The 72089-nt window shown below is 38.5% G+C and overlaps 2 protein-coding genes across 5 annotated transcripts; one reads left to right on the top strand and one right to left on the bottom strand.

Annotated features, from left to right (window-relative positions):
- The first annotated feature begins 8234 nt into the window (after window positions 1-8234).
- On the top strand, window positions 8235-26885 carry CHORDC1 (cysteine and histidine rich domain containing 1). The gene is made up of 11 exons (XM_065036285.1): window positions 8235-8491; window positions 13699-13748; window positions 15875-15931; window positions 16408-16568; window positions 17145-17245; window positions 18200-18258; window positions 19283-19353; window positions 19580-19685; window positions 21378-21497; window positions 22206-22268; window positions 22766-26885. Exons 1-11 carry the CDS (start codon window positions 8428-8430, stop codon window positions 22907-22909), a joined length of 996 nt encoding a protein of 331 aa, XP_064892357.1. The 5' UTR covers window positions 8235-8427; the 3' UTR covers window positions 22910-26885.
- A 6518-nt stretch (window positions 26886-33403) lies between these two features.
- On the bottom strand, window positions 33404-68095 carry LOC102094196 (N-acetylated-alpha-linked acidic dipeptidase 2). Of its 4 annotated transcripts, none has more exons than XM_005512947.3 (19): window positions 67874-68094; window positions 66242-66353; window positions 61891-62077; window positions 60460-60561; window positions 59535-59660; window positions 58898-59084; window positions 57678-57771; window positions 57298-57396; window positions 54971-55056; window positions 54262-54381; window positions 53740-53822; window positions 50952-51015; window positions 47879-47946; window positions 43388-43479; window positions 41869-41959; window positions 40975-41239; window positions 37696-37777; window positions 36710-36802; window positions 33404-34571 (listed from the first exon to the last, which is right to left on the bottom strand). In XM_005512947.3, exons 1-19 carry the CDS (start codon window positions 67953-67955, stop codon window positions 34382-34384), a joined length of 2223 nt encoding a protein of 740 aa, XP_005513004.2. In that variant the 5' UTR covers window positions 67956-68094; the 3' UTR covers window positions 33404-34381. The 4 variants fall into 4 exon arrangements, with proteins under 4 accessions (XP_005513004.2, XP_021135812.2, XP_064892053.1 ...); XM_021280137.2 differs by having other exon boundaries at window positions 34143-34571; window positions 66242-66311; window positions 67874-68095; XM_065035981.1 differs by lacking the exon at window positions 59535-59660 and having other exon boundaries at window positions 34143-34571; window positions 67874-68095.
- Between the last annotated feature and the right edge of the window lie 3994 nt (window positions 68096-72089).

Below are 72089 nucleotides of genomic sequence, written 5' to 3'. Positions count from 1 at the left end.
TGCCATCTTTTGCTCCTTTTTAAATCAGATCATTCAGTATCTTAATCACTGTAATTATTGCGGCTTCATTACCAATTCCATACATACTGTCCTATACATACTGCCCCAAACTATTGTGTATTTATACAGGGAGAGAAACAGACACAACACAATGCTCTGTTATTGTAATCTTGGGAGAATGTTTGTCTCTGTCAGAACTTCAGCAAGAGGAGACTAAGAAAGCCACAGTCACTCTAAAAAGCTGCTACTTTTAAAAAGACTGCCAGTTGCAAAATTACAAGAGTGTCAGGGCTTGCTCTGAGCTCTCCCTTTTTATTCACTTTCCTGCGCTGTCCCAGCAGCTCCAGCCTGCTTGCCCTACAATCCAGCCAGCAGACTGATGCTCTCTTGAACTGCTATTCCAGTTTACCGACACGTAGATCAAGCACAGAATGCTTTTATTTTTCTAGCTTATTTTATCATGCTGACTCTTCCTAATGTGACATTAAAACTCTGCTCTGTCCATTTCCAAACTGCCCACCAAGTTAAAAAAATTCCATTACTATAGTTACCATAGAAACTATCTCTAAGATACAGAACAATTTCGTAAAGAAATCTGCAGAGGAGTATTGAGTATCATCAGACAATGGTTCAGAGGGAAATGCAGGATGGGTTGTGCTCCAGAGCCTGAATTCCTCACTAGTGTCTCTCCTTGAAGGGTGTCTTTGCTGGAATGGCTATTTGCAGTGAACTGACTTACCCGTGGTCACACAAGTATCACAAGTCCATCATAAAATAGTAAAACAAAGTAAAAAAAAGTTATCATTACACTTGTTAAGAGTACGACTGGGGCGCTGCATCAGTCCCAGCCGATGGAGAATGCTCTCCGTGTTTGCGTTCAGATCTGTGAAAGAGTGACAGAATTCCTCTGGATGGAAATAATGTGTTATCTGGTCTTCTCATGGGACTGACAACTTCCAGTCTTGCGATGCTACGAGCAAAACAAATCTCTTGTCATTTCAGCCCATAAAAGGCTCCTTTTGGCATTAAAAAGTCTGTAAAAATCATAATTACAATTGCAAAAAAACAGAGACAAAACCCAAGTAACAGATCGTACATGCATTCCCGACACATGACATCTCAGGCATAAGTGCAGACACTTTTCTACTCAAAGATGCTGCCAAATAAAAAAAAAAAAAAAAAAGAGTCAATGCTATTTGTTCCTGCTACTAAAAAAAATATGTTTTCTGAACTGCATTACAAAATCACTTTGTATTGAGAACGCCTGCTGGAACTCAACTCAGAGCTGTTACAGGAGAATTCTGCTACCACCTTCTGGCTGACAGAAATACTTAGCAATTATTTAACCAGCGTACGCTGAGTTCGTAACATGTTTCCTGTTTTTTCAGGCTGCTCTCTTCACGCGTTACTGCCCTATTTTCTTTAATTCAGAAACAGAAAATACACACAAAAAATTGCACTTTCATTTTACAAACCTTTCTGGCAAAATTAAAAAAAAAAAAAAAAGCAAAGAAGCCTAAATATTTATATGTTTTTCAAGGATTTGAAAATCATTGGTTTGTAATTAAGAATATTTAAATTGATCATAACTAAAATTAAACTTCTTGACATAAAACTGAGGGTTTTTTCACTTCACATCCCTCCAAAAAAAGTGACATGGTTCAATCCAATTTATTTCATCAAGTTCTCAAAGAACAGAGAAATTAATTGTTTACATTGCTATAACAATAATTCACAAAAGGTGCTGCCTTATAAAGTCTTTTGCACACTTCTCCCATTGCACATGTGATTTAGTCCCACTAACTTCACAGTACAAGAAACGAAGATGATCAGTGTGCTGGATGGCTGCTTTTAAATACAATTGCTGGCAATAAATTGAATGAAAAAAAGAGCGTAATCCAGATCACAGTCTTGTTAGTTGTGTTATGACCTTTCCTACCATTGCCACAATATATTGCTAAAACTTCTGAAGTTACATAACAAAATCAATACTTCTTTCTTTAGCTCTTTTTTTTTTTTTTAATAAAGAAATGATCCACCCTTCAGCCGAAGAAAAGCCTGAAGGTGTAAGATTAAAGGTTCAGAACTCTGTATTTTCACATGTACAATATGCTTGTTCTTATAATAACGTCTGATGTGGAGAACTGTTCAAGAGCAGACTGTGAATGAGCCTGGCAACACTGACCAAGTGGGAGCAATCACATGAGCAAAGGGTACAGAAGTAAAGGTCATCATTATTTTCCATAATTAAGACCAGGTTATTTCTTGTAATGTAAGCCCTTCCTGTTGCAGAAACAGGTGGTCAGAACTCCCCCTCACCATGCACAAAACCAGATTTAGTTGTGTTAGCTCCCTCCGGGTTAAAAGAAGGAAAACGGACAAAAAAAAACAGAGATGTGTCAAAAGGAAGCTCAAACATTCCATGAAAATATCCAGCAAATTAAAGTGAACATGTTACTACAATGTACCTTTTAAGTATCCAATCTATATTTAGGTTTTGTTCTTCTCCCACTAGTATTCCCATAAGCCATCAACTTTATTTTCAAATTGCTGTAGGTCATAGCATTACTACACTGTGTACTTACATGTATTATCCAAGTATTTTCTCCCATCTAGGAAGCTGAATTTTTTAAATTTCATCATAGCATTTATGTTTAATTATTCACAGATTCTGCTGTATCTCATCCTTGTTTCAGCCACAGGAAGGATGAAAAAGATCATTAGAACTCGTGCATCACTGCAAGTTATTGCAAAGCACCACTCTACAGAATGCATCAAAGGGGTTTTAATCCCTGCAGCTAGGTCAAAGGCATAGAAAAATTCAAATGGGGAGGCATCAATTTAGTATTTGGACTTAACCCATATCCTCTTAAACTCAATAGAGAAATTCCTAGTCTCCTTAGCACGACCTGAAAGCAGACTTCTGAAAACTGATTAAAAATTATAATATTTTCTAGGTTTCAAAGGCCCCTTGAGAATCCAGCCATCAGTGACTAAGCCTCTCTCAAAATGCGGGCACCTGTGTTACTTAGATGACACCTTTGAAACTTTCGCCTTAAATGAATCCTTGCGATCACACAGCAAGCCTGTGCTAAAGCCAGATATCAAAGGCAGGTGGTGAGCCTTAATGAAGCATCTACTCAAATTCAGGACATATTTCAGCGGCAAGAACTCAAGTGGATTATTAGAAGCGGGTGCTGGTTAATCTCTCTTACCTCCTGGGAAAAACTGGCATTTAAAAAATGCTAGCAACAGCAATCACAGAAGCGGGGGGGGGGGAAATACTGTCTCCTAAAAAGCCAGTCATTCTGCTTCTCTGCAAGATGTGACGTTTTAAGATGTTCTGCCCATCAAATCTGAACATATTCAGTTGAACTGGACAGTTTCTTGCAAACTCTGTGGGCTTTTGACTCTCTTAGCTTTCCAGGGATTTGCATTTGTATTTAAACCTCTGCTAAGCTCCCCAAAGAAAGGATTTGTTCCATTATTTCACATTTTGATACTTCCAGATCTGAAACAGAGCTACCTGCCTTGACTCTCAATGACTGCCCAGAATCCCTTTAAATTCCAAGGGCTCCCTGTCCATTCCAAGGAAGTTGAGGGAGCCCAAAACACCCTTTGCCACTGATGAGAATCCAAAACATTCCAGTGCCACCCACACAGCAGCTCTAGTCAGGAGCCAGAATCTTGACAATCTTCTCCACACCCTCTGTCAAGTTTTATTCAAAACTGGTTTAGTTTGGATTTTTTTTTTTGCAATCCAAGGATTGGCAATTGCGCACGGACAATATCCTGGCTTGAAGACAGTGGGACCCAAGGCCTCCCACCAAACAAACTAGCACAAAAATCAGAAGATTCCACATTTTGAGAAGTGAACTAAACCATGCAGTTTATTTACAGATTCAGCTTTAACACTGAAATCCTGCTGTTACAAATGCTTGAAAATTCGTCACCATCTCATGTATAAACTACATTACGCGTGGGCGAGATGGGGTGATTTTTAACTGCTATAAGCTCCAGGTGGCTTTTGGCAGAGGAAATCTTTGCACAGAATCTAGGTCTGTGCAAAAAAGGGGATATAAATCCCTCTGTTATTAGTGAGAAAACACACCTAGCATGTCAGGACACACAGAAAGCATTGAGTGGCCAAGGGAAGGGTGAAGTGACATGGTACCTAGCAGTGACAGCTGACCACAGATAACATTACTAAAACACAACAGATCTGGTTATAGATTTTCAAGCTTGGAATGCAATGAAGACACCACTTCTGCCTGCCTAGAAGTGTCTTTGACAAATAATTGCCCTGCAATGTCTCTTTTGACAGAATTCAACATCCCATTCTGATCATTTCATCTGTTTGGTCTAAAGCAGCAAATATAATTCCTGGTAGAGGCTTCCTACTTGGTACAGAGTGCCTTGAACTGAAAACCTCCATAACAAGACCTTAAAATATTGAACTATTGTTTTTTAGGAACATATATATTAAGAAGAATACAATGCATAATATTTCATGGTAGGCGGGTGGAAAGGATGAGAAAGCTTCACATGACAGTGGTCATCTCCAGGGGGTAATAAGCAAACATTTTTCATGGGTTCTCAAGACCACAGGATGGGCAGTAGCTCTGCACTCCAAAAGGTGATTCCCATTTGTAAAAAAACACATTCCCAGTTGTACTGGTTCAGTCTGTCCCACTACCACTTTGGGGGAAGGAGAGAGGATTTAGAAAGAGAAGAAAATATTGTCACAATGAATGCGCTGCTGTGACACTTCAATCTTCTGGTTCAGATTGCAGATAATGAATCCCGAATTAAAAAGGATTTTCTCCGGGAAAAAGAGATTGAACTGTTTCACCACAAGAAAAACTCATTTTCACTGTCTGATCACCTAATTTTACTCCCCTGAATAACAAGACATGCGAATTTCCTGGACCAATTCCTGCTTTGGATATAAAATCCGTGCTTGAAATAGACTGTTTTATAGATATGTATATATATGTGCGCATATATACATAAAACCAATACATACCATACAAAACCAATCTTCCTTTTAAAGCTTCCAGTGATAGAAGAATAATAATAATCCCACCAATCACCACTACTTTTAAGAATGAGCATCTATTTCAGGACTGCAGATGTGTAGCTTCCCTTTCCAGACAGTGTTTTTTCCCATCCCTTTCCATTAGTCTCAGTGATGCTGCATCAAAAATGGCAGTTTTCCACAGAATTATACAAACTAACCAAGTCTCAACCTTGTCTAGACTTACTCCAAAATCCCCTTCCATCAGAACATTTCTGACATCTTGTAATTATCTATGATCAGCAAAAAAGCGGTGTTCTTACCACCAGTGTGACTGGTGCTGACAGAGTATTTCCCACCAACTTTTTAATTCTGTCCAAACGCACAGACATACAAGTCCAAAGCAGCAGTACATTCTCCTGTGTGTTCATTGCGGAACAGTGCTTCCATATTTTTGTTAATGTAGAATTTCTAATGTGAGAAAAATAGAGCATGTGTAAATAAAATTAAAAGAAGTTATATGAACACAAATCTCTTCACTGTTTCTCAGATACGGTATCTCAGAGCAAACAACACAAGATCCAGTTGTTAAGGATATCACAAAAGTGTGTCTAATGGTCTGAAAGACTTCAGAACTGAAAATAAAGGACAAAACTCATAAAAAATATATATGTACTTTTAATGTTTTAAGTTCCAGGGAACCAAAATCCAGTGACCAACAATTAGGCAGTTACTCCATATCATTCCAAATCTCAGTTAAAAAACAGAGGTTTCTACACAAAATATACAGGAATGAGACTTAAAAGTCTATTATTATGCAAAGGAAGATAATTATCTAAATCTTATTTGCACAAGTTACTCCCTAAATTTTCTAAACTGGGTTGAAAAATCTCTTATGCCTTCCTGTCAAGCATGGAAACTGCCTTTTTGAAGCTATGCAGACTTCTGTGAGATGCTTATTGTGTACTGTGAAACTGTGGTATTTTCTGCAGGCAGAATATATGCCATTTCAGCAGAGCCACTTAATTACAAACCCTATTTGCTTGTACACTGTTCTGTGAAACAAAAAGCTAATTCGATTTAACATCACGTACAAAGAAAACAGATGCAGCTTGGTAACCTTCAGAGAATCGATATTTGTGTTAAAATTAACAACAAACTTGAGTTTTCAAATTAGTTTTTCATTTTCTGTAATGTGATACACCACAGAATTTTGAACATTCTTGATGAATTTGTTTCTGGAAGATGTAAAGGCATGTCTCCATATCAGTGAGATAATAAGTAGGTATGGAATAGCACCACACGATACTTTTGGTGAACTATATGGATTTAAAACTTTATTTTTCTGCCCACAAGTTTTATCTGTGAACCAAACTCCATTACTAAGGCTATAAGAACGATACTGTTTGATTCAGTAAATACCACGCTGGTAAAATAATGCTTTTTGAATTTTTATACAAATACTCTCAGAACAGAAACTGATGCTGCTGCCCCTGAAGAAGCATACGTTTTTTGCATTGCACAAAGTCAAAAATGATTGGCTTCTTCTAAAAAAATGTATTCTTGCCCGCTATGGATAACATTCAACCACAGTCACAAAAATACCACACCACTTACTTTATGGATACATATCAGATTTTATTCTTATATGGTAGTTTCACTTACAGCATATAAGGTGAAATAAATGTTTGAAGAACAATTCTCGGCCCCCTAATAACAATGCAAATATGCTTACTTTAATTACGCAATGTTTCCGTCGCTCTCCTTATAAAATATCCAACAAACAGAAACAATTTAAATGCTTTCAATATAAAAAGGGAAGCATAAAACTCACTCTTACTTCTTTCATTCCAAACCATTACCACTGCACGTATTTATACATTAAAATAGTCCTGGCGAACAGCAAAACAATGTTTTTTTTCTGCTTGACCAAAGCAGCTCATCCTCCCAGTCTTGTGAGAGGCCTGTGGGAGCTTCAGATGAGAAGCAAGCACTTAGCATTTGATAGCACAAGCGAACCTGTGTTTCTTGACCAAGAATATGTATATCTTTACAAAAACCAGACAGATAATAAAGCAAGGGGAGGACATCTCACATAAACATGTAAGTTTGCAGAAGTTCAGGGCTATATCAGAAGCAGTCTCCTAATTACCCTTTTTGCACCCTTAAACTTCCTTTTAAGAAGCACTTGTAGGGATCACTTTATCTATTCATTCTATACACATCTGCTTCAGGACTTGTCATACGCCATACAAACACCTAGGCATCTTTGTTTTATAAACTGTGCAGTAGATGTTTAATTAGAAGAAACCAATTTGTATTCACCTGTGGAAATGTAGACAGCTATAATTACATAGAACCTATTATATCAAAGGAGTTTGCACACTATGGAGGACACAAACTGGTCAGCTGAGAGCACTCAGGGAACTGAGAGAACATTAAAAAAATTATATCTTTCTCACAGTCCTTTCTGATGCAATTATCTTTGTTTCTGTGCAAACAAGGCAACCTTTTAACAGATACACAAATCTATCAAAAAAAAAAAAAAATCAAACGTATCTAAGACATTCAGCAATAAAATATTCAGTTTCCCGTCTTTTTATGTGGCCAAGTATTTTTTTGAGGTGACTTAACCAACATTCCCCAAACAAATTAAAAGTTCACCAGAGGCCGAGCACCCACCGCCGCCACAGCCCAGCAACAGCTCCAGCCACAGGCTGAGGTTCTCGCCGGCTCCTGGTGACCCCAGGCCGCAGAGCACAGCACAGCACAGCCGCTCAGGTGTGTTTCCACAGCCCGTGCCAGCCAAGCCGCGACCGGGCCCCCTCAGCACCGCCCGGGCCCCCTCAGCACCGCCCGGGCCCAGTCCCCGGACGAGGCTGTGAGGAAGCCGGCCCAGCGCGACCAGACCCTAGGAACAGAGAGCACCACTACAGCCAACAACAATCTGCCTTCTTCTGCTGAAGCTGCAGGGCTCTCCGGGAGTATTTCACCCCGGCACCAGCCCCTCTGTGGGCGGGGAAGTCACAGAGCCACCCGGCGACAGCGAACCCGCTGCCGCCAACTCGCCTCACTGCGCATGCGCACACCACCCGCTCGCTGCGCACGCCCTCCGCGCATGCGCCGCGCGTCACCCGGCCACCCCGCGCCTTCCTCCAGCATCCTCCGGCATCCCCCGTTTCGGCCGCGGCTCCGGCGGCGCCTGCGCAGTCACGGGTGCCAGCTCTCCCCTTCCCCCGAAGCTTCGTGAAGATTCCGGAAGGCTCCGGCCGGCTCTTTCCGCTGAGGGACGCTGAGGGAGCCGCCCCGTCCTCTGCCGCTGCCCGGCTTCCGGCTGCCGCCTCCCGCCCCGCCGGGCTCCCGTTCTGCCAAGTGGCGGGGTAGGAAGTGCCGCCGGCCGCTCCGTCGCCATGTCGCTGCTGTGCTACAACCGGGGCTGCGCCCAGCGCTTCGACCCCGAAACCAACACGGAGGGTGAGAGCGGAGGGGAAGGAGGAAGAGGGGTGCGGGGTGCCCCCCTCTTTGCCACCCCCTTCCCGGGGCGGGGTGAGGGACGGTCTCTCGGTGGCGTTATGATGGGTCTGCAGGGAGGGTCTTCGGGTTCCCCGCTACCCCCTCTGTGCTCCCCCGTTGCCGCGGCGCGGAGCTGTCACAGGCCCCCGGGCGGGGAAGGCCCTGGCCGGGGCAAGGGGGTCCCTCCCGCCGTGGCCTGTCTGTCACCGCAAGGTGCTGGTACCGCCTCGGTTTTGGGGCGGTCAGACGGCGCTGCCGGTGTCTGCGTTCCGGGCCGCTGGACAGCGAAACCCGGACGGTGTCCCGGTGATGCGGGGCTGGCGGGGGGCCCAGCTCTGCCCTTCTTTTATAGTTATAAAACTGCTCACAGCTGTATGAGGGAAAACAGGCGATAAGAAGCCGTTCTGTACATTACTGTAGCGTGTTCTAAAGGTAGAAGCTGGAGGCCTCCAGCAGCAGACGGCCTCTGAGGGTGTTGAATACATGACAGGTATCAAATGCAATGTGGACTTGCAGCAGGTAATTACACGTATCTACTTTGCTACGCCAAGTGCCATGAGCTCCTGCTGTGCTTTCCCTGTGCATACTGGGGATCCAGTACCTGGTGAAACATCTTAAAAATGCTGTCATTTCATGTTTCATAATTCCACAGAAGCTGCAAGAGAGTGATTTGAGCTGTTAGCAGGCTCGCTCTCAATGTAACTCTGTTGGCTGAATTTCTAGAATAGCCTCTGCGTTAGCTTAATTTCTCCTGACCCACAAGATTAGTTGAAGGCTAACGTGTTCTAGCTTGTGACTGTTTTCTGATTAAGAACCATGGCATAAAGTGTGTTTATTTTTCTGAGCTAAGTATTTCCAAAGAGGGGCAGCATTTTGAGTAAGACTCACTAACGTTAGTAACAGAAAAAGTAGATGTAGTGATTGAATGCTTCCATTTAGTGATCTCTTCCACCACCACCCCCACACCCCTTTACCACAAAAGATAAAGCAGATAGGGGTGTTTGTATTAAAAGTTCTCATTGGGGCTTCATAACCTGTATGTGCAAAATAACAGTTCTTTACCATGTGTTCAAGTGTTCGTGGTCAAAGTTTTAGTAGATGCAATTTGGTTGTCATAGCCCTATGCTAGTAGTGTGGTGCTTGGATTGGGAAAAACAACTTATTGAGATGAAGTTTGTTTTGGTAAATAGCTGGAACACTTACTAGAATTATTGTGCCCTAGACTAAGCAGTTCTAAAAGTAAATGTAGTTATTCATAAACCACTTCAGAAAACAAAGTTTGATAAGGCATCTAAATCCATATTTAGCTGTGTATGGCTGTCCGGTTCTAATGTTTTTGTTTCAGAACTGTGTTTGGATTTACTTGTAAAATATTGTGAGGATTAAGGCTAGTACATGTGTTAAACAAACACCAAAATACTTAACCCTTTAATAAGTTTTGCATTGACATAATCTAATATTTAAGCTTAGGATCAATATATTAATAGGAAATTTTCTTAAATGGAAATAGATAGAAAATAAGGCCTGCTGACCTCAAAGCAATTTTGGATTTTTCAGGTTTTTTGTCTGCATTCAACCTGCAGTGTAGATATTCCTATAGCAATGATTGATGGAAGATGCTATTAATCTCTCCTCTTTAGAATCAGGCGGCTGAAAATTTCTGTAGAAACTAATTGTTTCTGAACTATGAGTGGCAGCTGATTGACATGAAGAACTGTGTTCCTGTTAAAGAGAGGCAGAAAAAACAGCCTGAGGGCAAGCATTAAAGTATGTCTACACAGTTATGACTGAGTGCACAATTATGAATTAATCCATGGCGTGCCTGGCAAGGTACACGTTTCATGTGCATTTTACATGTGTTAACTATTAGTTAATCCATAATGTTGAAGACTTGTACAGCATCAGACATGGAAGGCAGAACTTACCTTCAGAAATGGTAGTAGATTTTTAGATTCTTTTTAAGCTGTGAATGGCCAGATGAACATTTCTAATCCAAGGCCTGGTCAAATTTTGCTGCTAAAACACTGGTATATGCACACTTTTGTTTAGATTTGAGAGCAGTGCTGCTTAATGACAATTGTAAAGGTGGTGTGCACAAACAGGCAGAACGTGTATATGTTACATCTATTTGTCTCAATTTCTTCACTGTACTGCAGTGCTTTTTGGTTTAGGCTATAATTTGGATCTTTCTTAATACAGTTTAATTTGTTCCATTGCCATAACAGAGGCAGGTACTCTTTTGTGCTTGTTTATACCCTTTTCCTTCAGATCAAAGTTAGTTATGTTGCACCTGTAGGACAAACATGATCACAGATCTGATGAAAAAAATATTTTGTGTCTTTCTGGGGTGGAGTAAGCGAGAGATGGAGTTGCAAGAAATTGTAGGCTAAACTTTTTAAGTCTGTGTGGCCAAAGTCAACTTTCTTTAATCTTACTTAGTCCAAACAGTTAAAACTTTTCCTATAAAGTGCACTCTCTGATCCTCTGTCTTTACCGTGGCTTTCTGTTTCTCAGGCTAAGCCTTTCTTTTCTCTGTGAACTATTTATAAGCTGTTGTCATACCATGTTTTCAGTGGAATTAGCTTCCTAGCTTCAGCACTACTTGAAGGCATCAACTTACCCGAGGTTCTGAATGAAGTTTATGAAGTTTAATGACCTTCCATTGCTTTGAAGCTGCAGGCATTGCTTGTAGAACATGGGAGTGTTTCCACAGGATGGCAGATGGCTTGGCAAGTTTTATATAGACAGGTGTCTCATTTCATCCTCAAGAATTCAACAGGATTCCATTGTAAATATCTCAAAGTTCGTTTGACCTGTACCATTTTTTACTCTGACATTCAACAAGAAGATGTAATAAAGTTATGTAATGAATAAGCAAGGATGTAGCAATAAGGTGGCAGCAGACAGCAGTGTGTGCATTGTGAGAATGGGGTTGGTTTGAATGTGAAATCAGCCTAAAAACAACCTGAAAATTTGTGGTATATGCATTTCCAATAATGATCTGAGGGTGAGAGAAAATGTTTTGTTTTGAAAAGCCTTGAGTTTGTCCTGGTTAGGGAAAGGTGTTAAAATCAGTGGAGAGTTGACTTGATCTTTTTTTTTTTTGCAGTGAAAAATGTAGAATAGCAACCAAAGACTGGAACTTGAGCCCTAACAAATCAGAAATAGGTGTGCTCAGGTGGCTGTTGATGCGTGCTAAATTCCTGGTTTTACCCACCTAGTCTGAGGTGGGATATTTTTATGGATGTAAACTGTAATCAGATAAGAGTTGTTGAGCTTTGTATGAGTGAAAATGAGTGATGTGTCCTCTGGTAGGCAGATTGGCCAGACTGCTTAGCAGGTGGTTCTCACTGCCTCTTTTTGAGCTACTGCAGAACTCCGTGTCTCAGCATTTTCTGCTGTGGAACATCCATGGCCCTCATAAGACAGCAGAGGCTGGGTGTCATTTGCTCCATTGTGTACCTCCTGCAGAGAGGGCTTCAGGAAGCAAGGAAAAAGGATTGGGCTTGGCCAGATGGACAAATAGACTCTTGTCAGTGTCTGGCTTGTGAGCTGTCCCTAAGCTAATTGATCGTAAGGTGGTTTTGGTCTCTAAAAAGTTTGCACTAATACCACCTCTCATTAAAACCTATATGCTCATGAAGCATTAGAAATATTAATTTAGGTCTTCTGATTCAGAAATAACCTTTGCTGCAAACAGAGCTTAGTTTTGCTACCACGATGTTTATGATGACATACTTTTATACTTCTGGAAAAGAATAACCTCTATTTTAAATTTTATTTGATTTAGCTTTATACAAAACAAACCCTTTTTTTTTCTTTTTTTTTTTTTTTTTCTGTGAAACTTACATTTACAAAAGCATTAGCTTTTCATCCTGAAGCTGAAGGAATTGGTAGAAGTTCATGGATATATATATATGGATATGTATGTATAATAAGTCAAGCTGAAGGACTAAAGTCCCAAAATATGTGCCTTGTGAGCTAAGGTGGAAACTGTTGTCAAAGCAACATGTCTGTCAAACTGTATGAATGCCTTAGACTTAGAGGCACCAAATATAAAGTAAATGCTACTAAGCAAGATTTCTTAAAAATCTACATACTTCTAAAAAAATTAAAACAAAGTCATTTGTCCTTGAGCCCATTTAATATCTGTAGGCAGATTACCAATAAAGTTATTTATCACTTTTCTTTTTTGCTTCTTATTATGTGAATTGTGATATTTTCACTCTTTTGTTTTATGGAAGCTTATTAGAAAAATTGTTACTGTTTGTGTCACTTTTAATTTTAGCTGTTTCTAACAACAAAAATTTTGCTTTAGAGGCTAAGAGATACTTAGTGTTTCTCATCACTTTTAGAGTCAGGTCATTAAAATATTATCGCTGCAGTATTTGACAGGGAGAAATTATATACTCAGAGCAATTATATTACACTTGAAAAAAATACATCTGTTAAATAAAAAAGGAACAGCTATTTAATGAAAAAGTGTAGTCTTGATAAACATCTGTGAAGATAATTAATGCAGCTCATGTTTCAGTGTAGTGTTTGTACAGAACCTATTAATTAATAGCATTGACATATCTAAATTGTGTATGTGGAAGACTGGCCTTTGAGTTCAGGTCCTTAAATGACCTGGGGTACCACAAACAGTGAAAAAAGAACAAGCTAATTATCATGAGTAAAATAATGAACTCAAGATTTATATTAAGATAATTTTTTGACCAGAGTGCTTCTAGATAGAAAGCCTTGATTAGCTGCAAATAGATGTATTTGCTGCTGTAAACCAGTATTTTATGTCTGTCAGGTGGCCATAGGGTCATGTTTTTACTTCTTCTGAATTACCATTAAGGATTAATTATTGATGAAGGCAAGGGATGGTCCATAGAAAATTTACTTGCTCCACATGGAGCAGAAGTTTGCCTTAGATGTCTGCTTTCCGATTTGTGGTGTATAATATAGAAGAAACATCTGTATTATTTAGGCTTAATGTATACACTCAGAAAGCTTATTCTGTGGAGTCTGTGTTTTCCTTCATAATTGTGTGCACTTCGGGAAGTGGGACAGCTCGTGGGATACATGAATTGCAAGTGTGAAATTTTTGCTGGGTTTGTGATCAATTGAATAAGGATTCTTAGTATGCCTGAATATTAATAATACTCATTTTCTTCTAGATTCATGCACATATCATCCAGGTGTGCCAGTCTTTCATGATGCTCTCAAAGTAAGTATGCAATTATCTTTTTAAGTCTTACTTCTTTTTCCATACATGTAAAAGAATATGCTCATTTTCCTTTTTCATTCCAAATCTTTCAGTGATGTAGAAACTGATGTTCAGCCTGTTTAAGCAACCCCATGAAATTAGAAAAGCACATTTAGTCAAAACTGCAGAAGAAATTAAAAACTGTACTCATGTGGTCTAAATGCTATGCAAGTCTGTATGACACATTTCCTATTCATTGGCTTCAGGTGTCCCAGCAGCTTAATTAAGTCCTCTGAATAGGTCTTCGGAGGCATTGAGAAGTGTCATAGTCTTTAATTAGCCTGCTTGGAATTTAAACCAGCTGCTTGAGATCTTATGTGGCTTGTAAACTAATGTGCATGTGACATTTACCTGATGTAAAAAATAATAGTGTTCTGTTGATCTGACAAACGGGTATATTGGTGAAGTTAGGGCTGGTTCCCATGCCTCTGATGCAGCTCTCCAGGATTCTTGGGCTACATCTTTAGTGGTGAATTAAATACACCTGTGACTCGTCTCCAGTACTTAGGCCAACTGCATAGCCCATATTTGTGATATTAAACTGTTTTCCTACTTCAGGATCTACTGGATGCTTCTGGACTGCCTACAGGGAATTATCTGAGACACAACTGACAAAAGAGCACTGGAAATCATTTTAACAATAGTGTATAGCCAGAAATCTGTTGTCCAGAAATGGAACCTGACATTGTTTACTGTATTCATACAGATGTAGCCTAAGTGGCCTTTCTTAGGCCACCAAACTGCAGTTTAACTGAGCTTTGAGGCAAGAATTTTTTTTGGTATTAAGGAACTGCTGCTGCTGGCAGTGCATCTCATCCCTGTTCCATAATGTGCTGTCTTTCGAGCTCATGGAAGTTTGCGCGTATGTGTCGTGTAGTGTGTTTTCTGTGGGCTGTGGCTCATAGTGCAGTAAGTGACGCTGAAGTCAGCCAGAGCATGCTGCTAGCAAATAGGGAGGGCTGATCTTAGATCAAATACAATACAGTTACTTAGGCCAAGAGTCTTAAGTAGGAGTAGTTACATTTATGCAGTCCTAAAATTACATTTAGGCCTTGGGAGGCAACTGTGAGGCTGATGTGGCCCCTGGTGAAAATGAGTTTGACACTGCTGACTTAGACTATGACAATTTGTTTTGTACAAAATTATAGTACATAAAACTTCTACCTAATTATAAAGACATAAATTATACAGTTACCTCAAAATATTTACTCCCTCTTTTTCTTGTATATGCACCACTTTTAAAACAAGTATTCCTTTCCCTCCTCTCCTTATCTTAATCTCTTGGCTTAATTACAAATCTATCATTTTGTACGGGCATTTTTCTTCTTGCTATGAATTCTAGATAATGTAAGCAGACAGAGTGAACCTTTTGTCTCCTTGCCTGTGGAAACAGTTTATATTTTGAAAATATTTCAGAACCACGTACCTAAAACCCATTGTGCTACAATGCTTAAGCTGTCAAAGCAGTGGTATATTTATTATTTAACTTGTTGCATTTAATAAGGTTCTTCGAGTTGTAATATACATTATCCACAGAGGCAAGGTAATTTCTCTCTAAAATATGATTTCTGGTTCTGCCCTTGGTTGATATAGTTAGATGGCTATACAAGGCAGATCTCCAGCATTGTGGTAGGAAATAAGCAGTTTTAGACTTGACTAGAGCTCAAGGAAAGAAAAAATCCTCATCCTTTTAGGAAGGGGGCCTGTACATTATGCCACAGGTGAGCCTAGTCTCAGGTATAGTATTTGTTTTGTTTATGTGTTGCTTTATGACATAACATAACATTTCGGTTTTCTGTCATACAGAATTGGCGCATAACTTGTCATGGAAATATTGCCTCACATTTACTGAACTGTCGACTAAGGCAGTATGAGTGAACTAGAAGTGGCAGCGATAACAGGTTTCTCTGTCTTGGCTTTTAAAAATGCAGTTGATGACAGTATTGTCCAAAGAAAGGAAAAAAATAATCTCTAATCCTGATATATTGCATCTTGTAAAGGAATATAATTAGTCTTTTGCTTTTCATAAGCTGTTGCCAAGTTAAGGCACTCACACTTGTTTTGTTTTTATTCTGAAATGTTTATAGGGTTGGTCATGTTGTAAGAGAAGAACAACAGACTTTTCTGACTTCTTAAGCATTGCGGTATGTACTCATCATTATTTACGATTTTTATAGTTGTCAAATGATAGTCATAAACATTAAATTGTACATATGCTTACATGTTTGAAATTTGTGTGCTTTTGTTAAAACTGTCTGAAATCTTGCGTGCGCTACTTTTCTTGATATAACTTTGGTGTCGAGTCTCATTTTCAAGCTTTAATGGTTATAATTAGTTCTCTCGAAATCTATTTAGACGCTTGTTAACAATGAAAGAAGGTCAATACTTTTTGTTACTTTGCTTGATTATGGAAAGGATGGTGTATATCTTTAACATACTTCCAAATTAAGAGATTTTCAGTTTCAGTTGTAGGATTTCCTTTGCAGCCAGTGTTTAGTGTAGGCTAAAGGAGAAGATGGGGCTGAAGAAATAAATCTTATAAAAGTTGCAGATTTTGCTAATTTTTAATTGTGCGCACAGACTACAGTACATATATATAAACATATGCTTTTCATAATAGGGCTGTACAAAGGGTTTCCATAACAGTGAGAAACCTCCTGAGCCTGTTAAACCGGAAGTCAAAACTACCTCTGAACGAAAGGAGCTCGCTGAACTGAAACCCAAATTTCAGGAACACATAATTCAGGCACCAAAACCATTGGAAACAATTAAAAGGCCAAGGTACAGTATACAGAATTAAATTTTGCCAGATTTGTGGTCAGTTGGCCAAGTTAAAGCTCATTTGGTTATTCAGTGTTAAACATCTCGTATAGTGTAAAAACTCGCAGATTAATTTTAAGAGCTTGTGTTTGGCAGCAGGGATGGTGTTACCTTAAGCTTCAAAATGAGATAAAAGACCTCTGCTTAGGAGAAGGTAATATTGGATCTCTCAGCATTTAGCTTCCCAAGAAACAAAAACTGTCTAAAGCCTGTAGCTTAGAATGCAGTTGTGTTTAGTATTTTAAACAGTCATAAAAGTAATTTTAGGGAGCTTTTATATAGATTCCTTTATCTGTCTCTTTATTTAGGGTTCATATTTAGGGTTTTCTGTTGAAGTCCAAGACTGCCTTCTAAATTTCTAGTCTCTTTTTCCCATAAGCAGTAAGAATTGGCATTTACAAATCTGATTTGTTTGTTTGTTGTTGTAAGGGAGGTTGGAAAGGAAGAGCCTTATAGCAAGATTAAAAGTTACTACTTTGTTGCCTTTTTAAAATTATTTTTCATGAAGCTGACATGATTACATGGTCATTTTTTTAGCCCAGACGAGCCAATGATAAACTTACAGCTGAAAGTGTCGGCTTCCTTGAAGCAAGCACTAGATAAACTGAAACTGTCATCAGAAAATGAAGAGAAAAAAGGTAAGGATATAGGCAGGTTAAGCAGAAATATGATGCTAATTGTCACACAAATAACTTAAATGTTGTTTTGTTTGTTGTTGTTTCTGAAGTAATTATGTCATATGATTTTCTCCTTGTTCTTAATAGTCTGGGAAATAACTTCCAGTCTAGGGAATGATAATCAAAGTTCAAATCTGAGGAGTGTGGAGACTTGGGTGTTAGAAGCAGTATGTTCCTATTCAAATTATTTGAATTATTTGAATTATTTTGTAAGATATCTGGGTAGAGGGATGGGAACATGATGGGAACATCCATTTCTGGATGACTGAAAGAGTTTCCCAAGAAATTAACTCTACTCCTATGTCTTTGCAAACACAGTGTCATATAAAGTCTTAAACTGGTGATCTTCCTCTGAAGACTAGTTGGTTCTCCCTTGTCTGTTTTTCCTCTTTTTTTTTCGTCTCACAGTTTATTTGAAATTTGGTTTCAGAACTACATGGCTTCTTAAGAAGCACTTTTAATTTCATTTGCAGCTATTTGTTCTTGTGCCAAAGCTGTCATTTACTTCTTTCGACCTGGTATCCACATTCTTTCCTTGTGTATGTTGATAGAAAACAACTGGAGCCTTTCACAGTCTTAGTTTTACAAAACCCAAGAAGTGATTGTTCTCTTCCTCTATGATTGGAATAATCCTCTTCATCATTTTTTTTGCCCCACTTAAAACAGTGTAAAGGTATGGAACTTAGAATCTGATGCATGGGTAATACAGCTTTTGGGATGCTTACATAATTTGTTTCATTGTACTTTTCTGGCAGACTTAAGTGCCAGGCAGAATATTGGTAGCTTGAGACTTTGTTGTTTGTTTTTTTTTTTCCTAATCTACTCCTTAGCTCATTTTACTTCTTAATAAAAGCAGAATGTTTAGTACATTTTACAGTTCAGTTGCAATTTTCTGTAATATGCTTCTGTTTCCAGAGGAAGACAGCGATGAAATCAAGATTGGGACTGCCTGTAAAAATGCAGGCTGTTCTAAAGTAAGTGATCCAGTTTCATTCTTAAACCCAGCTGCTAAACTATTGTGTGCAGTTCTGTTTTCCTTTCTTGGGTGCATTTTGTTTGCTACAATTTGATTTGGAAATGGCACAAAGTCCATCAGGCTTAGTGAGTGAACATTTGATAACATACTTTAGTGTGGACAAATGTGGGTTGTTTTGTACTGGGGATGCAATAAGTTTAAGATTACTTTTTCTTAAGTGTGTCCTGAACTTCTAATTTGTATGTCTGCCAAACTCATGATACTGACATATTTCAACATAAAATGTTAAATAAAATGTTGGTGAGAGGTGGGTTACTAATAACACTTGAATTGCTCTTGATAATCCGTGTATAGATCAGAAGCATCTGCAGATCTTATCAATTAATGGTTCGTGCTAGAAGAATCCACAAATAAAATGTTTAAACACTTCTGGCACCAAAATTAGTCTTTATATTACATAGTCAAACTGAAAGCTTTTTATACTGACACCCTTGTGCTATACAAAACGAGCCAGTGGAATTTAAATAGGTATTTCACATCTGTCAGATTTTGAATTTTCTCCTGAAACTCCAGTGGCAGAAGAATTTATAGCAGTCTTTTGTATGTTTTTAGGAAGAGCTGATGTGATATTCAGTGGCAGAGTTGTATATTGTTTAATTTACTTCCTTTTGAGAATCCATGTGGTTTATGAATTATAAAATTAATTTATTTTCCAGTTAACAACTTGTTTTTTCTGAATATTCAGAGTATTCTTAAAGATATCTTGGGGATCTGAAGTGACCTTTATGAGGATAGGTCATCACATCATTGACATACTCCATTGAATGTTAGTAGGAGTGCCAGTGAAATTTTGTGAATGAAGGTCGAATGGCTATTTTGAAAAGCTAGGGTAAGCCATTAGGTTCAGATTATTTACTCAAAAGCTTTGTTTCTGTTGTAGGTTGTGTTTTGTTTTGTTTTACCTTTTTCCTTTGGTCCACATCCTGTAACAGCAATACACTTTAAATGCTTTGTTTTACTAGACGTACGAAGGACCACACAGCACAGAAGAAGTATGTATATACCATTCTGGTGTACCTATATTCCATGAAGGGTTAGTATTCCGTTAACTTTAGTTTTTTAATTATTCTGTTATGTGTTCCTGATTTCTTGTAGATGTCGCCTTGCTTTCATTCTGTATTTCTTCTTCAGTCAAAAATGGCAATACTTGAAAGGGGGTGTACTAAATTAACATTATATCGCACAAAATAAAGATCTTAAGTACGCATAGTAACTAGTGTCCTAAATATAGTTTGTTAATTGCTTTGTGAACTTTCAAGGATGAAGTATTGGAGCTGCTGTAAAAGAAAAACATCTGACTTCAATACATTTTTAGCTCAAGAGGGCTGCACAACAGGAACACACGTATGGACTAAAAAGGATGCGGTAAGTAGCATTAATGTTGCATTCTGTACCTGGCCATTCTGAATTTTGAGCACTGAAAAGTAGTTGGTAGCTTGATTGAGTTATTAGTGTAGTTGAGCTGTTACGGATTACTGCCTCTAAATAATATGGAAGATACGCACAGCAAGACAATGTGAAATGGAATTTAAAGTACTCTCTGATAGGAGTATACTTGTAACAAAGTACAACCTTTAGTTTTCATGATAAATATAATACCTCTGTTTTATAGTAAAAGTGCTTTTGACAAATTCAGGAAAAAAGCAGTGTTTTCTGCTTTGTTACTTGAGAAAATCTATGGTATTCCATATAGAATATGTTTGCTATATATTCCTGTAAAGTAAGGTTATTAGAAATCTTTCCTTTTCCAAAGACAGTAAAGAGAGCAACTGTACATGTTCTGTGGTAAAATAACTGTGCTTCAGGCTCATTCAGAACATTTGAGTTGTTTAGGTCAGCATGGCATGGCAAATGAGGTTCCATGGGTGGGGACAGAACGGCCTCTTTCTGTCTAATTTGGCTTATTTTTATTTGTCTGTCTGTTTTTCCGATCTGAATCTAATGCACTGTTTTGGTTTAGCCACCATTATAACACATACACACAGAGCATCTGTTTAGTTTGTGAGTATTTCTTTGCAATATTGTGAACAAACCGCAGAATTACAGGGTGAAAAATATTCCCATTCAAGGCTTAAAAGATTCTTAGAGAATATTATAGTGCATAATAATGCAACTGAACACTTACTTTAAAAACTTTAGCTGGTCACATACTAGATGCATGTGAAGACAAAATTGTTGTTACAAACTGCTGAGGCAAAATTGGTTTGATACTGTGAACATCAATAACATTTAACAGAAGAAAATAAAGATATATTCTAAAAAGTGTACTTCTATCACATCATTCTATAACAAATACTTCACAAGTCCTTCCTTCAAGTCATGGAATTGCTGGTTGCTTTGAAGATTGTTTAAGAAGTATTTTCAAATACAGAACAGAAAGATTAAGAAGAAAAGCTGGAGTTATGAGCCTAAAGCAGGAGGATATTCTTGTAAAGAATTTACCCAGATGTTTAGAAACTATGTGTATATTAAACGTGTGTATACTAAGATAATGGGCTTCTAGCTACCAGGGTTTTTTTGGCTTTACCTCTTTGTTGGTCTTTTCTTGTTTTTCACCATTTATTTTTCCTGCATCAAAGAAAAAAGGGTAATATTCAATATTTTTTTGCAGTAATATGGACGTTTCTTGGAGACATGGCTTTCTGTGTTCACTTGCTTTCTACCTGCTCGATAACTGTAGTCTTGAAAAGGAAGTTAATCCAACACATAACTTTTATTGTTATTTTTTGGCATTTGGGTTTTTTTGGTTTTCTGTCTCCATGTCCAGGTTTCTTACTGTAGTCTCTGTCATAAGCATTGATTTTTTTTTTATTTTTTTTTTATTTTTAATTTGTTTTTTCACCTCTAATGTTTGTTGGGAACCAGTAGCTGAAATATTAGTAAAAAAAAGATGTAAATGAAGTCTTGCAATCTCCTGCAAACATGAAATATAGACCCTTATTAGCAATGCTTATTGGCTATTAAAATAGTCCTGAGCTTTTATCCTGATTAATCTTGTAAAAATACTCCTCAATGCAATTTACCATCTTTTTTTCTGTACCTTTTTCCTTACAACAGGGTAAGAAGGTGGTTCCATGCAGACATGATTGGCACCAAACTGGAGGAGAAGTGACTATTTCTGTATATGCTAAAAACTCTGTTCCTGAGCTCAGCTACGTAGAAGCAAATAGCACTATGGTGAGTATCTATCTTAAGATGTATTTTTATATATATATATTTTTTTTATTTTTTTTTTTTAATTCTTCCAGCAGCTTGAAGTTAGGAAAATCTGGCTTCTACTTTATTTACAAGGCAGATGTAACATAAGAATCTTTCCTGAGTAGCGACTCTTTCTTGGCATTTGTGTTTGTTCAACTATGTAGATCTCTTTTGGTTTTTTTTTCCCCTCCTTCTGTTTGGACATCTGTAATGTTTTGGGTTTGGTTTTGTTCTTTTCTTTTTTAGCTACAACATAATATGTTAAAAATATCTTCAATTTGACTTTGGCAATTAAAACCTGATTGTGGTAGATTTACTTGGTGATATGCGTAAATAATTATAGATTGATGATTTAATTATATTTGGCTTAATGTAATTTAATATTGTTCTTCATGGTACGCAGTTTCACAGCTACTAATATTAAACAAGTGTTAGAATGCTTCTCTGACTTCTCAGTCGCACATTCGGAGAAAATGATACAGCTTCCAGGATGGAAACCACTGTTGACTATGATACTGTATCAGAATTTATTAGAATAGATTTTCACTTCTATGTCTGAGGGATAATTTGATCACTTTGTTCATTGTAAGATCTGAGTCCTAAATGTGATATATTTTGCTTAAACATACCTCAGCTATCAAAAGTTTTATTAGCCTGACAAAATTCTCTCTTGTTCTTCCTGTTAAGTTAAATATCCATATTGTATTTGAAGGAGAAAAGGAATTTCATCGCAGTGTGAAATTATGGGGAGTAAGTATAAGAATAATTTTTCTATCTTAAAAAAAATATATATAAAATCAAACCTTAGCTGCTTCTCTTTCAAAACATTTTTCTTTGTTTCTCTGCTTATTGAAATTCAGTTGCATGCCATTCAATAATTACATTTAAATCTGAATCTAATGCCCCAAGTGATCAGTATGACCTCACAGTTGACACTGCTTTGAGCAGGTGGTGACCTCCTAAGGTCCTTTCTGATCCCAACACCATGACGGTGTTGCAGGAAACCCTTGATACTATGTAGTCGCATGCTCATGTATGTGTTAGACCGATGTATATGTTATATATGCATAGGCATATGTTCATAGCGTGGAAATGGGATAGGGCTGACTTTTCTAGGTAACAGTCAGAACTCCATCTGCCTAAACATCTACTCAATTTTAGTGATAAGTTGCTCTTCCTAGCTTAACTCCCAAGTACCTAGCAGTCTGTTTCTTAAACTGAAGTGTGAAATATGTTTTCTCTTCTAGGTAATTGATGTAAAGAGGAGTTATGTGAACATGACGGCTACAAAGATTGAGCTCACTATGAGAAAAGCGGAGCCCCTATTATGGGCAAGTCTTGAATTACCCGTGTCCAACACAGAACAAAAAAAAGAGAGTTCAGATCAATAATGATTCCAAGAGACGAGTTATTTCCCATTATGAAGTGGTGACTTGCTACTGTAATCAAATATTTAACTTTTATATAGATTATTTTTTTTAAATTCTAGATCATATGTTCCATTCTACAAAGAAATTGGATGCACAGTAAATGGGGGTGTAAACCTGAAGGGTGATAGCTATTTCTGCTCTTGCTTCCATAAGTATTTTTATTCTAGTTGGAGTGTCTCCATGGAGATTGAGAGTAAAGGAACTATTGCCCTTTGCTTACAGCCTTACCTACTGTGCACTGACTGTCCAAATAGATTAATTCCCAGTCCACTGTGGGTGTTAATTTTTCAAGTGTTGGTTTTAGACTGGACCTATGGGACAGCACATGTTGAATTCAGCACTGTTCATTGTGAAGCATACAGTAATACAGGTACAAAAATGGTGAGTTTATGAAGCGATTAACATGCAATTCTGCATCTAGAATTAAAAAGTACATAAACAAATATGAAAGAACACTTGTGGAACACCTTTTGACTGTGAAGGGATGGAATAAACAGTATTTTGCTAAGGATTTCAGTACTTGCTGACTCTTTTGCTGCCTTTAATGTATAACAGCAGGAGATCAGATTAAAATAAAACCAAAGTTGGCAAGACGGCTTTTTTTTTTTTTAACTCCTGTACTGTTGGTATTTGGATTGTTATATATACGAGTGAGAAGTGGACAGTGAAATGGCTGAGTAATTTAGCAGCTCAGTGGTGGATAATATACAAATAGCAGAGTATTGTAAAATTACCAAGGTGCTGTAGATATTTGACAGTGTTTAGAATGTATATTCTGTGCTATTCTACAACATTCAGAATTATTAATCTCTTTTCAAAGTAGGTGCATATGTGCAGTAGAAGACAGTACACACTGTAGATGTCTCAGGAAAATTATTTCCGTGCATTGCTCTTGTTTGTGAGGATGGTAATCCAAGAATTAAGATTTGTCCTGTGGATAAAATTTAGGAGAAACAAACGACAAGCTTTAAAATGTCTGTCTCAAATCATAATTGTACCTTTGAATTGAACTACTTTTAAAAATATTATTTCTTTTGAACAGCATAAGCAAAACGCTGCAGTTAGAAATCAAGACCTTGTTTTTGTTTTCAGTTCTCTATCAGTAAAGATTTGTGGCTGAAAACAGGATAGTTTTAAAGATGAGACTTACCCAAGCAGTAACTGGTGCAGTAATGTTGTTTTCTTTTTCTGCTTGACATAGTTCCTTAATTTTGGGTTGCAGCTGGAAGAAAAATGATGTTTTCATGTATAAGTCAGGTAAAATGTACACCATTATTTATTGTGCCAAAACTTACATAAGGAAACAAGCAGTCCTATGGACTGTTGAAATGTGTGAACGCTCATCTGCTTCCCTTGGCAGACCTGGAATAATACCAGGAGAAACACAGAGCGAAGTAAAGGCTTTAAATGTGGGTTTCTAAGAGTTTTACTGTTTTCCAACAGGTATAATTTGACTTGAGCTCAGAGTTCTGTCCCTAGCAGTACTTGAAATCCTACTTCATGCTTAAAGTAGTAGGAAATACATTACCAAAGACACCATCCCTAAACACCAAGAAAATAACTACAGTGCTGTGAATACGACATTTTTTTTGGTGCTTCTTTTCCTGTTTCTTTATTGACTTGGAGGGAGTATGGTTGCTTATTCCTTGGGCTGCTATTAAATGTTCCAGCTCTAAGTTCTGCCTTAGAGATTCTATTTACTGCTAAAAAAAACAAGAAATTGAAGATGGCAAGTACGATGAAGTGATAGGGTACAAGCTTGCAAAAAACCACATGCCTGCAATTGGTCCTCTAAAAATCATACACGCGTTCCCTGGTCTGTTCTGAAGCAAAAAGTGGAGCTCTTGCCAGTATAATACTGAGAGCAATCACTTCAGTGAATGAAAATCTCGGTCTCGCAGTACCTGGTCAGTGCCATCTGTGGTTCTGTGTGCGGAACTCTGAGCTTGGACAGCAAAATGAGCCATGTTTAAAAGCCAGGATAAACTTCTTATTTAACAAGCAAGTTCAGACGTGCTTATCCATATGGATATATAAAAACCCTGGATATCTCATGTTTTCCACTTTTTTTTAATATATTTTCAGTTTATCTACATCCCCCTGCAGTAGGTTTACATCATGTAAAATCTATTTTAAAGAACTATGAGGGCAGTGGAATTTCTTGGGAAAATTTGTGTTTTTAAGCAAGTTATCTGCTACCTTAGAATACTAAATGCTAAATGGAGAAAAATGTGGATGAATGGACGTTCTGCTGTTACTGGTGGAGGCTTTGGGACCCCGTAGCTGTTTTTTTAGAGTATGTTCTGCTGGCAGCTGGGTCGGTGTCATCGTAAGTGAAAGAAACCTCCTGCAAACATAGTCCTCAGCTTTGCTTTTGCTCTTTATTCATTCTTCCTACTCTTTTACTGTTGTTCATACCTTCAGCAGAAAATTATAGATACCTCAGGAGTTCCATAATGACTTTGCCCATCTATGACAATAAAACCAAGTTTAAAATTCACCTGTTTAAAAAAGTAAGCAAACAGAGAAACCCAAGCTTTGATAGGCAAGAAGCTATGGGTTTTACAAATAACAGCCTAGTTCTCCATAGCCTGTGATGTTTTTCAAAACAAAACTATAAACTTTCAAATTGCATAGACTACCATGAGTCTCTTGTTTAATTGCATTAATTTGTAGCAGCCTTTTATAACCAGATTTCTGCATCTGTGATCAGCCTGCAAAAGCTTTATATCTCTGACTGAATCTGGGTGTTTTGATCGGTTGCTTAGATCAGTCTTCAACACGCTGGTGTTTGATCCTGATTATTTGATGAAATGACATCTTGACGTGGGTAGTGGTAGCTGACACTCAGTGGAATATTGGTGTGGCTGGACCTTTTATTAGTAAATGTGAAGGGAAGGTGAAACCATCTGTAATATACCAGACCAATGACAATACTTGCTCAAAAGCAACATCTGAGAAGCAAGCTAAGTGATTTTTTGATCCTACAGGCTTTCACCAGTCTAATAATAGTGAAACTGAATTGCAAACAGGTATGTACTCGAATACTTGCAGTTAAACTTAACCTTTTTTTAATGTTCTCAGAAGTTGTGCTGTATTTAACAAGTTGATTAACTTGCTACAGTCTAGCTATGTTTTTATAATTATTGATACTTTAGAAGCCATAGTGTGTTTCAGTATGGGTTTACATGTTTCACATGTTGACAGCATGTTACATGTCTCAGAACTGACTGGCCGGGTGCATCTAAAACTTTTCCCTTACAATCCCATTTTAATATGAAATATTGTATGAGTATACAAATTTGTGACAGAAATTTTTATCTTCTCCCTCATGTATAAGCTCGTGTTCCTGCCTGGCATTATACATCATCTGTAACAACATTGGGAGGAGCTGGAATTTAATGTTAATACACTGTTAAGCACTGGGCTGTTCAGCTACCCCGACTCTTAACGTTTTTCATGGCACTGATGTAACTTGAGAAAAAAAATCTTCCATTGGATGATGTTCTGTAACATGTACATTATCAAGTCACCATTTCAGTAGTTTAGGGACTAGTTTTAATAGGAATTTTGCCTTGGAAAAAAATAAAAACGTAACAATGCATCCTTTGCTTGCATTCTTTAAACATGGCATGAGTACTGTTTAAATACTGTACCTGTTAATCATTGGACTTTCCCAATTGCCACTATTTTTTTTTAATCTCCATTCAGGAATGAGATACTTTTTCAGGTAATGAGTTACGTGTCTGGAACACTGTATTAAGATGGTATTAATTTTCCCATTATGAGAGTCTTGAATTAAAGTTGGGGAGATGTCTTTTTGCATGGTTATTTGATTCTGCACATTCATAAAACTTACATATGCAGGAATTAATCTCATGACTTCATGCTCTAGGTTTTTTTTCTTCTAAATGTATTCAATAAAATTCTTATTACATGCTGGTTGCATTTTGGGTTTTTTTTTGAATTCTCCAGCTCTGCTGCTTTTTGTTCTACTTTGTTGATTTCCTGGAAAAAGGAAGAAGATACCCATCAAAACCTCTCTTCCTGCGATGATGAGAAAAAGTATTCACTTCTTGTGTTTCCTCAAAATTTGGGTAGATGTTTTAACAGAAAAACAGGATACTGTCACAGACGCTACGAACTAACGCGCAGTTACTGTGCCAAATAATTGTTAGTTACGCTAACTCAGTTTCTTTGCTTTTGCAAACTGAAGGGGAGATGGGGTGCCAGCAGGATGGGCAGGCAAAGGGTCCGGTCCTTGAGACGTCTCTGTGGGCAGCACAGATGTCAACCCCTGTTCATAAAGTCAACGTTTTCCTGTTCGACTTGGAATATTCTGCTTTGCTGACACAATGTTGGCATGAACAGGGTTGAAGAGCTTCTGCACGTGACCACTGTCAACTACGTGTTTGTAGTCAGTCCTGTGAGCCTGAAAGGACAGAGGCTGCAGGAGCGGGTACCTGTCATCTGGCGGGATGCAAAATGCATAATTTGGGGTTGTTTTTCTTTCTTTAGCTGAATTGGTCAACCTATATGATGACTGATTCTGGCTGCCCAAGAAGCACGCAGGTATTTTTGCAGCCAGCGCACTTCCATGTGAAAAGGAAGCATCTTCTTGAATAAAATACGTTTGTTACGAACTGGAAACAAGTATTTGAAAAATTAGTTTCTGGTTTAATACTAATCAAAGCTGCATTGCAACAGAAGCCATTGAGAACTAGCTGGAGGCTGTTACCTTACAACCATTTATGAAATATTTTTAGTACAAAATGTGTTTCAAATTGATGATAAATAGTGATACTGCAATATTATTGCTGAATTCAGTGCTTAGGAAAAAATTAACCTAATGTGTTTCTAGCTTAATATGCACGCTAAACCTAATTTGTTCTTCCTCTGTTGAAAATTAGACTGATGTGTAAGAGGCAGAGTTGATAGTGTGCGCTTTTAGACCCCAAGGGACCTAATTTGTTTTGTTTTAAGGGAACGCTTTGTGGTCAGGTTATATTGTTGTATATACATAAACATTAACCCAAACTTTACATGTTCTGCTTTCATTTGTGAAAGCAGTTAACATTTGGAGTGTCCATTCGGGAACAAACCTACAACAAAAGTGTTCAGTTCAGAATTATTCTTTATTTGTAGATTAGCAAATCGGAAGCCTGTTAGCACTTGCGTTACAAAATTTTTACTTCAATGGATTTATAAATTAAATGGGATGGTTTTACTTTCCAAGAGCAGCTAACAGCTGTAAAGGAGGTAAGGCAGAAAAATGGAGGATATTAAAATGTAGTTGAAAAAAAAAATATATATACATATATATATTTAAGAGAAAGGTTTCCACATTTATAGAAAAAAAGGAAATAGTTCATAGAAAACATGCTAGGGCTGAAGGGTAATACAGAGCAACAACAATGCGAATGAGCCAAAGCACTGAATCTTTTCAAATCAGTGTTTAATTTTTTCCTGTATCTATAAAAATTCACCTTTATTGCTATGTTTATGTGAGCAAAGTGGCGTTGTCCAGTTTTTCCTCTTTTGCTGTTCTTACTCTCTTCAATTATATTTTATTTTAGAATGCAGACATTAAGTTTATTGCATTTGTTATTGAACCGTTATATTGATCCACGCTGCCTGAAGACTGCAGTGTGCTTGGGACTTGCACAATGAAAAGTGAACAGAGATTTCAGTGTGTTTGAAGTGGCCGTACCAAAATGTTGACCACAAAATTCTTAAGCTGAAGTGTGTGTCATTATAATCAGTTTTTGCATTTCACCATTTCTTTATACAATGCAGATATGTCTTAATTAAACATAACTATTCAAGATCGTATATTAGAATCTGCAGTGTTGTACATCCTCATTTTCCCTCCATACATCGTAGGTATTCTTCATTGAAATTGTAAATACATTTGTCCGCAGAACGACCACTGGCCATGAGAGAGCTGACAGATTTTGCCAGAGCTTCTCCATATTGCAATAATTCTGTTTTAGTACAAAACCCAGTATAATGCTGCCAGAGAGGCAAGTGCTGATTCCTGCAGTTACACTCGGAACCCTGTATAAATATCGAGTCCTTAGGTAGGTTATCATTTATCAGACTGCAGGTGACAAGTGTGATTGATATTTGTGAAAACAAAGTCCAGTCAGTCTGAATTATGTGAATGAGGATGGTTTGAAGATGTAAAAAGAAAAGCTAGGTCCATTTCATCCATTTCTCACATTTACCAAGACTAGATACTATGTATGTAAAGACTATATATGTATAAGTAGCTGTCCTTAATGATTGTTCTTTCAAAACCTGGAGTCTCCCCTGAGCAGTCCCTGAGTGCCCATCTCTGCTGACAGCTCAATTAGCTTTTTCCAGGTCTGTAGCTTCTCAGCACTTGCCAAGCTTGTTTTGAACATCTCTTCACCTGCCTGCAGCTTTGGTTTACCATTGTTTCTCCTTTTATAGCTGTATAGTATAACCATATTTCATATATATATATATATATATATATATATATATTAGTAGCAAGCAGTTTTTCTGTGCAAAACAATGTGTTTATGATTCTAGCATCATATTGTGGATGAACACAAGCCTCCAAGCTGAGGCACAGGATGTGATATAGAGGACCATGAGCAGAGGACGATTAGAGAAGGGGCACAGAATGATACTGGAAACCCCAGGAAGATAAACAGCTCAGTAGTAGTTAAATCATTGTAGGCTTATGAGCCTACAAAGATGGTTCTGGGGGTCAATAAAAAAGAACTCGGAATATGTAAGAAGCTGCGTGTAATGCAAGGCTGAGTTTCAGAGCGATGGAAAAAGCAAGGTGCAAGGTCTGCTGGGATACATGGGAGCCCCATCGAGTGGGGAAGAAGAACACATTAAGGTCGACTCCTCATTATGAAGGGCTGGAGGTCACTGACAACTGGCTGCAGCTTTCCAACCCAACAAGGGGGCGAGGGGGTAGGCTCTAGGAAGGGTGTATTTAATCATTTAAACTGTTTTGTTATTAAAAGGTTTGCCTGTAATAGAATTCCTTATTTTTATTTTTTTTATTGTCTTTATCATAGATTCATAGAAGAGTTTGGGTTGGAAGGGACCTCCAAAGCTCATCCAGTGCCACCCCTGCCATGAGCAGGGACATCTTCACCCAGATCAGGTTGCTCAGAGCCCCGTCCAGCCTGGCCTGGGATGTCTCCAGGGATGGTTCATCCACCACCTCTCTGGGCAACCTGGGACAGGGTTTCACCACCCTCACTGTAAAAAATGTCTTCCTCATGTCTAGTCTGAGGGGTGTTTGCTTCTACCTGTAGTAAGACAGGCAGGATCCTTGTGTTTCTCTCCTCTGCCATGGCAATGGGTGGTGCTGTGTGAGTGTCCATGTCTCTGCAGCCTGGTGCAGGATAATTCTGTCTGTGCTGCGGGCTGCAGATCATGTTTTGGCACAGGCAGGCAGTGTCAGGGTGTGCAGGCATGGGTGGAAACAGCATGGAAACGTGGCTTGGGAGACAAAGAGAGCTGAGGGAGCAAAAGCAGTGCTTCAGGTGGGGGTGTTGTTTCTAGGAATATCTCAAGGCGCGAGTGATCTCAGAGGGAACTATATCTTTCAGTGCTCAGTGTTCAGAGCTGATTGTTTCCCCAGCCTGATGTCCTGCTGCTTATGGGTTGCGTAAGGGTGTGTTGTCACAACAGTCGTGTCCAGCAACTGCGGCTTGAATTTCCTCCTAAAAATACAGCCAAGTTTGGAGGTAATGCGGATGGCAGCATCAGGAGTGCGTCAGCAGCTCACTGTCAGCAAGCTGGCAAAGCGCATCTGGAGAAAGTGCCATGTAAACACAGCGAGTCTATTCTTATCTGATACCCTCCTGTGAAATGCTTTTCCCATTATCACCTCTCTTGTTCTTTCCCTTTATGGAAGGCTGTAATGTGTTTGGAGTTTACTTGAACCAAGTCCAACCCGTTCTGCATGCGGTGCCTAACAAATCAGTCCTCTGACTTCTCCATTCTCTGAGCTCTTCAAGCTCATCCAGAAAATGGGTTTGCCTTAAGGGTGGGTTGAAGAGTATCTCCTAGATTTTCTTGGGTGAGGAAAGTGTTTAAAGGTGTAGGATCCATCATGAGAAGCACTGTGTTGGCACTGACAAGAGCTGCCTTGACAAATTATAACTGGCACAAACAAGTATAGAGTAATTCATGGGACACGGAGGTCTCAAACTATCATTTAGACTGTTCCTCTTGCTGACACTGATTAACAGAACTGCTGAATTTGCCTAAGAGCTGAACTCTAATACACCATAGCCTTCCAGCTAAGCTGCAGGGTTGAATGGTCTTGTGTTACTGGAGCTAATTTTAGTCTCGGTGGTGTAATGCAAACAGTCCTTTGCTTTTAAAAAGGCTGCTCACTAAATTCAGCTCCTACGGTTTCCTGTAGGGGCAATTTCTGTGTAGCTCAGTGAGGAACGCAGTGATTTGGTTTGGCTGGGAAGGAAATGGAGTAGCAGAAGAAAAATTCTATGTTTCATTTCATTAGTGTTGTCTTCTCTGCTTTGCCATAGGGAAGTCTGTGATGTTCATCATCATTCAGCTCTCCTGATGGCACTCTTAACTGTGTGCTAAAATCCTGGGAATGAAAATAGGGGAATTTAAAGTAAGAGAGAGAAAAAACAGGCCATGCTGAGTATATCCTATTCCTACTAGCTGCAGAGAGGAGGTTCCTGACTGCTTTTGATGCTGTGTCAGCTGGCAGTTCCAGCTCTGCCTCCTTGAGGGTTTTTTACAGTATTGCCCTGGAGGTGCAGAAAGTCCTCGGTGACTTTCAGACACAGTCAGGATCCTCCAGAATTTCATCTTGCTGCTGTTTTCCATAGGAATAATGTGGGGCCACTGCAATAGCTCTTCTCTTCACATGCTGCACATCACCTCTTACCCTCTGAATGACACCACCCCAGCAGAAAATATTTCTGCTCTCAAGCATATTTTTTTCTCTTAAAGACCTGTGTTTGACTTATTTCATCATTATTTTGGTTTAAACAGGAGAAAAAGCAACCTTTTAAAGCTATATTTATTCATTTTCATGGGCTTCAATCAAGTGCACATGAAGGAGGAAGCATTTGCTAGGTATTTCTTATGTGGAAATTCCTTGTTTGCCTTATCCTGTCATGATCCTACAGCAGCGACAACTGACAGACCTGAAGCTGGCTGCTGTTCACAAGGAAAAGGTGCTAGTGGCTTTTTTTCTGCCATCTGGATATCCCAACCCTTCCTTGGGGAACATTTAGTTACTGCCCATGGCAGTAAACATGAAGCTGTGATGGAGCAAGAAGAACGGGAGATTCAGGAAATGGGAAGAAAAAGCGGTGCAGGGAGGTACCAGTCACCGTTCACATGGTGTCACATCCTTCAGCAACACCTTAAGCTATAGATGTGGAGATTAAGGGTCTAGAGAACCCTTCTTATGGAGACTGAGCTGGGTCTGTTCAGCCTGGAGAAGACTGAGAGGGGATCTTATAAATGCTTATAAATATCTCAAGGTTCGGTGTCAAGAGGATAGGACCAGACTCCTTTCAGTGGTGCCCAACAATAGGATGAGGGGCAACGGGCGCAGACTGAAGTACAGGAGGTTCCGTATGAATATGATGAGAAACTTCTTTACTTTGAGGTGCCAGAGCCCTGGAACAGGCTGCCCAGAGAGGTTGTGGATTCTCCTTCTCTGCAGACATTCAAACCCACCTGGACACATTCCTGTGTGATCTGCTCTGGTGAACCTGCTTTAGCAAGTGGGTTGGACTGGATGATCTCCAGAGGTCCCTTCCAATCCCAACCACTCTGTGATTCTGTGAGATGAACAACTCGATAACTGTAAGTGGCCTCAGTAAGGTAGAAGTAAAGAGAACAACTAAAACGTAGTCACTGTTCTGGTGGCCTCAGCATTGACTACTCACTTCACTTGTGAACAGCCTAACAAGGTCAGTTAAGCATTATTTTGTCCAACAGAAGAGGCAAGGCATAGACTATGGGAGTGTAATTGCCTCCTCATGTGCCTAAAGCTTGGTTTGTGAAAAGCAATTTCAAAGTAAATTACGGGTACAACATTCATAGGTACCTTGTCCTTCATCTTTCAGAAGTGTACTGGAAGTGATGCCAATTAAAACCTTTCTTCTTGGTGACATATTAACCCCCAAATGAACTTCCCAAAGGACTGAACTACAGTGATTTTTGGTTCTCTTTTCTGAAGTCAAGGCATCCGAGATCAAAACAACTCTTTCCGTAGCCTAGCAATTGTTATATCTTCTGTCCTGTTTTTCTAATTCTGTTTTTTTAGTATCACATCTGTTCTAGTCTTCATAAAAAAAAAATAGAAGATTTTACTCCCACAACCTGGTGCAATTTATGGTTGTGAGAAAAGCTGTAGTATATTTTTCATAAGAGAATAAATTGGTTAATATCAGCTGCCACAAACTGGAATGTGATTTAATAAAATTCTAGCAATTTTATTAGTTGGAAAGCATGTAGATGAGAAGTACATTTAAAGGACAAGTGAAGCAAGAATTTATATATATATATATTTATTTTTTTTTACAAATTAAACAGTTTTAATAATTACCCTTCTCATACATTTCAGTTTCTCTTTGAATATACATGCAGCTCCTGATGGGAAACTTTCTTCAGGTCTCATCTGAAGACAGAATAACGTCAATAGTCAATAGTGACAACATCCTCTACCTCACCAGTTGGAAGAAGACTTCTTCATGAAAGAGATCTCCCAGAAAAACAGGAACAAAAGCTGTCATGGGTTGGGACTAATGAAAGTACCAAAAGGAGCAGAGAGGTCAGCTTTTGGTTGTCCCCACAATCTGTATATTCCAAAGTGCAAATAAAGGAGAGAGATGCACAGTGTGCTTCAGAGGGATGGATAGTCACTCCTTGAGAAAACTATTGGATTTCTGCATATAATCAGCTATTTATTTGATTATTAAGAATGGCTAGTACTGTTTGGGCAATTAGCAGGAGGGACAGTATTTTATTTTTTTCAGGAAAAGAAAGCAAATCAGTACAATGAGCACTCACCAGTCCTACAGAATAGATTCTAAAATACAGAGAATGCCTTTTGTGTCTCATAAAAGCAATTATCAGAACAAGAAAAATATATGAAAATGCATGTGCTGAGCTGTGTTATAGGTTTTTTCTCATGGAATATGTGCTGTTGATCACTGCTACAGACAAGATTTACCAGTAACATGCAAATAACTGGTTTTGTAATTGTACATCCAAAATAATGAGTCCTCAAAATTGTCAGATCTTTCAGAAAATTCTCATTGGGAACCGATTCTTCCTTTTCCCCACCCCCAAATTTGCTTCTATCTAGAGCTGTTCTTTCATCAGTGTCAGAGGAGTGGCAATTTCTAGCTCAGGAGTTCTTTGATGGATTTTGAAGTCATCACCCTATGCTACTTCTTCCAGTGTCCCCGCAGCTGCCTGCACAGTGAAGGCAGCAATGGAAATCTGCCTCTTTACTTCTTCCCAGGCTCTGTGCTGGTCTGTTTTGCTTTCAATATCAAACATGGCATCATAGATCCCCGGGAAGGACTCTCCAGCGTACTTGTTGTGACTGCTCGGAGCAAAGATGACGTGTCTGGCGGGAAACAAGAAAAACATATAGATATTCTAAATAAAATAATCATTAACAGTGTGTATGTTTATTGTGGGGAATTGTATGTGTGTGTGTGGCAGTTGCACAATCCCCAGTGAAGCCTGGAACTTTCCATAGGGCAGCTGATGGCTCTTTAGTATATTTTGTGTCCTACAGTGCCTGTCCTTGCCTACACATCTTGGTTGTACACACCAGGTCTGCAATCATAGCCTCTCCTCCTTAGACTGACCATCTAAGGAACATTCCCCAGGGACTGAGACACCTTGCCAACCTGGTAAGTGATCTGGGTACCCTTCAGAGTCCCCCCTTTGTAACAGAATGAGATGTGCATTTTGAATCATCACTCTAGAGTTCTGGCATCTGAGCTCCTGAGTTTGAGTTGGTTGTGTAGTAATTGCCCTCCTAACTAGTATCCAAACCTGTGTTGTATAATGTTATCAGAGTGCTGAATAATTTTGGATAAACTCTGTTTGTAGTTGGTTTTCTGCTAAAGGCTTCTGGTTAGAATAAAATCTGTTTGGAGCTTTTTGCCTGCTTAAATTGACTTTTGGGTGCCCCCGTGACAGAGTGCTACATAAAGCAGCTATGAATCCTGTGAAGATCAGAATTTACTAAATGCACAGGAAATCTACCTGTACCTGTCTTTGAAAGGACAAGAGGAAGCAGCCCCAAGGGTGAAATGTATGGGAAAGGGCACAGATTTGGGCCAGGTAGCCTTCTCCTTGGGAAGAGACAGTTTCTTTGTCTAATTAAGCATCAAACCGTGTTAATTTTTTTTTTTTTTAAATGGGAATTAAGCACGTCTGTTGAGCTAATGTGGCAGTCTGGAACAGGGAATAAAGCTAGTCATGAATGTACAATGAGAAGAGGAATGGAAACCTCAAAAATAACTAAGCAGTTGAATGATGGTCCAGGGATCTGGGAAATCAATGTGAAAAGAGGGGATAAAAAAAATCTCTGGGAGAGTTCTTGAGCAAAGCATGAATTCTTCAGAGAAAAAGTGACCATATTGGAACAGAACTACACAAAAGTACTAATTTCATTTGTTGGTGGTCTTTTTCTCTCAATGAATAGCTGCAGATCTGCTTTTAAATTGATTTTGTTCATATGAAGCATCAAAGCACATTTGTAGCTTGGGAAATAGTCATCACAAATTAAAATAAACACTGAAACTACATTAATAAATGCAAGCAAATTAAAAAAAAAAAAAAAGTCCAGACACCTCTAAATGATATGTAACACTCAACATGAAGAACTGACCAAAACAACCACTTCATTCTTCCCAAAGTGTGAACAACAGTTTATCCTAGCAGGATGGAAGTGTGATTGTCAATTCTACCTGCCCGAGGGACTTCTGGTTTGGTGTGGAAGCTGTCAATCACTCAATCAGGTATGCCCCGTCCATAGCAAAAGGGGGTTATTGAGAGTAAAGTGAGGTAGTCACACACCTGACACTGGAAGCCAGCTGCTTGTCAAGTGTTACTGATAAATGAACCGGGTTTCTATAAAGGGCATTGTGGTGCACTGAACATTGTGTTCAGGAATAGCTAATTAATTATTTAAGTTAATGGAGCATATATAAAAGCAGACAAAACTGGGACAGACAGATCTCTGCAGCACAGTTCATGGGCCTTTATTTAACCTGTGTTCAAAAGTCACTCTCCAGGCAATCTCTTCAAGACTTCTCTCCTCACCTGACCCTCACTACACCTGGCCCTCACTACACATCTCTTTTCCTCCCCTTCTACCCTCATTTCTGCCTTCTTTCCATAGTTGATTCTGCACTCGATCCTCAGTTTGTACAGTTTTAAAAGAGCGAATGGTAGCAGAAGTAGAACCACACACCTGGAAATAAAAGTCTTAGAGTACAATTGCTAATAAAAACAGTGCCAGACCCAAGAACCGGAATTAAACACAACAAGACTGGTACAGCCCAGGAGTTTTCCTTGGGGATTATAAACAAAGTCCGCTACTCACTGGGTTGTACCTAAACCAATCTCTTTAGCTGTAATTCATATATGAGGCCTCTACAGCAATTCAACTGACCAGTCAGATAAGGTGGGGTTCACCTGCAGAAATATAGCGCCTTAGAATGCTGATGAAGAAACTTGTAGCCTCACCTGTAAAACTGCCTTCCTGGTAAGCCAAGAGGATCAATGAAAGCTCTTTCTATAAGCATCAGCTGATCATTCATGATCCGCACTGCAACCGGGCTGCAAAAAAGAGAGACAGACATTGCGCACAATGAGGAAACAGGATCCTCAGTTTCATTTAAACACTTTTCCTCTTGTTTGGACAGAAAAATGACCAAGATTGTCTACAGTTTTCAAAAAGATGAGGGTTTGCAAATGGAGATATTTAATACATGTTATATTAATGCAGTAGGATTTCTGTGCATAGAAACTCAACTACAAGATTTCACACTATACACAATAAAATGGGAGACTTTATGAGAGTGTCCGATACTTGCTTAGTATTAAACAGCACTGGAAAGATCTCACTTATCAGCAGGGAAAAGGAAGGCTGAGGTTTAGGTCAAGATGAAGACAGCTAGATTTTGGTGTCTACTCATAAGCTAAGTGTCCAAACTCTTTCCCTAATCTATACAGTAAAACAGAAAGGACAGGATTCAGTTGCCTAAACACAACTAGCTGGTACCGTATCAGGTGCACAGGAGTCCCGTAGGGCCCCCGGGTTCGTGAGCATCATAGGGATATCTTAGCTACTCTGAAGTGTCATCCTGTCACCTTGAGGTGTGCTGAAAGTACCAAATCTGGCATCACCTGCAACATCTGCAATGTAGCTGTCTAAATACAGAGCACAGTCAAACCTTCACTGCTACCTGCCTTTCCACGCATTACACTAATTTTAATGGCAAGCTGATACTAGTAATAAGCTCTAGAGCTGTTGCTATTAATCACAGGAATTCATCTTAGCAGCTATTGCCTGTCTCTGAGTTCAAGGGGTCTATTCTACACTAATTAGAGAGACTCCTTGTATAGCTACCAGAAAGAAAGAACTGCCAACTTGGATACCTAAGGCAGATATACATATGTATCTAGATAGATAGGTAGATATAGATACATAAATTTTTTTTCAGACTTACTCTTTCTTGTCAACTTGTTCAAGTCTCCTGTGAAATTCAGCAGCAGCCTTTGAGAAGTTCACCACAGCTGAAAAAAGAGGATCTACAAAATGAAGGACTTTGTGAACTTCAGGGCATCTGGTAATCCCAATATACATTTAAGCTGACCAGCGGGAGAAAAACTATGTTTGTTTTGCTGATATAATTGCATTAATTTTGTTGTCTTTCCATAACTCATTGGTTTCCCTAGTGCAGACTTTAAAGAGCTCATTATGAGAAGAAATAGACAAAGACATTGTGCAACAAGACCAACAATAAAGCAGAGCTCTTGATAAAGCTTTCATCAGTTGGCAAGGAAAAGACTGTTTGGCATTGCAGAGAACTCTGCAGGTTCCTTTTAACAAAGGGATGCAGTAGGTCCAGGCCATGTGGAATAATTTAGCCAAAGCAGCAGCAGACCTTTCTTTCAATGACAGTATCAGCTGTGTTGATTTTTCTGTGGAAGGGTCTATTTAGTGCAGACCTGGGAAAAGTATCAATTTATATAACTCCTTTTTGTAGAATAAGTAAAAGATGGATGTTACGAGGTGAAGAACTTCTGGCCTTACCAAAATTCAACTAATCTACAAAGAAGGAAGGTTTACAACTTGTACATTTTGCCCACAAGTTTCAGAAAACTTTAGATCATAGAATCATAGAATCATTTTTGTTGGAAAAGACTCTCAAGATCACCAAGTCCAACTGTTAACCTGACACTGTCACTAAACCATGTCCCTAAGAACCTCATCTACACGTCTTTTAAAGTATGACTCAACCACTGCTGTGAACAGTCTATTCCAATGCCTGACAACCCTTTCTGTGAATAAATTTTTCCTAATATCCAATCTGAGCTTCCCTTGGTGCAACTTGAGGTCACTTCCACTCATCCTATCACTTGTTACTTGCGAGAAGAGACCAACCCCCTCCATGCTACAACCTCCTTTCAGGCAGTTGCAGACAGTGATAAGGTCTCCCCTCAGCCTCCTGTTCTCCAGGATAAACAGCCCCAGTTCTCTCGGCTGCTCCTCATCAGACTTGTGCTCCAGATAAAACAGAATATCCTCTCAGGGCATAAGATTAGGTCATCACCTAAATCTCATCCTCTGCTGGCAATTATAGCCCTTCACTGTTTATAAATTTATTGCACTATTTTAATGTGATAGGCTTTCTGTAGATGATTTATGACACTATTTATTGTGAGAGGCTTTCTCTTCCCAGGACTCCTACTGAAAGCTGTTTCGCAGTCTTGTTTGTTCTTCTATTTCAAGCAAACTTATTTATTCATCACCAGCCTACACTCCCCTATTCTTGTATTAACATTTTTGTTCCATTTACATAATTAGAGGCAGAGATTTTATGTATGGAACCTGTTTATGGACTGCAGTATAGACAGACCCATGCCACTTTCTGAGGGTGAGAATTTATGCCGTGTCCATAGTTATAAGTTTGCCAGAGGACAGAGTTCTGCTGTGCTGACATCATGGCTATATCATGGCAACAGATTATATTCCAGAAGCAGTAGGAGGGGATTTGAGAGAAAATAAGAAAGGTCATCTGAAAATATATAAGAGAATTGGTTCTTATGTTGCCTAACTGTTCAGTGCTATCAAACTGTTCAGTTTCTATCAAAACATATTTTCTTCCCCTGCAAACCTTTGCTCCTGCTAACATATAACTACAAGCACATATTTAATGAAGAAGAATTCCCAGCCCCCATTGTTGCAGAGGAACAGCTGAAATGTGAATTCAAAGGCAAATAAAAACCTTAATCTATTATTTGAAAGGCAGTTACGTGATTTATTCAGGCTTAATGATCAAGGTTCTGACATTCAGTGTTGTCAATAGGCAATCCTACGAAAGTGCTGACTGAAATGAATTTTAATTTTCACACTATTGTATAAACCTCCTATATATATTTTAATTCAGTATGGTGCAAAAAACCAAAAATTAAAATTTTTTGTTTTATTCAAGAAATAATTCAAAACTGATCAGACATCAGATAAGAGCCATGAAAAGACTGAAGAAAATGCTTTGCGAAAAAATAGTCAAAATGACACATCTATAAAGATATTAAAGAGAGGGCAAAGTCATATTTTGGGAAAAAATAAAAAAGAAGAATCTCAGAACAAAAACAGATGCATTGGTCAGAAGGTAGTTTGGGCACCTTCTAATCTGAAATGAGAAAGAAACTCAAAAAATGAAAATAAATGACTTCACGGAAATTTTGGTAGATGTTCTAGCACTGCAAAAAGAAATAAAGGGTTTGATGTCTCCTTACAAGATATGGTGCAAGAACATATTGAAATAAATCCTTGTGCTATGCAAAAATCTCAGACAAGATGATCCATCACACAAGGCTTCCTCTGTCATGAGTGGCCTTTTTGCAAAAAAAGTGCATCTTTTCAAAATCGAAGGAGCACAGAATATTAGGGACTAGAAGAAACGGTCTGTAATAGTCCACCTAAGCCATTATACGAAAGTTTAGAAGTCTTTTTTAGTTCCTCCCAAATGAGCATTTGAGTTGAGCTACTTCTAAGGTTTTGCACAACCCAAAAGAGTCCTGCATCTCCAAAAAGCTCATTTATGCCTCTAAACCATGGGTCCACCAGATGGCAAGTGAGTTAGGACTGACTGAAGGTCCTCCTTGGTACAGAGAGAAGGAGAGAAAGACTCTGACTGTGGAAGCTGTCCCAGCCTGGGGACCAGAGCACTCTGCTGCTTCACACCCTCTCTATACGCTTCGTTGCAATGTGTTCAACTGCTCAATAAATTGATATATTTATGCAGAAGTGTTAAGAGAACTGTTCCTGTTGTTTAAAAGTGGTAGCCAGGCACTGAGACCGACGGTGAGCAAGTTTTACAGGGTTGGATGAGATCTTTGGCTGAGGAGGAGTGGGCACCTCTGTTTCTCAAGTTCCAGGCACTTGACACAAACATTTAACTTGTCTTCTTTTTTTAAGCGAGAAAGTGAGGAGCAGGCTGAGCTATCTCTTTGTTACACGTTTGATTGTGGTCCCTGACTGCTCATAAGCACTGTAATAATGCCCACAATTAATAATATGCATGAAAAATTGTTGTAACTCTCTCATCTAGGCAATAATGTATTAAACCTGTGTTATGTTCAGAAAAAAATTAGATGCTCTTTATTATGATTGAAACACAAAAGTAAGGAATTCAGTTTCAGAGCTACAACAGATATAATGTGCCCATGCATAACTCTAATTAATGCACTTCAGAAATGCTCTTGTGATTATTACTCACCAAATGATACTTTGTAAGTTTTCAGCTGTTCTTCATGTTTCTTGGCCAATATATAAATTCTATTGCTGTATCCTTTTAAGGCTTCTCCATAATCTCTACAGTCGAATGGAATGACCTGGGAGTCTGCCAGTTCATAAACCAGTTTGCCTCGTAACTGGGCAATTGTTAGCTGTTTCTTGAAGGTGGGGTCATAAAATCTTTCCACTAACTCAAAGGTCTCATACACGGTGTGATAAACAGGATAATTGCTGAATTTGTCTGTTTTCTGAAACAGAGCAAGCAAATTTGTCAGTGCCCTGGATTCTAACTGCAGTTAAGGGACGTATTGATCACTTAATGACTATGATGTTTTGCACAGTTCCCAAATTAAAAAAGCTATTTGCTGCGAAACACAATTTACCATCCTTCCATTTTTGTGTGTTCATTTTAGGAAACTGAAACAACCGAAATCCACAGACCGTTCCTTCTCCCTGTCCACACAGACCTGCCTTCAGGTCCATTGTACAGAGATTGCCTCCACTGAAAGTGAGAACAGTTTGTGGCTTTGGATAGCAGAAATCCTCAATCATGGCCCCCTTTCATCTTGCATAGTCACTTCTGAACAAAATCAGAATGATTTGTATATTAAGGGGGTTACTAAGAGTATGGTGGAATTAAATATATACCTCCAATCAGATTCTATAAATATCTTCAAGTGAACTTGACAGCCTATAGAATATACACATCACTGTAATGTGTTCTAGTCTTCAAACATTTAGGTTTCTTGCTACATTTTTTTTTTTTAAAGGCACTGATATACAAACCAGTCAATGATTTTATGAATTACAAATAAATGCTTTTAAAAGGTGACTGCTCAGCACTATCAAACTTCTTCAAGCGACCTGGAAGACTTACCCTGTTCTTGGTGTAACGGACTCTGCCTGACGCAATTCCCAGCCGCTGAAAGTAAGCTTCAAAATCACTGCCTGATCCCAGTTTGTTTATTCTACGTGTGGAAAAGACAACATCTTAGTGAGAGCACTTACTTTATAGAATGGAATTAATTTATGCCATATGCAGATTTTTCAAAGAAATGGAGGCCAGTTCTTCTGGAAGGCACATCAGGGACATTAGTAAGATCAGAGACTGAGTGGTAAGACTAAATTGCTCTAACATATTATTCCACCACACTAATTCAGTATTAAATACTGCTAGGAAGATCTTTTAACAGTAGCAATCCTGATCATGACAGTGACCACTTTTAAAAAAGAACGTACATGTTATGCACAAGAGCCGTATAATTGTATCAGACATGTCTCTTCAATCTTCAAACATCCACCATTTATTTCCAAACTAATATGAATTGGGCAGCAATATATGTAAAGACAGATGTGTTTATAGCCTCAGCATATTCCACAGTAGAATCAAAGACTGATAAACAATTTCCACTGCAGAAGACACAATTAGTATTTGTTACTTACAAGCAAATATTGCCATCTGCTGGGTAGGTGTAGCAAGACAGAGGAAAAGAAAATTATAATAAAGACAGATGTAATACTCTAACTATTTTCAAACATTTATTTTAAGTTTTATATTACGTTTTAGGTTTATATATCTAGCCTGGTGAATAATTGGTGTTTCTTAGCTAGAAAAGAAAAAAGCTTCCTCTGTTCCAGCTAAAGTTCTTCTCTTAGTATAAATTTCTGCAAGGAACTATTTGTAGCAACAAAGAAAGATCAGATTTGGTAGCTTTTTCAAAAGGAAGAAATCTCTGAGTGTCTGATGAATCTAGAAATTCATCAGATGCTGAAAGATGGGGTAATACATGCAAAATGGGGTAATACATGGCCAAAATCACACAAAGGGGTAGTTTTGCCATGTTGTGAATAAGATTTAGCCCTATGAATTACAGGCCCAAGCAGCGTTTTGGAGTTCTAATACTTTAAAATATGAAGATTTAACACCCTCATATATAGCTTTGTAATGTATTACATTTACATCCATTGCATAATCAAACAATATGTATCGTGAGAGCTTTTTAATTACCGCTCTAGGCAGTTTCTTTCAACTGAGCATTTGCTTATCCTAACAATTTTGATATTGTCTCATCTAGCAGGGAGACTAAACTGTATTTTGAATTCTTTCCCCACCCTGTTCTTTTTTGATTGCTTTCCAAATTGCATTTTTGCTAATAAAAGGCCTTTTAAAAGTGTGAGATTCCATTTTACAGCAGGCATAGATGTCAGCACCATTAAAAAAGAAAAGGCATAAAATTTTATTTTATGTTACTTTGAAAGATATTGCTAGAGAGTCACCTCGCACTAAAAAGTTTTGTATTGCTGTCATTAGTAGCACATCTTGAAAAATTCTGGAGAGTAGCCATGCTATGATATGATGAAAATATTTGGAAATAAAAAGCAGATTAATAACTTACCTGGGATAGCTATTGTTTTCAATTGCAGGATCTTTCTCAAGCCAGCTCTCATAAAGAGACTTATTTTCATAACCCTCATCAGGGCTTAAAATCTGGAGAGGAAAATATTACAATCTCATTGGAAGTACCTCTAGCTCAATTTATTATCAAAGCGGACTTTTACAGAAATCTGCAGCATTCTTAATCAGCAACATTGCTGTATGCAGGGAAGTACACCTACACTATATATTTGTTACATACATGTATGGATCCCAGTCGTGAAAAGCATCTAACGGGCACTTGGAACCGACCACAGACTGTGGGGAAAGGAGATGAAAAACTCGAGGAGAACAGCTGGAGTTCACCCACTTCTGAGGGAAGAGGATCCCTGGGGATTTCTAGGGCTTCTTACTACCTTATTATAGCACTGTGTACGTACACACACAACAGTATATACATCACTATGGAGCTCCTCCAGCATCCAGGATGCCCCAGCTGCTTTCCTTTCAGCAGGAAAAGGGAGATGACAGCCCTAACCCTGTGGAGGTTTGCCTCATACAGCAGCAGTATTCTCTCAAGAGGCTGAGCCTGGAATTTGACTGCTTTTTGCTACAGGAAGGGTACAAAAGAATTGTGGTAGAAGGAAGGATCAAAACCAGTCATTAACTATATCACAGCAGTGCCAAGGGGACTCAACCGAGACTGGAGCACCGCTGTGCGAAACACTGAATGTACAACTGTAGGTCCCACCCTTGCCTTAAAAAGAAAATCCAAAAGCTATGTAACCTGGATGGAAAAGGTAAGTATTAGTATAGCTATCATACAGCTGGTAAAACTGTGAAAGTAAAAATATGAAAGCTCTAAGAAAACTTGTGGCAGAGGGAAAAATAAACCAAGACTCAAGCCCCGGTCTCCATCCACACTTACGCAATCTTTAATAGACATGGTCCTTTAAGTATAAGAACGGTTATGATGTGCAGAGGATTGGGATTTTTTTTTATTTTTTTTTTTCCAAAATACAGAGGATAAATGTTCATGGCCAGATACAAGATTTTTGAGACTTAAATTCTGCATTGAAAAATACGCAGACTACAAACTGGAAATCCAAGGTGTTTTGACCTCTGAGATACATCAGCAGCCGGCAGAAAAAATGACTTTGTGCAGTAACTGCTTGGCTGCTGTCAGTTTCAGGGCACTTTGTTCAAGTTCTAGGGCTAAACTGAAAAAGGCACATTAATAAGAGCAAATTTAACTCTGACATATGGGAGTAAAAGCACTCCATGCTCTGGCAGAGGTGTTATTCTGACTGTTCTGTTTACATCAAAACCATTGGCCAACCTTTTTGTACCACACTGAGAGCCCCGTGAAACACTATGTGCCCTTAGATCCACATCTAGAATCAGCATAAGCTTACTGCTACCACAAGGGAAGATGCAGTATTCTTTATGTATAAATAAAAATAAGAAGTGATGAGCAGAACAGGGCAACTGGAGCTGACACTGGCTGGTGGTGACCCAATGTCTAAAGCCTGGCAATAGAGCAGGACCAAAACAGACTGTCAACTGCTAAATGTCCCATCTATATGCTGAGGACCACACTTAAATGCAGAGCTCCTTGAAAGATGTGTACATGTGTACATTAGAATTTTTTGGTGAGAAGCAGATCACTGAAAAACAAGAAGAGCAAAGAGATGTTAGGATGTTAGATAGTTGGATGTTGGACTCTTTAACATGAACAGAAATAACTTTCTTATGGACATGCATAATCACCCACATCTGCACTAATGTTCTTTCACACACTTGGCTGTCCAAATGAAATTCAATCCCATGCAAAAGCCAAGTGCAAAGCACAGGGATCATTTCAGTCACATTTATACTGTTGCCAAAAATTAAGCAGAACTCCTGAGGTGCACAGGACTTCTCACTTTTCCTCTTCAAGAAACTAACAACCAGGGTATGCAAAGGCTTAATGGGTTGAGGCTTTGATGTGTACATCTAGCTTCCCAGCATCATCCAAAACCAAATGCATCGCAGTTAAAATAGCAAAACCTAGAATATAATCACTCTCCCTTAGTCTTTGTAGCCCTTAAAGAAGTTAGGGTGTTATTTTATTAAGATTAGTGGAAAAGACACAACCAATTAGCAAAGGTAGAGATTGTAGTCTTTGTCTAAAGATGTTTGAACCCTTAAATGATTTTTATTCTATGATGCTAGAAGCAGTCAGCCAAGCTAAAGATGCGTCACATTTCTGTAGAGTCTATCAGGCATCTGAATACATGTTTCTATGCTAACAAAAAGTTATATTAGTTAGAAGCGGTCCGTCAGCAAAAGTCTTTTGGTATCCCTGACTTGTATCCAAGAGTGCATCAAAACATCTTTTTCCTTGAGAAAATTCCAACAATGTATATGAACAATCTTACAGAAAAGTTCAAAAGAGTTTAAATGTTCTAGAGAAAGGTTTCACAGCTTGTGATTTATGAATCACTGGAGGTCAATCATGGCACGTCATACTGGTAAATGAAAGATGGTTTGGAAATCAAAACTACAATGTTGAATCACTGTAAAATTGAACCACGATTTTATTTTTCAAAAAGACGAGAGGTGGTCCTGGGTTTAGCAGTGAAAAAAAGAGGAAAACATTCTTTTAGAAAAATATAGCAAGGAGCACCTGAGATTTATTCAGCAAGACAGTGGAAAAAAAAGAATACAAAGGAAAAAAGGATGGCAGATGAGATTCTTTGGACAAGGACAATATGGTAAAACTGGGGAAAGCACTCTTCAAATCTGTACAGAAAGCAGAGAACAGCAGAGAATGAGAATGTTGTTGCAGAATCCCGCTCTGTGGAATAACAGAAAAGAAAAAGTAGTCGTGGGTTTTGTCTATAACAAGGTAAAAAGAAAAAAAAAAATCTAAGATGTTCCAACAATGGCTTTAAGGAGCTCAAGAAATATACTTTTCACTGACGACTTTCTAATCGCCTTTACAACTTAAGCTATGAAGCTCTTCTAAGACCTTTTTAGCAAGGAAACAGCATGGAATTATGGAATAGTTGTCATGCTTCTAGTGTTTATATTATGCATCTGCTGTTAAAAGCTTAAATAACATTGAACAGGAAAATTTTTTTAAAAATGTCAGTCTCAAGCACTTCGTATGATACTTTAATGGAAGATTTCTACTCAAACCCAGCATTAGTTCAATAGTTGACATAAGATCAAGAGTGAGGCATTATTTTTAGCCTAAAACATTGTTTTAGTTTGTTTGTGTTTTGCGGAAAAAAATGGATCCCTGGGTAAGAGTCTTGCTGCAGACAGAAGGTAAATTATTTTATCCAGGGCCCTGCAGCACTAAGGACATAGAAATTTTTATAGGTGAAACACAATGCCCTCAGTATGTGAAGAGTCACAGCTTATGTTTGAACAAGCACAGATTCTTCCCCAGCAAGGAAGAAAGAGGAAGGTAAAAAGAGCTGATAAGAAAATAAAATGTAGAAAATAAAAGAAAAACATGTTAATAGCATAAATAAATTGCCCCAGATTCAATCCATGGCAGTTCCAATGTTAAAAGAAAGTGTACTGCATTTGAAAATAACGGAGGATAAATGCATCTAATGGGATCTAATAGCTGGAGTCATCCTACCAAATTTCATTACAGTACAGATTTTTACACTGGACCAAGTCACCTGGGTTCCCTTAATATCAGGGGAAAAAATAGCTTGAGAGTTCTGTATGTACAAGAGTAGACAACCACATTTGGTCAAATGAATCTCATCCTAAGGTACCTATTTCTACCTATTGCCTTTAAAGGAAGCCTTTGTTGCTTAAGTCAGACAGAGGTGTCTTCTGTTAATGGAGATGAAACCAGATGGTGACAGTGGCTCATGCTAGGTGTCTAATCTGGTTAACTCGTCATATATGGTCAATGATGTTACATGCTTTACCGGATTGCAATCTTTCAGTCTTACGATAATTCATCCTGAGAGGTGAAAGCAAAGGAGACATGATTAGACTACTTGTAATCATGCAAATTCATACATCTGGCCTATTACAAAACCCACTCAATACTTCAATATTTATCACAGTATTTCAGGGGCTCGGTGAGACATGAAGGAGTTTCAAGGGGAACAGATAGAGAGAAAATGATAGCTAGCCGATGTGAAATTGAACATGTTCTCTTTTGCACATGAAATGGAAATTGAAAATGTAATTCATTACCTTGAATGGTTATCATTTTAGAAAATTGGTCTTACTCAACTGTTTTATTATTTTTACTATGTATTACAAATTATATTCCATTTATGTTCATGACACATTTCAGCCTTTCTAAGAATACTGAGGAACTTGAGAGCCCGGACTCTGTATCACTGATGGGATGTTTTGCTATTGATTTTGGTGGGATCAAGATGCTTCCAGAACACTGATAAGATAAATCCAATACTATTAATTATCCAATTTTATCCAATAAACTTGCAGTTTACATTCTTAGCCACAAATAATAGACATTCTGTTTCTGTACCTCTTTTGTCAGATTATACACCAGTTTGTAGAGAAGGGGGGTGCAGTCAACTCTTAATGTGTAGTTACCTGAAAATGAAACAAAGACTAGGAAATTTTCCCTTCATGCACCAATGGCATTATCTTCTTAATGGATTAAACCCTGCAGTCCTTTCTTAAACATATTAACTCTAGGGTAAGAATTTAGGTCTTGACTTGGAATATATACAGAAAGACTACTTTGTGACATTGCCTGAGCTACTGCTACTATATGACAATGATGTATTGGTTATAGTACATACACAGTCAAGTAATTAAGCATTCCAATAGTTCTAAACTATTCTCAACTAACTGTCACTAGTTACAAGCCCTTATCACTCATATGCCCCTGAAGCTTGTATCAAACAGAAGGCAATAGTAACATCCTGCTTTTTGTAGGATGCTAAATTTAAAGTTAGTGTCTTAAGGAGCTGTGTAGGAGGAAAGATACATTCCCTGCAAGACTTTTAAATAAGCCTTGCAATGTAGCTGCTTCTTCACTTATCACATAGAAAGCTTTTTCAATGTTTTTGCAGACTGTATCTGAAAGACAGGTCATCTTCTGAGTAAGTGACTTGCAAGACATTTGGGATTTTATATTTCAGAACTAAGTACCACCCAAATAGGAGGCAACAAAGATGCAGAGCATTGTTTTCATCTGTTGTCTCCTAAACCTTCCCTTTTACCACCACACAATGGCTTCTGCATTTTACATCTGTTAGGTTTCCATACAACCTTCAGGCTATATTGAATCATAGAATAGTTTGGGTTGGAAGGAACCTTAACAGCTCACCCAGTCCCACCCCTGCCATGACCAGGAACGTCTTCACCCAGATCAGGTTGCTCAGATCCCTGTCCAGCCTGGCCTGGGATGTCTCCAGGGATGGGGCATCCACCACCTCTCTGGCCAACCTGGGACAGGGTTTCACCACCCTCAGTGTAAAAACTTTCTTCCTCATGTCTGGCTTGAATCTCCCCTTCTTTAGTTTAAAACCATCACCCCTTGTCCTGTTGTAACAGGCCCTGCTAAAAAGTCTGTCCCCATCTTTCTTATAGGCCCCTTTCAGCTACCGAAATATTCATCTAGGTAAGTATCTCATCCCAAAGTAGTCAGTTACAACAGCAAGAGCCCCATCGTTAAAGAAGCTATCAGCACTTCTGAGGCAAGCAGGAGTGTGAAGCATTCTTCTGTATGGACTACAGCCACCAGAACTCAGCTGGGCAAACAGCTCTGCCCTCAAATACAGAGAACTACAAAGAGGCTATGAGGGATGAGGAGGCTTTGACATAATATTAATAAAACATAAGCTTTCAGGTAACACTGTTGAGTTTGATACAGCTTTAGACCTTTGGATCATCCTTTGCACATTTTGTACTCACAAAATGACCAGACTGACAACTACAGAAAACACCACGATGATGGAAAAAATACTAGATAATGTTACCATTTCCAAGGAGACTCTGTATTGGAGAACTAGAAATTAAAGTAAGAAAAGTGCTAAAAAGCATGACCCACTATTATTTTTTTAATTGCTAAAGGACAATGAATAAAAATAATCTGATGTCCAAAATGTGGCATAAGAAGTGCCATGGAGAATGTATGATGATAAACAAAGTAAGAGGCGGAGTACGTGGATTCTATGGCTCTACAGAGGATTTCGATGCTCAGTCAGATGGAAGACGTTCCTGATACTTAAAACAGTACACTGAATCTTGTGTTCCTTTCCTTATTACATATTTCTTTTCCAGTGGTTTTACTTTCACATTTTCTTTAATGCATAAAGCGAGAGACATGTTTGAATAATCAAGATTTGGAAGAAAATTGTTAAGGCAGCATGTTGGCTGCAAAACAACTGAAAAATATGTGTTACAATCCATGCTGAGAACATGGAGCAGTTGTAAAGCTATTATTTCACTTGTGAGATCTTCTAGCCGTGAAATTCTGCTCTGCTTTTTACACGGCATGTAAGCTGCATAATTGAAGGAACAGCTCTAACCCTCCCTACACCACAGGTCCAACTGAGCATTTAGAAACTGGGTTTGGCTTTTCTTTCTTTCCATTCCTTTTGTGACAGACAAAACTTTCATCTGACAGGAATAAAAAGAGTCCTTAAATATGCCTGTTGATATCCATTTTATTCATACACAGTAAGCCCAAATAAGTTGGGTTTGACATGGGAAAATGCCCTTAATAACTAAGGTTATGATGCAGGACATCTTCACAGGACTCTACTGACTATTATATCAGCATAGGCAACAGTAAATGACATCCTTTTGTAATAAAGCTCAATATAATTTCAGCAGGATTTTGTGCTTTAGGTCATAATGTTGGACTAAACATTCAAAGTCCAGTTTCTAAGCAGTGCTCCTGTATGCCAGATTCTTCTCTGAATCTGAAGGGCATGGTAAATTAGATAATGGTGGATCAGTTTTTTGTGAAACACTCTTCAATGTGTGATTTTCTAGGAAAGCCCTGCCATAATACGTAAGTTACTCTCTGAATATTGACCCTGCTCATAGCAATGAGCAAAGGCAACCAAAATGGCCTAAAGCACAAAAAATGACTTCCCACAAAATGTAAGCCTAAGGTTTCAACACAAATTACATTGAGATTGTAATAAATTATAACGTCCCAATAAATTATAGTGTCCCAAAATATTATAATTACACAGAAAAAGGAGCTGGAGCCACAAACAGAAGTAGTAACAACCTTACATTAAAAGTGTAATTGTAAATTAAAGCTAATGCAGTTAAACCAGAGTTTAACATTCAGACCACTCAGTTCATTAGCAAAAATACTGAACTCCTCCAGAGGGGACGTTCAGGACTCCAGACACATTGACTGCAGCTCATGGATGGTGCTAATTGCAACAAGAAAGCAACATGAGAATATAAATTTTCCTTTCTCTTCACTCAATTCTCTATTTGCTACATTTATTCTGAACATCACATTATCCATATTAAGTTTGCCAGCTCTGGATGCAATAAATAATACACAGTGAACTATTAAAATCAACATATGTGAAGTAAAGCAAGTTTAAAAATAAAAGACACACCTTCTATGGAAGAATCTGTGTTGATGTAAGCAACTGCCCGTTCCTGAAGGACTCTGGCATTTTCCTGGGGTTGTAAAAGTGTAATTATTGCTTTCATTTAATGACATTTAATTAAGAGCATGTTAAGGGTACTGCTTTTTAGAGCATTACCTGTAAGAACCCTATCAGGATGAGTAGCACCAGGTACCTTACTAATTATGTTAATGCTTGAGCATGTGAAATTCACTCCTGCTTTCTGGGACTTAATTTATTGTGGAAAACATCCACAAAATGTAGGTGCTGCCTGCTGCATCACACAGTAGCAAGACGGAGCATGAAAATTACCGAAGAGCATTTTAACAGGGTAAATTGAGGTTATACACGTGTTTTAACTGTGCACTTGCAGTGCATTTTGAAATGCAACATGTGACTGTAAGGTCAGCCAGGATTCTTCCATGCTTTCAGTCCCTAGTTATTCATATGAGCTCCCAGCACAGAACTCAGTTTTAACACTGATAAACTGAGTATTGCTGTCATTTTTACACTCTTCGAAAAAGGAGCAATGAGTCAAAGCACTGACATTTCCTATTCAAATGAATCTGCCTGACTGTTTTGAGACAACCAAGCATTGTTTTCTTGCTAAATATACACAGAAACGCATGCTTAATTTTTTTGCAAACTAGCAATTATGTTTGAAATTGATATTCTAATCAGTAAGTGGTATTTTGCTAAGTCTTGGCTTTGTGATAGATATTCTAATTAGGTTAGCAATTGTTACTTGATTCATTCAATTTACAACCCAACTAATCATTTGTAAATCATATGAACTAAAAATTGGATCAGTAATTGATCACTTCATAAATAAACTGGTATCTTTAAAACAAACATTAAGAGGAGGTTCTGCAAAAGAATTCAAAGGGAGGGAGCGGGCCTGTGCATGCATACACATGTATATATGCAAAAGCATATTCACGACATCAAGAAATTCCTTCATTTATGAGCAATGGAGATTGTCTATGTAACAAAAGGATGTTGCCACAGTTTCAGAGTCTTTCTGTTGCACAGAAAACAATGAACACAGTGGGTTAATTTTCCTCAAGATTTAATAGATGACAGATCTGGCAGCTGCAGAAAACATAAAAGTAAGCTGTGAGGAATGTCTCTAGAGAAACTGAATCTAATTTAGGTGTCAAAGAGAAGGAATGTGCACCATCAAGATAAATCAGGAAAACAATAATATAAAAACATTGAGGTTCTAATATAAATTGTGCTCATGGCTTTCTAATCTAGTACAGCTGACGTTTTGTGAAATAACGGATGATAGATTACTAGATACTAAATTATTAAACAAAAAACACTACAGAGCAGCAGTAGGAATATGTGAACAAATCAAATATATAAAGAACTAATTTATTCACAACTTGCTTAAGATAAATTAATCATTTAAGTGTCATTGTTTCATATACCTTATAGTTAAAACAATTGTGTGTTTTTTCTTGACAGCAGTTAAATACGTGCACAGATACACAGGGAAAGAAATCACAAAGTTTTATATACAGTGTAATTACGTCACCAGTAGAGTACAGGTGGGATTAAATGTTAATGTCAGCCTTTTAAAATCTCTCAGTAAATGATGATAATTTAAATTATATTTTCTTCATGCGATGTCCCATATAGCATGAATAAGGTGCAGAGAGTCTGTACCAGCTGGAAACCAATTTATGGGAGAAAGAATTAGTGCAATCCAAAGGAACAGAAATCTCAGCTTTGTTAGAAGAAGAACGATATTCCTTTAGTGTTTGGGAACATTCCTCTGGTTCTATTCCCTCCTCTGACACGTGTCATTTTGCTATGTTATTTTGTGGTTTACTGCAATACATGCCAATAAACTAAAAGATTAAAATATTCTATTTTGCAGTTTTGAAAACTCTATCTGCATACTTAAATATAACCTAGTAAAAATTCTAACCGAAGAGCGAGACAACACATTTCTGTTAAACCATTCAGTACTAATAAATTGACACAGTTCAGCAGAAATGTGTTTCTTCAAACAGTTTTTTGCCTGCTCTATTTCTAATTTGGATTTTGGATTTTACAGACAAAGCAATGAAAACTCCGGTAAGACCTATATTTCTTGGGTGTGGGGTGGCGCCGAACAAATCCATTTACAGGGCTAAGAACTGACCATGCTCAGCAGGGAAAGGAAGAGAAAAACATTCAGAACCACATTTCTGAATTTCACAACAACATTCTATCAGGTAGGAATGTAGTCAGGGACCACATTACCAGCTTAATTGATTGTCTTGCCCCTGACGGTCTACAATAATGGAAGTTTCACAGGAATTTGGAACTATTCATTCAAAGAATACCCACTCTTTTATTTACCCAGAAGGGTTAATTTCCATGCACAGGGCTTGGTGTGCTTATGGATCATAGGTATATGATCTGGACTTCAGCTTATAGAAACTAAGGAATTTCTCAAATATAAAGTTAGAAAATGAAGCAATTGAGGTCATATAAAATGCTAACATTCTATTAAATGAAGGCATAGATTTCCACATAGAGACAACTGAGGGACATTAGCTTTGAATCAAAGTAGATATTTAAATCTTAGAAGAGTTACTGTTGTAAGAAGTTAGGTAGGTAATTTGTATAAATATATGAGGGCCTCACAGCACATGAAGGAGTCTGTTGTGTTTCAATTTTACCTTGAAGCTATTGATTGCGGCCTAGGAATAGATACCTGGGTAATGCAGCTGCCTGCAACAGACTTTCAACCTTCGTTTTCTTTACAATATTTTTTATTTACCTCAGCCCATTCTGTAGAACCCAACAACCCAAATTCTTCTGCATCCCAGCTAGCAAAAATAATAGTTCGCTTGGGTCTCCAACCTGCAATCACAGAGTTAAACTTGAGAATTCAACTTAAAGTTAGAAAGTCTAGTGAAAGGTCATAGTTAATTGAAATAACTTTAAAAAATAGCACTTAATTGATATAGCAGTAAACAAAAAAAAAAAAAAAAAAAGTTTCCTCTTTAAACTCCTTAGAGGAACATATTATTGCAGAAGCATTTCTAGTTAATGCAATATTTTCATTGCACACAACTAAGAGGGTACTATTACACTGATGAGAGACACAAGGGAATAAACTCAGTCAACTAAGATGCAATGCTACCTATGCATCACTTCAATGAATGTGCATCTTTCACAATGAGGAATACAACTTTCTGTAGAGGCAAAAAGTTAAAACAACTTCTTATGAGAACATTCAATAAAGTTCCTCAAAGCTGTCATTTTTCATATCTATCATTTTATGTCTGTAGTAAGTTACCTTCCATCTTCATTTTACCAAAACTCCGTACAACCTCTTGCAGAACAGCTGCACCTGTAGTTGGATCGATACCACCAAATACCCAAGAGTCTCTATGACCTCCTAAAATAATATATCTGTCTGGAAACAAACACAAAATATCAAACCTTAATTAAAAATGCAGTTAGGTTGCTTATAGTTCCTCCGATTGCACAACTACTTGTGTCTAATGAAATATGAAGTTTTATACCCGTGTTAAAAATTTATGTTTAAGGTAATCTGCAGTCCTTCACTTACTCTACTGAAGTATGTAAATGAAGACAAGAAATATTTAATACATTATTTTTCCATTTTAAAATCTTCCATGTATATGGCTTGCTGCTGAATATCAACACTGAGTTCCCAAATCATCACTAGTTTCTGTACTTTGCATTGTGTTAATTTTTGCAAAGGCAAAATGTATGAATGATATAAGGGGAAAACTACTGTAAAATGACAGGTGTTCTAAAAAAATTCTCTGACTTCTGTCATTCTAGCATTCCTATTCAAATATATTATTGTAAATGACAATGAAAAATAGTGTAGGGAGGGACAGGACAACTATTAAAGGTTTCTCAGATTCCATATCTTCTGATTATCTGAAAAACTTGAAGTTTCTTGCAACATGAGAACAATTTCACCAAACACAAAATAAAGAAGGAATTAAAATCCTCAAGCAGCTGATGCTCACCTGGTTCTACAGCTCCTCTGAGGATGCCAATGACGTTGTAAATTCGTGCTATTTTATTGTTTGTATGAACATGCATTCTGACTTTTCTGAAATGAAAAGCAATATGAAGAAACCATTTCTGAAAGAAAAGGCAATAAAAATGCAACAAAATAGCTTGTAAGCCGTAAAGTTCGTGCTTCTGTTCTGCTTTGTGTGTTCAGCACTGATCTAACCTGTCATGCTATATCAGTGTCCCATTTTTTTCTCAGATTAACCTACTGACAGAAAGACTTCTTAGGAACAACCCTATGAAGTGGGTCAATCTATAAACTTTCAAACATTTACAGAATTTATTGAATTGTTATTTATGGGAGTCAATTGGATAATTGTGTATTAGAGGAGTAAACTGAAAAGCACATACAGTAGTTAAAAATACATTTACATTTCGATGAAAATTATAATTGTAGATATATATGTTCTTATAAAGAATACATTTTGGTTTTGTAGTACAATTCAGTGTAATAGGATAGAACTTGGAGAGAAACTCATTAGAAATATTCATCCACGAATAAATTGAAATCTCCATCCTTCCCACACCCAGCAAAATCCACTTGTGAAATTTTATAAAAAACAAGGCAATTAGGAGGTATTAGGAGAGCTAAAAATAATGTAGTATTCAGTCCCTCTTAACCTGTACAAGAAAGCAAGCATCAAACAATGCTTTTTTGTGTGTCTGGCAAAACACCAAGAGTTTCAGATTTGAAGTCATCTTTTCAGCAGCAAATCTGCATAGCTGTCAAAATCAAAACCCACTTCAGGACAGCTACTGGAGCTCTGCCCAGAAAATAACTGACACCAGTGCCTTGAGCATGCATTTACTTGCACACTTTCCATGGGCAAGTGTCATTCTGCCTAGACCCAACGTTCATTTTGATATTGAGGCACTCTGAGGAAGAAGTATATGTAGAATTAGCCCATATTTACAAAAAGGGTTAGCCTATCAAGCAGGAAGATACTAAATAGTGTATTCAAAAATATTTCCTATGTATAAGTTTTCGGGGTGAATCATGTTGTTTCTTTTCTCACTGTTGCTCTTCAAGATATTCCGAACAGCATCTTATTTACGTCAGATGTGTTTTCTTACTTATTTATGCCTACTTTATTCATTTTCAGCTAGTGGTAAAGCAGAGTTGAAAAGAATAATGATCAATTAAGTCTTTAAAAAATTATATATTCAGACATACTCTTGTTTTGCAGGAGTGATAATTTGTGATAATTATATTACACCCTGTTCATTGTTCATTCACTACCAAACCTCATAGAATATATCATGTAAACTGAAAGTATTTTTAAGTGAAGAAGTGATAGAAATGTGATCTTTAGCTTTATCTATTGCAGTTTATCAGCTATAAACAACAAAGAATGCTATGACAGTCCCTGGTGGTCAGTTACTGATAGCTAAATACAGTTTTTACGTGGCTTAGTCTGCTAGACAGTGACTCTGCTAGTGCTGGAGATGTGGACAGCTGTATTTCTCTGTTGGAGCTGAAAAACGTAAACCACAAACACGGTATCGCTAATCCAACTGGTGAAAGGCCAGTTCCTCCCAAACAAATTAATAAGATATATGTGCTTTGGGCTCTTCCATCCTGCCTAGTGAACTGGTGGAGTCACCATCCCTGGAGGTGTTTAAAAGATGTATAGATGAGGTTCTTAGGGATGTGGTTTAGTGCCAATGTTAGGTTATGGTTGGACTTGATGACCTTGAGGGTCTCTTCCAACCTAAATGGTTCTATGATTCTATGACTCCCAAGTCATTGACAACCTTCATAGATTGGAGTTCACAGAAACACCATGAGGCTTCCAGTGGACAAGGGAAACATGCGTAGAAGAAAACTACTGAATTATCAGTCCTTCTCCATTTGACTGTTAGAAGCCAGTTGTTCTATTGTCCCCTCGGTCACCAGAAACAGAAAAGAAAGACCAAAGCTTGGAGGAGGAAGTTTAGGGTTAATTCAACAGTATTATAACATGTCTACTTACTGATACCTAGCCATCTTTAAAAGGACCAGTAAAACAATGTCAGAACCTTAATGTAATGATTAAAGTTAGAATGAAAGGGCTGGACCTATGCCCTGTGAATCTGTATATCCACTGACAGTGGGGACACTGAGAAAAAACATAGTTTTGATAATTTATTTTCAAATTCTAAAAGCTAGCACCAAGTGTTGCCCACTCAGAAGAAAGTAAATTTTTCTAGAAGATCTTTAGATGTATTGTTTCACAGTCTTTTTCTTGTTGAGATTTTTTTTGCAATATTTTATAAATAGAAAAACATTAAAACAGACCTTGTAGAAGAGTTCCCTGCAAATCCTGGCCCTATGTTATATGGCACATTGAGACTTCCCTTCCAGCTGCTGTCTGGAGCTGCACGTCCTCCCATTGCACTGGCAAATGAAAAGCAAGATAAATGTAGTTGACTAGTAGGCTAAAACCTTAAATTCCCTTAATGATTACTGCACTTAAACCAAGGTGAGTATCTAAAGCTCTTAAAAACATTTTGCCACAAACAGGTTGCTTTGGATTTTTCACATTTTCTGGAGTACACACTACTACAAAAGAACCACAAATACAAGTAACAGCATAGATCTTACCATCGTAGTATAAAAGATTTTGCTGCACATTTTTGAATACTGACTTCTAGTGAGGAGGTCATATGTATACTCACCGTAATAACACTTCTGCATCATGATATCCAATGGGATGAACTGGGATTTTGGGAATCCCTACACCTTCATTAACTTTATACCTGAAAGTGTACTCTGAGAAACCAGAACAAAATGTCAAGTTTATAGCATTCTTAGCAAGTTGCACCAAACTGGAAATACATTTAAACAATGCAGCCACACAGTAGCCACAAGCATGCATGACTTTTTTTTTTCTTTTAATTCTTAGCTCATTTCTCAGATGCTGTTTCTAGGAAACCAAAATGTGATGACAGAGCCACAAACCCTATAGTGTATCTGCCCAGCTGTGTAACAGAAGACCCTATGTTTGATGCAAGGTTAGATTTGCTGTCCATCCATACGATTACATCTCCTCCAAGGTGACTGGGGGGCAACCAAGCTGGTGTGTGAGGCGAAGACGGCCCCTGTGCAGCCTGTTTACAAGCTGTAGAGAACATGCACATATGCATTTACCTAGGTCAAAGACAGTCAATATTTTGCCAAATCTGGTTGGGCCAGGCACACACAATCTATCTTTTTTTTCAGTATGGTGTTGTCTTATGTCCCCAACAATGATCACAGGAGCCACTGAGCTTTGCAGAAGCACCCCTGTGTTCCCATCACACTGGTAGATAGGACTGATAGGCACCTTCAGATTGTGTTCAGGATGCCTACAAAGACGAGACAAGCACACGGTGCCAATTTTCGAAAGACTCCAGGCTACAGTTATTTTTAATACAGATATTTTACTGCCTATAAAGAGGATTTTAAATTGCTTTTCTACTTGGAATTTCGGAGCAACAAGGAAACATACCTCCAAGCAAAGCTATTACTCCTCTTTGATGGTAGACTATAATCTAGTTTGAACTGGTCCTCTTGAGAAACACAGGTATTTAAAAATGCCTATAAATTCTCAGCCATTTTCTAGTGCTTCACAGTCTGTAAACCTACACACCCTGCTTTTCTAAGAGTTACAAAGCTGGGCTCATACAAAGAAATTTTCCTACTTACTTTCTCTGCCTAACTCTAAAGCAACCAGTTGAAATGACATACAGCTAGAACTTAGTCTGTAATAGGATAATTAACTAATGCTAAAAATAATTTAAAGCAACATTTGTATTTGCATCTGTATAAAAAAATTGATTAATTTCTAGTGCCACAATAACTTTCAGCACCACTTTATGAAGGACTCAATGGCTGAGGGTTCAGAGCTTTCACTCACCTTTCGCAGGATAACCTGGTGTCAGAGGGTCCCCAGCCCCGTTCAGGTTTAACACATTCCCACGCTGGGCTCCTCCGCCTGGAAGGTTCCAGCCATCTGGGTAAGCACCTACTCCTGGGGCGCAGTAGTCAGCAGGATCTGAATAAAGTATGATCCCTTGGGCTCCTGCTAATATGGCATTTTTAACCTGTGAAATTATTTGCTTTTAAGAAATGCTTTTTTTTCCTTTTCTTTTTTTTTTTTCTTTTTTTCCTCCAAGGGGGTATAGCCTTAGAAGTTGTGTATGTGGAAGAATGAAAATGTCCACAGACTCCTTATCAAATACTTACTTCTTCAAAATACTGCAGTTCTATGGATGAAAACTATTAGAAGCTTTGGCTCCACCAACTACTCGGTTCCCTAAATTAACCTTTTGCAAGAACTGCCTAAGGAGTTTGCAGTCATTTCGGTCTCAGGAGATTAATACATTCATCTGTGCTTATTGTTTTGGAAGTTATTCTTAGAATGCAGTCACAATGGACATATTGCAGGCTTCCTTCTGCTCGTATGCTCTGACTTACAGCCCTCATTAACTCCCTCTGGCTCTACCATGAGCAGTGTCTGACCCACAGAGGAAAAAATAAAACACAACATTTACTTTGTTTCCTCTAAAAATCTTCCCATATCTGGCAATGACAATCTTTCCTGTACAGTTAATTCCCATTTCACGCTCCAGTTTAAAAAAATCTTCAGTGCGGCCATAATTCACATATACCAGATCTGCCTGCACAGAAAAGAAAAGCAGTTTCAGGGCAACTGGTCGTTAAATACATAGAATCACTGTTTTTGGAAATACACAGTTTTATTCACTATATATGATATAGTTTTGTTTTTCTGTTTTTGTTTTTTGTTTGTTTGTTTGTACAAATAAGAATCCGTGCTCATAAAAACAATAGCAAAAGATTTCCATAATATTCTACAGGAGGCCTTGGTTCAAACTGCTGGCCTTTCTATATTATCCTTCGCTGAGGTTGTAAACTAAACCAATGTCCTTTGCTAAACTGACAAACTTCTGTGGCCATGAAAAAATAGTGGTATTCCTTGCATGCACAAACATTCATTATTATATAATTTAACTTGTGCAATGCAAAGCTGTCCCTGATTTGTCCCTCCATGATGAATTACCAGATTAATTGAAGCCTTCGAAGAAATTTACTTAATCTAAAATGTTTTCCAAATTGATTTATATGTTGCTATTTCTACTTAAGGCTTTGGCAAGTCCCCTCCATATGATTGAGTAATGTGGAGTAACCTGAGATGTATCCAACATTTTCTATGAAGATAGTTTTTCACTTGTTACGTGATTCAGTTTTCTAGCAATTTGAAAAAGCTTTTTTTCTAATAGGAGACCTCTAACTTCCACACAATATGTGGCCTAGCTGTCCTTACGTGTTCTCTTATACTAATGGTTAATTAAAACTACTACAAGAAATATTTTTTAGAAGTTGGAGCAACCTATCACAGCAAGTGTTTCGCAATGTATGACTTCAGCTAATAATACTCTTACATAATTTTTTTCTTACCTCTGGTACTCCTTGTCCTGAAAAAGCATTATATGGTGGTAGTATATCAGTAACATTTTCATACCCCTGTGGTGGTGGTTCAAAGAACGATGTATTGAAAATCTATCAATAAATAACAGAAGTCTTTGGTCAAACACACCACCTCCAGGCACAAGTTTGTACTCTAAGCTGGGTTATTGCAAATGATACACTACTTTCCATAAACTGTTAGCAAAAATAAAATTCTAACTAGCATGCATAAGTTCAAACAAAAAAATAGCCAAGGTTTTGAATGTAGATGTAAATACTGAGATAGATCTCTTGTTAGAAGATGCTCATCAGTTGCTGACTGAACCTAGGCAAAGATTAGCTGAAAATTGTCACCAGGTGGTGACCATAAAAAGACACCCCGTTCATCCATGTCATCACACATGTGATTCCTCTCACCTGCATTATTACTCCTCTCTTCACCTCTTTGCTAGTTATGCTCCAGTCCAATGTGCTGCCTTTCATCACTACCTATTGTAACACTCATGAACCTCAAGGTTCATGTCCACTCCTTCTCATTTCATGAGATTATAGCTGAAAAACTATGTTAGGAAGTTTCTGGAAGAACTTCTTCATTCTGTCATCCCTAAGCTCTATCACCTTCAAGCACATATTCCTTAGTTTCTATGAGGGGTCTTCATCCCTACCTATGTGCTATGATGCTTCTCTAGCAGCCCCATCTCCTCTCCTTGCTCAGGTTCCTTGTCAGATTTTACACCTGCTTCCTTAATTATTATTACTGCCAACACCAGCTTAGGAGACCCCATAGGAAGCCAGTAGGATCAGGTACAAAGCAGTACTTCATACAACGGGTAGGATCTGTGTGGCATTCCTTACCTCTGCATGTTGTGGAGGCAAAAATTTTACAAATGTTCAAGCAGAGTTTGGACAGGAACTTGGGAGAGACATCTAATGAGGGTTACTAAGTGGATAAATACTTGGAAAGGAGGTCTAATGAGGATTCTTAAAGACACTAGTTGTACTATGCTCAGAGAACTCCTGATCTGAAAACAGCTAGACACTGGAAGAACTGAATGCCTTGAATGCATTTCTTTGTTCTTAAACTTGTGCATCCACTTAAGGCTGTTTACGTAAACAGGATATTGGCCTAGATGTATCATTAAGCTGAAGCGCTGTGGCCATTCTTATACTTCATGGTCTATTGGTATCAGTAGTAGCCTCTCCACACATTCCTCTCTGCTGTATGAGGCACTGAGATTTCAGTCACTCTGCTGTTCTGCTGCACACCCTGGAAAACCATTTGTAAATATGAGTTCCCGTTGCACTGGATTTTTTATCATATTATAAAGCACGTGCTGGGATGAGTGGGTGGGAAAAGAGAGGAAGACACTGTTTCTTCAAAGAAGTCTGACATAAATATAGTTTAATCCTTAAAAAGATCACCTCATTCCCTTCATCATCAATTACTGAGATGTAGTTTGGCTCTTTTTCATTTGGGTATGAAAGAAGTACATCATAATGAGCGAGTTCTGCTGAATCCAGTCCAAATTCCTTCCACTGGCCTTGAATTTGTTTGGCAAGAAGAAGATTCTGTTCAGTTCCCGCGAGGTGAGGCAACTTGGTAAATGAGCTACAATAAAATAGAAAATCACTTGTAAGCAGGAAATGCATAGGAGCACAATAGTGAACTTGGATCAGTGTGTATAATGCTTATCTTCAAGCCACATGCATGGAAAGTAAGGTCTTATAATTAAAGTTTGAGCTGTATAATATGATTGTTTATCAGAGTCTGCATCAACATAAGCATAAAATGAAGTCAGAGCAGAGGATATTTCCTGAGGCCTCAAGATAAGTCAGATGAACCTTTCTGTTTGCATAACAGAAATAGCCACATCTACACACAAGCAATGGAAATCAGTGTCAAAGACATTCAGCAAAAGAACATGGACACTATGCAAGGAGCAGATGTAGGTACAGAAAAGGTACATATTCAGAAAGGAGCCCTCCAAATAATTCTGATCACAGTATTACAGTATCACAGTATGTTTGGGATTGGAAGGGACCTCAAAAGATCATCTAGTCCAATCCCCCTGCTGGAGCAGGAGCGCCTAGGTGAGGTCATACAGGAACATGTCCAGGTGGGTTTTGAATGTCTCCAGAGAAGGAGACTCCACAACCTCCCTGGCAGCCTGTTCCAGTGTCTGTCACCCTCACTGAGAAGATGTTTCTTCTCAAATTTAAGTGGAACCTCTTGTATTCCAGCTTGATCCCATTACCCCTTGTCCTATCATTGTTTGCCACTGAGAAGAGCCTGGCTCCATCCTCGTGGCACTCGCCCTTTATATATTTATAAACATTAATAAGGTCACCCCTCAGTCTCCACCAAACTAAAGAGACACAGCTCCCTCAGACTTTCTTCATAAGGGAGGTGCTCCACTCCCTTCATCATCTTCGTTGCCCTACGCTGGACCCTCTCCAGCAGTTCCCTGTCCTTCTTGAACTGAGGGGCCCAGAACTGGACACAATATTTTAGATGTGGTCTCACCAGGGCGGAGTAGAGGGGAAGGAGAACCTCTCTCGATCTGCTAACCACCCCCCTTGTAATACACCCCAGAATGCCATTGGCCTTCCTGGCCACATGGGCACAGTGCTGGCTCATGGTCATCCTTTTGTCCACCAGGACCCCCAGGTCCTTTCCCCTACACTGCTCTCTAATATGTAATTTCCCAACCTATACTGGAACCTGGGGTTGTTCCTGCCCAGATGCAGGACTCAGGTTATTCCCAGCCCAACTCTCCAGCCTGTCCATGTCCCACTGGATAGCAGCACAGCCTTCTGGCGTGTCAGCCACTCCTCCCAGCTTAGTGTCATCAGCAAACTTGCTGATAGTACACTCTATTCCCTCGTCCAAATCGTTAATGAATATATTGAATAATATTGGCCCTAGTACTGACCCCTGAGGCACTCCACTAGATACTGGCCTCCAACTAGACTCCACACCATTGACTACCACTCTCTGGCTTCTCTCCTTAAGCCAGTTTGCAACCCACCTCACTACTCTATTGTCTAGACCACACCCCCTCAACTTAGCTGTGAGAATGCTGTGGGAGACTGTCTCAAAGGCTTTACTGAAGTCAAGGTAGACCACATCCACCGCTCTGCCATCATCTATCCACCTTGTTACATTCTCATGATGTCTGATGATTGGTTGGTACATAGTTGGCATAACAGGTACTAATAAATTCAACTTGAAAATCATTATGTCAAGTAATCTGAATAGACTTGGGGTATTTTTCTTAATCAAAAGCCTAAATAATATAAACCTTCTTATCAACATTTACATCCAGAACAGATATAACACATAATGGTGATAAACAGTCAGGAACAAGATCCAGACCGTCTTGGCTACCTTGCAGAAATCTGTCTACAATTTGTTTGGTCCAGTGAACAAATGAGTTATGGTGAACACTGATCAGCCAACACGGTACTAAGCACCAGCTATGAATTCCCAACAGGTTACTTGTTAATGGCTGCCCCACGGATGACAGATACCATTAATTACCATAAATCAGTGGTATCAAGTACTATGATTAGCAGCACCTCAACCTGTCAGTTCAGACTATTTTCAACCCATCTAACAACTTCTTCAGTCTGAGCTTCCTCAGCTTCTAAATGAGATGATGTCCAAGGCCTTGTCAAAGTCAAGCATGTTACAGCCACTGCAACATCTCTACTGATACAAATAGCCAGTCTTTCCTTTGCAGAAGATAATCACCCTGATCAGGGTGATCATGTAAACACATAGTAAAAAATGCTGGCTGTTTCTATTTTCATGTTCTTCATTTGTTAGAACATGCAACAGATTCCAGAAGGATGTCTGGTCATACTTCCAGGGACTGAAGTGAAGCTGACCATCGCACAGTCTCCCCAGGTTGTCCTTCTTGCTTGACTTAAAGATCATCAGCCTTTTCAGCCACTAGGAACCACTTTCAATCACCAGAACTTCTCATAGACAGCAGCCTTGCAATCACAACGTCCAGGTCTTTCATGTGAATCCCGTCTGGCATTTGAATGCAAATTCTTCATGTAGATCACAACCTTCTGCTCTCTGCTGTTGTTTTATCTCTCTTTAAACTGTGCAGGTATGTACTGAGTTTCAGAAGTAATCTTTGCCAAAGCTTGTTGCCTGTCTTCTTTTTGCACCTTAATTCTCTAGAGTACTTTAAGTACCTTTTAATTCCTTAAGTACTCTGGTTTAAATACTAAATGTGCCATCAGGAAAAATACACTGAATAACACGTGAAGCCTTTTAGCAGTCTGCATTTTCTGATAGTTTCTCATAGTATGTTTTCTCCACTGGATAAAAGCAGATTTAGCAGTCTGAAAAACTAAGAATATGGAACAAAACTCTCAAGCTCACATTTTTTCTGCTTTTAATGAAGCTTTTGGATAGTGTATTAGTATAATTTTTCTGCAGTTTCTGCTTTTTATTTGAACTTAGGAAAAAAAAAAAAACAAACAGCATGAATATTTGGCCCATCATCAAAGCAAGTAGACAAACTAGACACCATTAATACCCTATGGACAAGGAACTTTAGCATGATTGCAGAGCTATTTCATGCTGTCATCAATCTCTGTGTTGCCTGGACTCTCACTCAAAAATAATCTTCAGGAACTTTCCAATCTACTGAGAGAACAAACACAAAATAGGATAAGGCCTATAGACTTAAAAAAGCAAATTGATGTTAGAAATGAAACCATTTGGTCTTAGAATAAATGTACAGAAAGTCTGTCAGGAATCCTTTGATGTTTATGATGCAGCTGCTGACTTAAATGCTAAATATTACCATGTTACTAACCAGTGGTTGTATTTGTTAACTTTTTGTCTGAACTTGTTTGTTCTTCTGTAGAAGATATGTATCTTCTGTGCACGAGAATTAGTTGTTGGTGTTTGTTTGTTTGTTTGTTCATTTCCAGTGAAATGCACAGCAAAACGAGAGACTTTTATATATCCCTAGCATTTTAGATGTTTTGAAAGAACTGTGTGGATACACTAGGATGCAAAAAGTATTTTTAAAACCAAATACATCATGCAAGACTAAAACAAGTATACACATGCTGCACTTGTACAGGGCCCTTCACCTTCTGAAATAGAAGACAGAGTATAATGGGATTTCAGGCACCCAATGAATGGGACATTATCCAGTCTGGCCACACTACAGGAATTACCAGTTCTAACTATATGTGCAATTCAGCATCATGCAAACTTTGTAACATTTTGAATATATTCATTTTCTATTTAGACTAATTGGGTTATTAGCCACTCAAATTGAAAGTTTAAGCAGACACTGGACAGATTATCAATCAAATGTAATAAATAGCAATCAGTGTATCCCAAATACAGTAAAATCATCCCAGTCTGAGACAAAGCAAAGTTATCTGATTTTAGAGCTTCAGACACCTTAGAGGAAAAAAAAGACACTTCTACTGCATGAAATGAAGACTATGGAAAACTGTAACAAAAAAGCATGATAAATACTGGCAATAATGCAGCTTAGGGGAAGTACTGTTACCAGTACAAGCACTCCAAAAAGGTAACTTCAGAAACAGGGAGGGGTGGACAGAAGGGCTGTGAGTTTCTCCCTTCCTCCCCCAGACATTCTGCACAAACCAAACACTTCTAAAGCATCTTAACAGCTCTGCTTTCAGAGGCTGTTCCTTGGAGCTGATGTTATCACCTTCTGGCTTTTGTGTCTGTTAAAATTATTCAAAAATCAAGACGCACAGGGCTTACCGAAGGAATTGCTTGATGTTTTCTGCTCTCATTTCAGCCACAAGTTTCTTTCTCACATTTTGGTAGACATCTGAAAAGTCAGGGTTTTTTTCATTCGGTTTTGTAAACCATCCTGAAACGCAATTGAAAAGCTTCCTACTTAGCAAGAACCTGAGTCCTCACATATTTAAGCCCACGTGCAACCCAAAGTACTGAACAGTCTAATTAAAACCATGAGGATGAACTGAGCTTACAGCACCCTCTGTCAGTGTTTCTTGGCTTAGACACAGAAGTGAAACAGAAAAGTAAAATACACTTGGTTGACGGAACTGCAAAAAAGGTGACATACTTAAAAGAGTACATGCTAAATTTCTGGTCTCCTTTTTAAGGCAGATTCATCTCTCGTTAATCTCAAACTATAGTTTAAATTCTCAATTAAGTGTTTGCAGTGGGAAGACACATTATGAAATTCCCTTATTTAATTTATAGATATATTTAGAATTATGTACATAAGTGTATTTAAAGTGACAGTCTATGACTCAACAGTCACCTTGTCAGCATTATAATAGTTAGAGGTTTGGGAAAAGGTGGGGATAGTCTATTTAATAATTAAAAGAATAAAGTTAACTGTGACCCTAGTCAGTTTTAAAAAGTTAAATATTTTTCAGTTGACATAAATCTGAAAGTAGAGACTACATCAACTATATGAATTTGTCTTTAAAAAAAAAATACAAATCCTTTTATTATTATAGCTAGAAAATCCCAAACTGGGAAAATTGTGATAATAAAGCAAAGTATATGTGTTGCCGCACGCATGATACACATGACGTGTTAGACTTAAATGCAATTGTAGTAACTCTCTGAACACAACAGTGATACTGGATCAGATCAAAGGTCCATCTTTCCCAGTGCTCTGTTTGGGAGCATGGCCAAAAGATGATGTTCAGAAAAATGAATAAGAAGAGCACACACACCAGAAACTTCCACTCAGGGATCACCTAAATCAAATTAACGTTTTTTTTATATTTAATAGCCTTCATGGATTTTTCTTTCGTGCTTTAGTTTAGGTGTGTGCTACAACACAAGTTTAAAAAGGACAGATGCAGATGTGCAATTTTAGGCTTAAAATCAAATGCTGCAAGTGACTGCTGAAAATAATCTAATGTTCTAGTGGAGTTCATTGTACATGATGGAAAATTCAGCAACTCCATGTTTGGCTGTCAGTCAAAACTCCTCCTCCTCTGCCCTTTAATTTTTAAAATAGCAACTGAAAAGAGCTTTTAAATAGATCTGCAGTAAAAAATCAGGAAATACTATCAAAAGTAATAATCCTGAAGGTTTTTCAATCACAGTAGTCTCAGACTCTTAATCTCTGCTCTTTGAAAGCCTGACTGCCTGTTATGGGAAGCTGTCCGTTCACCAGGGCTCCTTTTGGGCTGAAGCACACAGCCGTTACATTCCTCTCTCTCCCTAAAGACAAAAAAAACGGCTGGAGAGAACAACCTCTTAGAAAAACAGTGGGATGAGTATTTTATAACACACTTAAAAAGCAATAGAAGCTCCCTGATGGGGTGTCAGTCACATCAGGGCTTGCACATCAGTATCTGCAGAGGGCGAAGGCCACGGGCTGAGCCCTGGGGTCTCTGTACTCACCTGCAAGAAAGCCCAGCAAGAAGCAGCCCAGCAGCCCGGGGCAGCCCAGCCACGCGCAGAGGGTGGACTTGCTCCTGGCCATACCGGTGTCCGCTGGCTTTATAGGCTGAGAGGAGAGCAGGCAAGCAGCTGCCTTCGTCCTCCTCCTCTTTCTCCTCCTCGTCCTCCTCCCACCCTCAGCCTCAGGGCTGTCCCTGGTTTCTATGATTCCCAGCTCTCCTCCTGCCCAACCAGCCTTAATCCCTGGATGACCACAATATGACTTTCTGAGTGCAAGAAAACACTTGCATTTCTTAGTCTCACCCCACAAGACAACCTTTGTGCAGCTGGATGTATCTCTGTGACAAATATGCATCTAGACTGTCCACTAAGCAATGCATAAATACTATTTTAAAGGCTATTTTCTATTAATTATCACAATTTTCTGGTTTTGAAAGTTCCTGTTTTAGGCTTAATCACAATCAGCATTTGTTCTAGTAGAAGTAGCCAAGAGATGAAATGGAGGACAGGGAAACTTATTTTCTCCTTACCAAGGAAGCACTGAATTGCTCCCCTTTGTAATTCATGGTTACATTAATCCTTGGCAAGCGATGAATAGTTAGGGCAGCTCAGAATACAATTGAGATTAGCCAACGGGGACTTCTAGACGTCATTCAATTTGCAGCTGGGAAAACTTGCAAAATTATTTCCTATATTCTCTAGCTTTTTATGTTTTGGATTACAAGGTTATTAGTTATTAGTCTAATTCAGCCAAATCCATCAGTATCTCATGGTAAAGTACACAACTTCAAATCCAGGGAATAGTCAAGATATTTTCATAGACTAACAGAATAATAATGTTTTGTACAAATTTACCCTATGCCTCCACATCACTCCCCGCTGGTGAGATCCTGCACAGCAATGCAGAAGCCAAGACTGATCTTTCTGGGACTGAGGACCTGCCCATCTGAGACCAGTTATCTGGCTGAAGACAGGAAAGCTTTTCCTGGGAGCCTGAACATGCTCTGAGTTCTTATCACTCACTCCCAAAAGAGTCCAAAGGAGATTCATGTTGTTAAAGAAATGGCAGTGCTCCAAGTATCAAAATTTTCTTAAATAGACTAGATTGAGCTGAAAATACTCAGAAACAGCTGAAAAGATTGGTTAATATCCTAATTACTTCACTAAGGCATTTCAGAGATTAAAAAAGAATGACACAACATGGGTATTGTGCACCAGTTACAGCCACTGTCTTAATGATACATCTGGATGTCTTTGTTCAAATGATAAGCACGTCCAGTTTTGTCATTTTTTTCCTGTCATTTCCCAACTGCTTATAAGCCATTACAAATTCTGAACAGCAAGGACTTTTCACATGAACATCTTGCTTGACATATACAAACCAGATGGAATTCCACCTACAGAACTTATAAAGAATGAGCATATTGTTGTATTATTAGCATTTATACAGCACCACCGGTGTAGGACTGGCACATAATAGGCAGTAAAGTGACAAGGGCTTTTGGAGATTACTGTCTAAATTAAACTATACATGATGAAAACAGCGGTGGAGGAAGAAGGTAAGAATAGCAACGGTGGGAAAGTATGAAATGTATTTCTTTCAATGCCTACACCTTTTTAAAGAGATAAGGGCATTGGCGGTGCTGAAGTTGAACAATAGCAGGAACCAAGCAGCTTCTACCATTTAAAATACAATCCTGCTACTATTAGTTATGGGTTGTGGCATGTTCTTGCATTCCACGGATTGGCTACTGGTGGAGTATATTATATTCCGTAAGACTCATCTCTCTTTGAGGCACTTCCTGACCAAACCAAAACCACATAATTGGCCATCCTATTATTTTACATGAGGCTTTTCCTGCTAGAACTAAGATATTATGAGTGTAAGATACTGTTGAGGCTGCTTCTCTGATAATAGTTGGGTATTTATTCAATGCTGAAAATTCCAGCCTTAGTCTAAATTTACTCAAGATTGAGACTTGAGGCTGACAGGTAGATAAAACCAGTCCTAAGTCATCGCAAAAAATATTCAATGCAAGCAATGTGAAAGATTAAAAGGAAAAGGGATTTCTTTCTTCAGACCGGGTGACAAAATTGCAAAAAAAGGTCCAAACCAAACTCCCGAGTGCACAGTACTTCTTCAAACTAATACCACTTTTAAAATGAGCAAGAAACTGCTATTGCATAAGCCTCATATTGAGCTCAGGAGTGATGAGAATTGCTTATGCAAAGAGTGAAAAGAAGGGTGAAATTCAGGTGAAGCTCGCAGAACTTGCAGATATCTACATACATTATCCTTAGTTAAAAACAAAACAAAACAAAACAAAACATCCTTGGTAAACAAGAAAACCTCCAAACATGACAAGGATACACATGCCAAATGGAAAACTAGCATGTATTTGTGTATTGAATGCATAATTATGGTAGGCAGCCAATTAGCAAAACCAGAAACACTGCAGAAAAAGATATAATACACAGAATGAATGCCAGGGCTTGTAAATTGTAGGTTGTAGCTGCTCAGCAACTGGGCCCCAATGGTTAATATCAGCAGCAAGAAAGATGCTACTGTTGTGCTGCTTGTCCTACTGTTTGACTAAAGGTTGAACTGATGGCTTGAGAGCTCCAAGGGCCCCAGTTTGTGGGAAAGGCAGCTCTTGCAGGAAAAATGGCAACAGGGGAATGCTCAACTGCAATTTCAAATCAGTAGTTTCCTTCTGACCCTGACAGTTGCAGAGTCCTCCAGAACTCTCCCACAGCCTCTGCAGTCTGTCTGACTACCAGATTAAAAGGGCAGTAGATTTTGATGCTTTGAATTAGAATCTCTGCTATCTTGAACTTCAGGAGTCCATTATAAGATTCCAGCTAAAATAAAGTGTACGTTGCTGGCAGCTGACAAGTTCAGCTGGCAAAATTTGACCCTTTCTTCTACATGAGGAATATACCCAGTGAGGCAGAGAGAGCACGGGACTGCACATTGAACACAAACCAAATTATGTCTTTCAGTATATGCAAGAATTTTCTCAAGAAGACAGAGCCAGCCTCTTCAGTGGTGTGTGACAGGAGGATGGGAAACAACAGCCAAAAACTAAAACAAGAGGTTCTATCTGGATATAAGGAAAGGCTTTTCCATCATGAGGGCAGTGAAGAACTAGAATATGTTGCGCAAAGAGGTTATGTGGTCTCCATTCTTAGACGTTTTCAAGACCAGACTGGATAAAACTGTGAATAACCTGGTCTGACCCTGGAGCTCACCCTGTTTTGAGCAGGAATGTGGACTAGCTATCCCCTGAGTTCTCTTCTAGTCCTAAGACAACTCTGCTACTGGCCATCTCTAGCTGAAAACATCTGTGGTTACACAAACAACTGGATGATTAGTTGTGTTGGTGTGGCTGAAAATGAGTTAATTTTCTTCATGCAGTTAGAAACACTTATTTTTCATAGCCAGCATGGTCATTATTTAGACTTGGTTTGAGAACAAGAGATAACACCCCAGAACAGAGTTAATGTTTTTAATTGGTCTGGCCTGAGAGCCAAGAACACTCTGAACACTCTGCCCACAGGTGTGAGGCATCGAGGAAGAGGGGCACGGATGGGGCAGAGCTTGACTGGCATCCAGACTGATCAATAAGAGTATTTCATCCTATTAGTGTCATGCTTCAGATTTAAGGAGAGTTGGGATCTTCTGGTCTCTCTCTTGAGTTCTTTTTCACTCTTTTTGTCAGAGTCGGGGGAGTTTTATTCAGAGTGTTTAGTTTGGCCCTCTGCTGTTCTACAGAAGCCTCTGGGCCCTTCTGCCTTTTTTCTCTCTTCAGAATCGGCTGTTCAGGACCAGGTGTTGTTTCCTGGGACTAGCTGCTTGGTGTGGATGGAGTTCATGAGGAATTGCCTCGAGTATCTTTCATTTTATATTCTATTTCTATTACATATATATGGCCAATTACTACAGAATAATATCAAAGCTTGAAAGCCAAAACAGCTAATCTGGTCAACAGCACTTGGCAGTGCTAAGAGCGAATTTCCACTCACTGTAGAAGTCTAGGGAAAAAAAAGACTTTTTTTAATGTCGCTTGAAGATCTGCATTGCTGAGGGGGAATTAGCACACAAACCTTATCTTGACTTATTGTATAGGAAAGGATTTCACATTCAGGGCTTGTTGCCTAATAGCTATGCCCCTGAGATACCCTGACAGTTCTAACAGAAACACAGATGCTTTAA

This window comes from Columba livia, chromosome 1 (assembly GCF_036013475.1).
Source record: "Columba livia isolate bColLiv1 breed racing homer chromosome 1, bColLiv1.pat.W.v2, whole genome shotgun sequence".
Classification (NCBI taxonomy): domain Eukaryota; kingdom Metazoa; phylum Chordata; class Aves; order Columbiformes; family Columbidae; genus Columba; species Columba livia.
Note: the sequence above shows the minus strand (reverse complement) of the source record. Positions and strands in the feature narration are given on the sequence as shown.

Bases quoted from the DNA above. Each gene is read 5' to 3' on its own strand.
- LOC102094196 (XM_005512947.3), bottom strand. From the start codon at position 67,955: ATGGCCAGGAGCAAGTCCACCCTCTGCGCGTGGCTGGGCTGCCCCGGG. The intron at 62,078-66,241 runs GTAAGCCCTGTG...ATTTTATTGTAG, and splicing joins AACATCAAGCAATTCCTTCG to CTCATTTACCAAGTTGCCTC. The intron at 36,803-37,695 runs GTAAGTCTGAAA...TCTTTTTTGCAG, and splicing joins GAACAAGTTGACAAGAAAGA to CCCGGTTGCAGTGCGGATCA.
- CHORDC1 (XM_065036285.1), top strand. From the start codon at position 8,428: ATGTCGCTGCTGTGCTACAACCGGGGCTGCGCCCAGCGCTTCGACCCC. The intron at 8,492-13,698 runs GTGAGAGCGGAG...ATTTTCTTCTAG, and splicing joins CCCCGAAACCAACACGGAGG to ATTCATGCACATATCATCCA. The intron at 13,749-15,874 runs GTAAGTATGCAA...AAATGTTTATAG, and splicing joins TCTTTCATGATGCTCTCAAA to GGTTGGTCATGTTGTAAGAG.